This window comes from Spermophilus citellus, assembly GCF_964194105.1.
Source record: "Spermophilus citellus genome assembly, chromosome: 1".
NCBI classification, from domain to species: Eukaryota; Metazoa; Chordata; class Mammalia; order Rodentia; family Sciuridae; genus Spermophilus; species Spermophilus citellus.
In genome coordinates, this window is record NC_138182.1 from 121,638,617 (window position 1) to 121,709,366 (window position 70,750).

At 53.0% G+C, this 70,750-nt stretch overlaps 1 protein-coding gene across 1 annotated transcript; it reads left to right on the plus strand.

Annotated features, from left to right (window-relative positions):
* The first annotated feature begins 14,687 nt into the window (after positions 1-14,687).
* On the plus strand, positions 14,688-24,457 carry BOD1 (biorientation of chromosomes in cell division 1). Its single transcript, XM_081307765.1, has 4 exons — positions 14,688-15,105; positions 18,504-18,628; positions 22,691-22,887; positions 23,696-24,457. Exons 1-3 carry the CDS (start codon positions 14,881-14,883, stop codon positions 22,884-22,886), a joined length of 546 nt encoding a protein of 181 aa, XP_081163891.1. The 5' UTR covers positions 14,688-14,880; the 3' UTR covers position 22,887; positions 23,696-24,457.
* The last annotated feature ends 46,293 nt before the right edge of the window (positions 24,458-70,750 follow it).

Genomic DNA, 70,750 nt, shown 5'->3' on the forward strand with positions numbered 1-70,750 from the left:
GTTTGTGCCATGAACAAGAAGGCTTTGCTGACCAACAAGCCTCAAAGGCGGAGGAACGTCCCCCAAAGGGCACTGAGATGCCAGGCAACCAAGTTGCTGGCAAACACGCATGCACCATCAGGCCAGGCTGGGCAACCCTGAGCCAACCAAACGCCCTGGGTCTCAGTGGTTGAAAACCAATTAAAGGTTATTTCCTGTCCAGGCTTCCTGTCCAGCAGGGGTCAGCTGAGAACCTGCTCAGGGTCATCCTTAACCCAGAAACTCAGGCTATGGGCACCTCCATGTTAGACGTCACCCACTATCACCACAGGAGGCTGGTGCAGCAATTGAAGTCTCTTGCCCAGATGTCACATGTCACTTGTCCAGAACTAGTTCCATGGCCCTGAGTGGGACTGAGGCGTGCACTCCTGCCTGGGGTGCAGCAGGCAGGTTGCTGGGACTCTCTGCCTGGCGAGGAATATCCGTGAAGCCTGTGGTCCCGACATGGACCTTGCCAACCCAAGCCCCCCAGCAACGGCACTGATCCACTGGGACATGCACACACCTCTAGCAGCACCCAGGGGCTGGAGGAAACCCCTGCTTTGGGGTGTGGCACAGAAGACCCTCCTCTTAAATTGGAGGTGGCCATAGCACATGTCCAAAGCCCAGCCTGACGGGCTCTGGTGGGCCAGGAGTGATGGCAGCCGGGAGCCCACCCAGCCTCCGGGAGCTTGCCAGGCAGCCTGCTCATGCCCACGGGCTCCTTCACCGTGCACTGTCTCCTCAGAGAGATGGGCACTTTTCAGCAGCCCAGGCTTCCTCTGGAAAGAAACCCTCAGCATGCCATGGCCTGAAGGATGGGCAGCAGTGGTTGGGATATCTGGAGAGTCCATGGGCCTCTTGGCCCCTCTCTGTCTCAGCTCCAGAGGGACGGCCAGCCAGAGCGAGTCCGGCTGCTGTGATTTGATCGTTTCTCCTCTAGTGCCTGTGTTGGAAATTCACATTCATAGTTTGGAGGGGGGCCTCCGGGAAGTCATTAGGGTTAGATGAGGTCATGAGGGTGGGGCCCCATCCGGGCATCAGTGACTTTGCCAGAAGAGGAAGCTCCAGCACGTGCTCTGTCTCCCCGTGCTGTCCTCCACCATGTCATGAGTCAGCACCAGGCCCTCAGCAGATACAGGCCCTTGCTGTTGGACTTCCCAGCCTGTGGAGCTGTGAGCTATGTCAACTTCTAATCTCTATAAATTTCATGGCCTCAGGTATTTTTTTTAATATCAACAGGCGGTGGACTCAGACACTGGGGAAGCTGCAGGGCACCAGGCACATGAGCTTGGGTCTGCCCCGCCTCTGGGGACCTCACACTCCCAGGGTTTGTCTGCCCCATAGCCCTTCTGAAAGCTTTAGTGCTGGCACGTTTAAATGGAGCATGTGCAACAGTTGATCCCATCTCACCCAGTGACCACAGACCAAATGCCAGAATTTCCATAAACACCCAATCCAGAGAAGGGTTCCATGGTAACTTCTGAGATAAGTGGATTCCAAAGCTACACTGCAGAACGCTCATTTCCTCCAGTGCACATTTGCCTCTTCATCACAGGAACGTGAACCTCACGCTTTAACAGGAGACTGTATCAATAACTCAAAGACTACATTTCCCAGCCTGCCTTGCAGCCCTCTGTGGCCAGGAGACTCGGGCAGCCATCTTGGATCAGGAGGCAGCAAGTTAAGGAGGCAGAGCAGAGAGAGGGCTGGAGGGTCCCTGCACTGCCCCATCAGCCAGGAACCACCTTCCTCCAGACTTGCACACAGACAGACAAACGTCTGTCTTGCATCAGCCACTACTAGTTTGCAGTTATTAACTGCAAAATGCAACCAACAATTCTAATAGAGGCAGGAAAATAATTGTTACCCATCCTGGGAGGAGAACTTCCTGCCTTCATTGTGAAAGGGTGGCTTTTGTGTCTGGATGCCCGTTGATGGGTCTGGAGATGCAAAAAAAAATGGGCCTGGAGCTGAGTTGGAGGAAGGAGCTCAGGGAGATGACTGGCTGGGCCTCCACCCCACTGTGACAGCCTGGCATTCCACCCTGGCAAAGCACCAGGGTGGGTGTGGAGAGCAGAGAGTTGGACAGGGCGGGCACACTCCAGAGGGGAAGCAGCTGACAGGGAGGTCCTCTGGAAGAGATTCCAGGAACAAGGAAGTTGAAAGTGCGATTGGCAGCTTGCTTGTTTCTAAGCGTCAGTTCCTGAACTGACACCTGCCGAACTTCAGTCAGTACCCAGACATCAGGGTGCCGAGTTTTTTCACCTGAAAATCCACCCATCACAAGGAACAGCAGGGCAGGCTTTCCAAAGCCACATGACCACAGAGAATTTGCAGAAAATGAGGAGAGTCAGGCTGGGCCCTCTGCAGGGTCTAAGATGGCCACAGGGAGGAGGTGAGCCATCTTAGCTAGATCTCAAGGGGCAGAGCATCCGAGCCAACACCTGCCGCATGAATGGTTTTGTCTGTTTGTTTGTTTGGTGATCCTGGGAATTGAACCTGTAAGGGTCCGGCGAAGCGTCGGAGAAGGAGAGACCACACGAGACTAGCTCCATGCAATGGCAAGGGGGATTTATTGGGGATCCGTTCCAGCACGCTGGGGTTCTGTGCTCACTCAAGAAGGGAGAGCAGCCCAGAGCCCAGAGCAGAGGTCAAGCAGAGCTTAAGTACACTTTCTGGAGAGGGTGGGGGGCTTTGCATACATCAGAACAAATCATCATGAGGCACGGGAAAATTGAACAACAACTCTGATACATGATTAGTCCATTCATTGGCGGGAACAGGCTGGGCAGGGGTGATTGGTCACTTCTAAACTGGGTACACATTCAAACTGATTGGTTCGGGCCCTGTGACAAACTGCACAGGGCCCTAGGCTGAATGGCCAGTAGGGCGTTGTCTTAACTATCTCAGGAATCTGGGTGTAACAGAGGAACTTAATAATACCTAATCTTTTACATTTTAATTCAAGCTTTCCAGCGTAGAAACTTTACCCTTTCAAACCCAGGGCTTTGTGCATACAAGGCAAGCACTCTACCAGCTGAGCTACATTCCCAGCCCAGCCCCATGAGATGATTCCTGCCATCCCCTCACTGATTTTCCTGCCTCCATGTCACCCAATCCAATCACACTTCCGAGTTGTCCCAGAGAAATCCTTGTGAGTTTCTCATCAGCTATTTAAAATCCTTTGTCTCCACTCCCAGGTCAAACTTGACCTCTGAAATGGTGGCATTAATAGTCCCCGCCCCATCCAACTCTCTCCTCTCCGCCCTGCGCCTACCTGCTCTCCACACCCACCCTGGTGGTTTGCCAGGGTGGAATGCTTTAACTTAATATTAAGTTCACTACCTGGGGTACCCACCATCCCAAACGCAGGCCCTGTGACCCCACACAGCTCACGTGACTTGCCATGACCTTCAGAATGCATCCAAGTTCTGCAAGCCTCAGAGCTTCTGCTCAAACTATACCCTCTGCCTGGGCCACTTCCTCCTCTGCTTCCTACACACACACAGTCTTAGGCTCCTCGAAAATTAATTCTCGCAACTTTAAGAGTAAAAATCTATGGATAGGGTGGACTGTGGCTCTCAGAATCTCTGGGAGGACCAGAAGTCCAGGTTTGGAGACTACAAAGACAGGTGCCATATCCAAAGTCATGCCACTGGACACCCAGGGGAAATGTCACTGCCCCGGTGCTGAGGCAGACATGGCATTAGTGCCTCCACAGCGGCCCACCAGGTCTCACTTGTCCCTGCAGGCTGTCCTGAAGGCTGACAGCTGTCCCGGCACAAGCTTGCTTCCTCACATGCCCCCTGCCCCATCAGAGTGTGAGTGGCCCAGATGGCCAGAGTCAGGAGCACAGGTTCAGGAAGCTGGGAAATCTGACTTCTGGGCTCTGCAGCAGAAGTGTCCACCTCCTACTGATTGTGGTGTCCACCTCCTACTATGATGCTAAGCGCAGAAAGCGTATCCAAAGGCACTTCTAAAAAGGCACCTGCTGCATGCATTAGAACTCCACTCAAGAGCCACCTTCTTTGTGATGGTCCAAGGCCACCTGAGGCTGCGCCCTCTTGGCCTCTGTGCTACCTCCATCCTGGGCGGCCATTCAAGGGCACCTCTGTCTAGCTCTGCTCTCCTCCAGGTTGAAGTGCAAGGTGGAGGCCATATCCAGGTCTCCTGTGCACTCGACATCCCTCTGAACCCAGGACAGAGACACAGGGGGGTCAGATCCGCTCCAAGGACGTGGACTGCAAGAAGGAGACATGTGCACATATTGGGGGGTCGAGGTTGTCACCAGTGGGCAACAGAAGTGACTTACGAGCATCTACCAGGCGCTGACTTCCCGCCAGGTGCCATACGTACAATGTTTTGTCTATGCAGAGAAATTCCAGGAAGTTCTGTTTCTATCTTCTCTGGTTTTTAAGTGGGGAAACTGAGACCTGTTAGAGCTGATAAATAACTTGCCCAAGGCTTCATCCAGCACTGCTGGGGATCAAGCCCAGGCAGCCCGCCTCTGGGGCCAGGATCCAAACCAAAAGTCTGTATCACAGGTTTGGTCAGAGGGGGCAGCGGAAGGAGCCAGGCAGGCCCCAAACCTACCTCCTGTGTGAGCCCAGGACACCGTCCTGAGTCTTCCCTCACCATGCACAAGGACACAGAGGCCCGAGGAGAGAGCCAGCCCACTGATTCACCGCTGCGTGGAGCGGGGCCCAGAGTCCACACAGGCCCCAGAGGCCGACTACCCCCACCATAGTCCAGAAAAGGATTCCAGGCTTTGGGCATCGGGCAGGCTGGTGACCTCCCCTCTCTGAACGTCACTCTTCTCTTCCGTGTGATGGTCCTAAAGGGTGGTGTGGCAGGTAAGGAGCTGCCACAGGTCGGGCACTCAATAGGCAAGGACCCCTGCTACTCTGCTCTCCTCCTCTGAACCCAGGGAGTCCATCTCTGTTCTCATAGAGCTGCAGGCCATGCTGGGCCCAATCCGTCCTGGAAGGGACACAGCCCCGATGCCTCTTCCTGTGGCGCACAGGGCTTGGCTAGAGAGATGGCACCTGAGTCCCCCTGGACACTCAGTGCCTCTCCTGGCCCCATGAGGAAGTGGGAGGTGGGTGGAGAGGGGCAAGGTGGGACGGAAGGAGGGTCATTCACCTGGACCTCGTCAGCCACAGCCCCGAAATCACAACACTCTCTCCAAACAGAGAGTTGCAGAGAAACACTGGCAGGAACCAAGAAGCCGTCTGCCACTGCGCCATCACCCGAAGGCGGCAGCACCTGAATCCCTGCACGAGGTACACGTGCCCTGGGGTTGGCCCAGGAACCGCAGCTGTGCTCTGAGCGGGGAGTGGGGCTGCGGAACATCTCTGGCCACTTCACCACTCTTCCTTTGTCACAGACAAGAGGTCCAAGGGCAGCGAGCAGACCCCCCCCCCAGGTGACGCCCTTGGCGGTCAAGGGCGTCTCCACCAGACCACGTGTAGGAAGGACTGGCCAGCTGGAAAGAGCCCAGGAGGGAGGAGGAGTGGGGTGAGGAGACTGAGAGGAGCCGAGGAACCTGCAGCTTCGCATGATCCGCCTTCCAGGCCTGGCGATGGCGTCTGGGGCCCCACCCGGAGGAGCAATGTCAGCCCCCCTGGGACACTTGTTTAAAATGGAGATGGCCGTGACCCGGCTCTGACGATTGGCCCTGGGAGTGGGGAGAGGACAGTGTGTCGGTCGGCTTTATGTTGTTTTGATAAAATAACGTGGGATAATCAGGTAGAAGGAGGAAAGGTTCACCTGGGCTCAGCTCCGGGGGCTCCAGGTCGCTTGGCCCTGTTGCTCTGGGCCTGTGACGAGCAGGAGGCTGGGAAGGAAAGAACCAGCCTCCTTCCAGGGCAGGCCCCAGGGACCCAGCTTCCTCCTGGAAGGGCCACTTCCAAAGGCTCCTCCACCTCCTAGCAGCACCGAGCTTCCTCTCCTGGGTCTTGGGGACACTCCAGATCCACCCTGGAGCAACTGGGCATCTGCATTGTCAGTGAGGCCCTGGGGGAGTCTGGACACCAGCAAGGCTGAACAAGGATGGAGCCCAACCATCTGAGACCCACGAGAAACCAGGTGGATTTATGTCATTCCTACAAATGATGCCAGAAGAGGGCTCTCAGGAGAAGGGATTTTTAAATTTAAAATTTTCATGTGAAAATTATACATATCATGGGGGCAGTATGTTCTGTTTTGATCCATGTATACATTGAGGAATGTTTAAACTAGGGTGAACACATCCATCTCCTCAAGCATTTGCCATTTTTTTAATCGCAAAAACATTCAAAATCCTGGGGCTGGGGATGTGACTCAAGCGGTAGCGCGCTCGCCTGGCCTGCGTGCGGCCTGGGTTCGATCCTCAGCACCACATACAAACAAAGATGTTGTGTCCACCAATAACTAAAAATTAAATATTAAAATTCTCTCTCTCTCTCTCTCTCTCTCTCTCTCTTTAAAAAACAACAACAACAGCATTCAAAATCCTTTCTTCTAGCTTTCTGAAATATATAATGTATTATTGTTATCTATAGGGGCCCTCTTATCTAAATAAAACCCAAGAGAAAGATCTGATAATTCATGCTTTCAATCATTCACTCTGGCTTTTAGGTTTGCTCATCCCATAAATGACAGATTTAGTGGAGATAAACAGTCAGGGCTTATCAGTCAGGATAGGCTAGCTTATGCTGCAGTAACAAAGAACTCCAAAATCTCAGTAACTTCCAATGTTACATCATGAGAATGACCAATGGCATATTTATAATTCCCAATACATGCCCCTGCTGGGACTTCTGCTGCATGTCTCTTCATGTTGAGGCCCCAGACAATATATCAACCATTATCTCAAATTTTCCTAGTTGCCATGGTAGATGGAAAAGAGAGCTCTGGAGAGAGGGGTATCTCACGTTGGTATGAAAATACCCCAGCCTACATGTGACACAAGTCACTCCGCTCTCGATTAATTAGCCAGACACGGTCTGTGGCCCCAGCTAACCTAGGGCGCTGGCTCAGGGCTGTGGACCTCCAGGCAGGAGGCTGCTGCAGCAGAACTAGGGGTGCGTGTATCAGCAAGGCAGAGCTTCCTAGACACCCCCAGCGGTACCCCTCCCCAGAACTGGGGCCGACAGTCGTTCCCTGCAGCCACGGAGGAAGGTACTTTAACAGGACAGCCTGCGGCCCCAGCCAAACTGAGGGCTGGATGCTGGGTAGGCAACTACAAGTAAATGGGGCCTGGGGAAATGTGGGGCAGTGTGAAGGCAAGACAGGGGACGGGGCACAACTTCCCAGCAAGCTGAGCTTGATATGCACATGCCACCACAGGTCCACACATTAGGGACTGTATGACTGCTCCTTGCACCAGCAGGAGATTAAAACATCCAAGTAATACTATTAGTCTTAACTCTAGATTCATGGGGCTGGGGATGTGGCTCAAGTGGTAGCGTGCTGGCCTGGCATGCGTGCGGCCCGGGTTCGATCCTCAGCACCACATACAAACAAAGATGTTGTGTCTGCCGAGAACTAAAAAATAAATATTAAAAAAAAAATTCTCTCTCTCTCTCTCTCTCTCTCCCCCTCTCCTCTTTCTTTAAAAACAAACAAACAAACAAACAAACAAAACCTCTAGATTCATGTTAAAAGACTCCTGTCCAATAACAGACTACAACTGAATACGTTAGGAGGGTGTATCAAGGACATCTTTTTAGTTATTAGTTACTGAAGGGCTACAGTGTGCCAGGTTTTGCATATACCTTATCTCCAATTTTCTTTCTTTCTTTCTTTCTTTCTTTCTTTCTTTATTTATTTATTTATTTATTTATTTTACCAAGAGAATAGATTTTATTTTTTTTTCTCTCTTCCTACCTACCAACCCTGCAAAGAGGCATTATTAGCCCCACCTTAGAGATAAGTAAGCCAAGGCCCAGAACACTGTGGGCTGCACAGTCACCCAGCTGATAAGCTGAGCACTAGACCCCATTCAAACAGATTCCCAACTTCTCCCTCCATGCTCTGGGTTACGTCAGGTTGCCTCTTCCCCTAGACATCCTTTAGTAATAATCTGAAATGACAATGTGTTTAACATGCGGCAGCCTGAAGTCTTATCTGACACAGAGATTTGGTGGCAGAGGTGATGGCAGTGTTGATGGGTGCGAAGGACTTCGGCTTGGTAAGGCTCTCTCTCCTTACTATGTATGTGGACCCAACCTGTCATTAGAGATGCAGGAAAACGTCAGAAAGGAACAAACACAAGAAAGAAGCCAAGATGAGAAGGTGCAGAGGGGCCAATTCGCTACAGACAGGCGTCTCAAGCTCTCCTGGATGCTGTGGGGTCAAGAGATGAACAGCTGTCCAGTCTAAGAACTGGCCCGGTGATTGGCATGATCCTTGGATAAATACATGGAGGCAAGAACAAAAAGAGCCACACCAGGAACAGAAAGGTCCAATAACTAGTCTGCACCAGGTGGGTGTGGTATCTAGACTTAGGTATCTAGACTTGGGATCAGACCTGGGGCTCTGGGATGCGCTTGATAAGGACCAGGATCCTACAGGAAAAGGTGGGAAGGTTACCAAGGCAACTCACAGACTGACTTCTCACCTTTGGGCTTGCTCCCAGCCTCAGCCTCCTCGTCCAGTTTAACCACATATCACAAACAGATCACTCCATCTTACCTGACCCCTCTGAACATTGACTGTATTCTGACATTAGGTCCTAGGCAATGTCAAAGTCTTAAAAGGCCTCACCTTAGAGATGCGCGCAGTGGGCCATCCCTCCCTCGGTGAGCTTCGAGGCTGGTGGGGGGAGATGGAAGCTAATCCATTATTTCTCATCCAATGTGATTCCCAACAGCAACATGCAAAGATCCAGGAATTATACCAACAGGGTTGCCCAGACTCACCTCCTCTTACCACCATCCCGGGACTCCAGGATTCTGAGGGGTGATGCAACTTGTCCAGACACACAGCACCACACAGAGACAGAGCCCCGCAAATCCAGCACCGCTGAGGCGGAAATCCTGTGCGTTGCTCTGCTCGGCAAACCTCAGAGCACCTTTCCTGTCTGGTTTCTGCCAGGTCTGGGTTTATGAAGGTCCCACCTTTTCACAAATTATTTTACAGAAAACACTCTAACACCTAAAATGTGTAATTTGCTGGGCTCCCGCAGCTTGTTACAGGCAAGTTTTAACTTTAAGAATCAACACCTTGGCACCTTACCGGTGTCAGAAGGTGAGATGACTCCCTAGGCTAAAGTTAGAAGGACATTCCGCACCAGGCCACGTTCTGGGCTATTAACAAAGCAATGGCTCCCCCTGCTGACCACTGCTGTGTGTTACATGTCTCCTGACTGGAGAGCAAAATTTGAACAGAGCTGAGCCTCCTCCTGCGAGGTTTGCTTTAGTAATAAATTTCCCTTAGTCTTGATCACCTTCCTCCTCATTCCCACCCCACCCCATTTATTTCAGTTCTAGAGGCAAGGTCATGGGTGTCATATCTTCTCCTGGTTCAGAGTTCCAGCGGACTCAAGGGCCCCAGGACAGTGAGATTGTCACTATGCGAACTATATGCTGCCGTCTCCAGAATCACTTACCCATTAAGTTGCGACAGATTAATCCATCATCTCCTGTTGTACGTAACACTCCTTTCTTTCTGAAGATGGACTATAAGTGACCCCACCCACACACTCTGACACTGCTCCATGGTGACAGGAATTTGTGTGTTCCCTTGGGGCTAGGGATTATGCTGAGGGCTGGAGACACAGCCGGGAACAAGCTGTGGTTCCTGTTCTAAAGCATACACTCCAACTCTCCTAAAAATTATTCACTTTTAATTACAATAATTGCTACAATAATGAGAGTGTAAAAGTCTATATCAGAGACAAGACCAGATTGGGTCTGGGAGTAAGAAAAGTTTTCCTGATGATAGAGAATAAATGTGGAGTGCCAAAATGCAGATGAGGCTGAAGCCAGATTTAAAGTTAGGTAGTCAGTGTAGTTAGATAAATCGGGTCTAACACCGAGTGAAATCTAAAATGGAGGCCATGCTGAGAATGATTCCGGGGAAACCCAGGACAACTCATGAAATGTTAATGAAGTCCCCGGAAAGGCCCTAGGCCAAAGTCCACCCTATAACAGCCCCCAACAGATTTGGAGATAGCCCATCCCAAAGAAGTGATAATGAAGTCCTTCCTGCCCAGATTACTTGTTTGGCCCACCTGTGTCCCAACCCTTCCCCCTTCATCAGCAAAACTATAAAAAGGGGAGACAACCGCACTTCCACGGATTCCACCTCTTGGGTCCCCTTCTTCCTCCGGGAGAAGTCTTTTCTGCTGTCCTTTAATAAACTTCTAATTTCTACTCTGACCTTGCCTCGGCGTGCTTCTTTGGTGTTATTCTTCAACATCGGGGAAGCAAGGACTCGTCACCGGTCAACAGCGGTATCAAGGCTGGTCAGACGGATCAGGGCCTCGGAGCATGAACACAGAGTCAAGGCGCCCAAACGGGGCTTCTCCTGGGCTACAGGAGAGTAATCCCAGTGCTGTTAGGTAATCCCAAGTATGGTGGACTATTAAGAGATAATGTTTGTCATTAATTTAACCATCAAGGATGATTGAGCTGGTGTTAAAGGAGAAGAATAATCTAACACCAGGGTATTTGTTGTGAGGGTAATTTGAACAATTGAGTGGTAAATGTTGGTATGGGGAGCACCCAGGAACTCTGCCTGTTCTACATCTTCCCAGTGTTACCGCTGTCGACCGGTGACGAGTCCTTGCTTCCCCAATGTTGAAGAATAACACCAGAGAAGCACGCCCAGGCAAGGTCAGAGTGGAAAATTAGAAGTTTATTAAAGGACAGTAGAAAAGACTTCTCCCGGAGGAAGAAGGGGACCCAAGAGGTGGAATCCCTTGAAGGGCGAATGTGTTCCCCTTTTTATAGTTTTTGGTGATGGAATGTAGGTGGGAAGGGTTGGGACACAGGTGGGTCAACGAAGTAATCTGGGCACTTCCAAGACAAGTTTGCTGTTCATTAACATTTCTTTGGGATGGGCTATCTCCAAATCTGTTGGGGGGCTGTTTCCTGGGCTTTATTAACATTTGGAGAGTTGCTCAACTTTTCCGGAAATTCATTCTCAACATGGCCTCCATTTTAGATTTCACTCGATATTAGACCCGATTTACCTAACTACACTGATTACCTAACTTTAAATCTGGCTTCACCAGGAGCCAAGGAGATTGCAGAATTTATCATTTACATCCCCTCTGTTGCTCTTGTAACAACAGTAGATTTAATTTACTGATTGGGAGAAAGAATTGAGCCAATAATATACGAAAGAAAGAAAGGCAGAGAGGGATAGTGGAATTGTGGCTATCAAAACCAGGACATGGTGTTTTGCCTATTGTAGTACTGATACACCGCTGATGAGACTCAATCAGGGCCAAGTTCCATTTCCCCAGATGTCAGGATTGAACACTCAGAAATGCCGAGGCAAGCATAGAAAGCAAGTTTTATTTAAAGGATGGAAACAGACTTGTTCCAGGAGGAAGAAGGGGACCCAGAGTTGGTAACCGATGAAGTAGGGGTGTCCTGCTCATTTTATATATTTTAGAATTTCTTTGTTCTCGTGGCCTCTCCTCCTCCATCCTGCCCAAGACCAAAATTTACTCCTGAACAAAAGGTGGGCCAAGGGCAGGAATGAAGCTGCCCAGGGGTTCAGGCCCCCAGGGAGCAGCCCAGGAAGCTCTTTAGCCACCCTAGTTGGGAGAAACAATTCCCTGGAAGCAGGCCACCTGACAACAGGTTGCAGCTGGGGGAAGGGCTCCAGAGGTATCAGCATTTCAATACCCCAGAGGTAGGTGACTTTGTCCACTGGGGGATGTGTCCTGAAGATATTAAGGTTCCATTTCCTTTAAATCAGCTTCCATCTTCCCCACCCCCATCTATCTCCACTGCCTACACTTTGTTCTGGCTTCACTACCTAGCTCTGGGGATGTAGTATGTTTTTGGTTAAACATGCAGAATCTGAACTCAGGAAACCTGGGTTCAAATCCTGTTCTTTCAATTCTAGGTATATGATGAGGGTAAGGAACTCTCCTGAGCCTCTATTTCTGCATCTGTGAAAAAACCCAGAAACCTAGTACCTCCTTTCGGATACCTGTGAAGTAGTGTGCTGATGTAATGCCAGATTCGTGGGACCCCAATAGACCTCCAGGAACCGAATGCGATGCAATCACACAAGGGTCTTTATTGCAAGCTTGAGCCTGGACTCACAACCGTTTCTGAAGCAGCGGTCCTGAGGAGTGAGTCCTGACCCTGTAAGAGTAAAAGAAATTGAAGTTAAAGTGTAAAAGACCGGGCATTGTAAAGTTTCTAAGCTGCAAGGCCTGAGTTAAAAGGTGAAGGACCAGGTATTGTTAAGTCCCTCCGCTACACCCCAAACCTGAAATTCCTGTAGCTGTAAGGACAATGCCCGGAACTGCCCAGTACATATTCCCTCTGGTTGTTTAATAACCTAGGACCCTGTGTAACCTGGCACGTAGGCATTCAAGGCCCAAACCAATCAGTTTGAATGTGTACCCCGCTTAGGAGTGACCAATCACCCCCGCCTGCCCTGTTCCCACCAATGAATGTACTAATCAAGTCTAAGAATTGTTGTTTGATTTTCCCGAGGTGTATGGTGATTTGTTGAAGGAGACTGTGATGTGTGTAAAGTCCCCGCCCTCCCCAAAAAGTGTACTTAAGCACTGCTCAACCCCTGCCCGGGGCTCTGGGCTGCTCTCCCTTCTTGAGTGGTCACGGAGCCCCAGCATGCTGGATCAATAAATCCCCTTCTGCCAATTGCATGAGTGGTCTCTTGGTGGTCTCTTCCTCCGACGCTTCGCCGGTCCCTTACAACCCTTAGTTCGGTGAGGATTTATAGGTTTTGGGGGGATACTCTATGTGTCACAACATCACACAGCAAATCATTTCATACCGAGGGAAAAATCAAACAACAACTCTTAACATGGATTAGCAAATTCACTGGCGGGAACAAGTTGGGTAAGGGTGATTGGTTAGTTCAAGTGGTGGATACATTAGAATTGATTGGTTTAGGCCTAGAGGAGTTGCAAGAATGTATACACTAAACTGCAGGGTTGCCTAATCATGTTATTGTTACCAGTGACGAGTCCTTGCTTCCCCAATGTTGAAAAATAACACCAGAGAAGCACGCTGAGGCAAGGTCAGAGTGGAAAATTAGAAGTTTATTAAAGGACAGCAGAAAAGACTTCTCCCGGAGGAAGAAGGGGACCCAAGAGGTGGAATCCGTGGCAGTGCAGTTGTTTCTCCTTCTTATAGTTTTGGGGATGGAATGTAGGTTGGAAGGCCCCGAGGGGTGGGACACTTCTTTGTGATGGGCTATCTTTAAGTTTGCTGGGGGCTGTTCATTAACACTTCTTTGAGGTGGACTTTGGCCTAGGGTCTTTTTGGGACTTCATTAACATTCCATGAGTTGTCCTGTGTTTTCCCTGAGTCATTCCCAGCATGGCCTCCATTTTAGATTTCACTCGGTATTAGACCCGATTTACCTAACTACACTGACTACCTAACTTTAAATCTGGCTTCAGAATGTAGGTGGGAAGGGTTGGGACACAGGTGGGTCAAAGAAGTAATCTGGGCACTTCCAAGCCGAGTTTGCTGTTCATTAACATTTCTTTGGGATGGGCTATCTCCAAATCTGTTGGGGACTGTCTCCTGGGCTTCATCAACATTCCTCAGCTTTTCCGGAAATTCATTCTCAACATGGCCTCCATTTTAGATTTCACTCGATATTAGACTCGATTTACCTAACTACACTGACTATCTAATTTTAAATCTAGCTTCATTATCAATGCCAGGGTCACCTGGCATTTCGATATTTTCCCTGTCTCATGCTGATTGATGGTTGCTATGGGTCCTCACCTAGCCCAACTGAGTCAGGGACACTTGGCACCCCAGATCCCTCCAGTTAAACAACTGAGCAGGGTGGGTATGTGCCTAGGAGGGGTTCTGTGGGGTTTTCCAAGGACAAGAAGTCATGCCCTCTCCCTCTGGACAGGCCTTGAGGTAGAAGCTGGTTTCTCAAAAATAGAGTCACATCAGTTTCTCACTAAAAGTATACAGCTTCATGCCTGCACATTCCAGATACTCAATATTAGTGTCTTACCAGCAATATTTAAAGTATTTAATATTTTGAAGAATTAAGAGAGACTTAAGGGCGACTTTTATTCTACTTTTCACATTTTTCTGTTATTCTCCGATTTTATAAAATGGGTATGCATTACTATTAAAATCAGAAGGGAGACACAATTTTTTGAATCGTAACATATCACTAATCCACTATTTTCCACATTATATTGTTCAAGGATGACGCTGGAGTGAAGGTCAAAAGCACAGATTCCTAGGCACCTAAGCCCAGCAGAGGATTCTTATGACCAGCAGGTGTGGCGCAGCGGGCGGGCGGAGCCTACAACTCCCATGCTGCCCCGTGAGCGCGAGCGGGCCCGAAGCCTGCTGGGAGTTGTAGTTTACACCGGCCAGGCCTCTGCCTATAAAAAAAGCCGGAGAAGGCTGCGGGAAAACCAGCTGTCCCACAATGCAATGGTCACCGGTGACGCCATCAGCAGCGCGCCAGGGGCCAAGCCGGCGGTTTCTGCCCCCGCCGCCGCCTCCCGACCTGCCGCCGCCTCCGCCACCACCGCCACCACCACCGCCGCCGCCATCTCCGCCGCCGTCCCCACCTCCGTCGCCACCGCCGCTGCCTCCGTGGGGTTCTCCGCTTCCCGTGCACAACGCAGACCCTCAGACCCAGAGCAGGAGCCGCACTCGGGCGCGGGGCGCAGGCATGGCGGACGGCGGCGGCGCGGGCGCGGGGGGCGGCGGCGGCGCGGGCCCGGCCTCGGCAGGGGCGGCGGCGGCGGCCGGGGCGGGCGGGAGCGGCGGCCCCAGCAACCCCGCCTCGCTGCCGCCGGGCGACCCGCAGCTTATCGCACTCATCGTGGAGCAGCTTAAGAGCCGCGGCCTGTTTGACAGCTTCCGCCGGGACTGCCTGGCGGACGTGGACACCAAGGTGGGAGCGCGCGTGCGACCCGCCTGAGCCCACGCCGGGCCTTGCGGGGCTGTCCCGGTTCCCTTAGCCGCGCTCGGCTCGCCGGCCGCCGGAGCGCACGGCCACCCGCGTGCCGGTACTGCTGTTCCTCCGCTCAGCGACGTGCAGACTTGTGAGCCGTTAGATTAGATACATTGTAGCAGCAGCACCCGAGCTTTGTAGACCGTCACCGGTCAAAAGGGGTTTGGTGCCTCTTTTAGCTGGTAAGGTCATCTGCCACCCGCCCAGTAAAAGGAAGCGTCACTTACTTAGGTACCAGGTTGTTTGGGTTTAACGAAGTAACGTGTGTTAAAGTGTCAGACATGTAATGGTTGCTGGGATGATTATTTTCTCTTCAAAATTATTCTAGCAAGACTAAGCAGGTAGGGCTAGGAGGCTGTTACCGACTGGGCTGTTCAGAGTAGTGGTTTTTTGAGTTTGTCTTAGAAATCTCTTGCCTACCTCATAGCAAGATTGTGAGGTTAAAATCGGTCCCCACAGGTAAGGGAAGAGCTAGTCTAGACACTGAGCATTTATGCTTGTAATGTGCTGAGTTATGTGAAAACAAGAATTAGTTACTACCCCAGCACCTACCTTTCTGCCAGCATAGAAAACACTCATGAACCAGCTAGTTTACGTATGGCAAAGGTGTGTACTGTTACACTCTTGCAGGATAAAGAACCCAGAACCCCAGTGCAAGTGCTGTCTTGGAAACAAAGTATATAATTTTCTTTATTAGAAAAACATTAACAGAGCTTTCCACCTTTCCCAAGACTGTTCTCAACATCCTGGCACAAGTTCTCTGTTCATGTCTTAAAAGTAGACGCATGTAGGACCTCAGTGGTAGAGGGCTTGCCTAGCATATGTGAGGCACTGGGTTCAATCCTCAGCACCACTTTAAAAAAATACACAAAATAAAGGCATTCTGTCCGTCTGCAACTACACACACAAAAAAAGTACACATGTTGAGGTGGTATACACATGTGTAATCCCAGGCAATCAGGAGGCTGAGGCAGGAGGATTGTAAGTTCAAGGCCAGCTTCAGCAAATACAGTGAGGTCCTAAGTAACTTAATAAGACCCTGTCTCAAAAAATAAAGTCTGGGGATATAGCTCAGTGGTAAAAATGCCCCTAGGTTCACTGTCTAGTACCAAAACAACAACAACAAACAAACAAAAAAACCTGTGATTTTAAATAAACAAAGAATTGAGAAGGGTGTTGGGAGGGCCATTGGAGCCTTCTCCACTTTTATCTCCTTAGCTGCAGTTGTGGGCGTTACCAGGTTGTTTTCATTCTTGATCATAACGTGTTTTCGGGCGGATTTGATCTGAGATTTGGTGCTTTAGTCCCATGATTTGCAAAGTGTGATTCTTGGATTAGCAACAGCAACTTCACCTGGGAACTTGTTAGGAAGGCAGATTCTTAGGCCACCAGACTGCTGGCATATTTAGAGGAAAGTGAACAAATGATGTCTATAGTATGCTTTTTAGAGCTTCCAAAATATGATTAAATAGAAGGGAAGACAGGTGGTATCCTCTTTCTAGAGAGATAGGTAGTACGTAGAATGTTGGCAGGTGTTTTGAATTCTTGAACTGAAGGGATCAGTCTGTATTATCAGGGTTTATTAAGGTTAGAGCACGATGGTCCTTGGTCCTTGTACTGTCTTTTCAGTGAACAGCTTTTATCTCAAATCAGGCAAGTTATTTTGAGTGGTAGAGGGTATAACACATGGATTCATGGTTACAAGTTGACAAATCTAATTGTGACTCCTTCCAGCAGGGGCTATCTGTTGTCTCAAGGGATCCAAGGAGGGATTAAATGAACTGCCAGGAGGGGGTTCTCCCCTGGCACCATGTCTTTCTCCTTATTTTGTCTGACTCTCCCTGCAGAGTGGGATCATCCCTTTGGTTATTAGGATCCCTTGATGACACACAGCTGCTTCTCTGGGGGGAGAGGACTATGGTGCTGAGGATGGCAGAGGGTACCTGCGTTGTCTTAGTGTGGCCAGGACACTTGGCCCCTGCTCCCCTTGTGAAGAGAAGATGGCTCCTGGTAAAAGTGTGGCCAGGACACTTGGCCCCTGCTCCCCTTGTGAAGAGAAGATGGCTCCTGGTAAAAGGAGCTGCTTGGTCCTCCCCACAGTCCCCTGCCCTCTTGGCCTTTGGAAGAGTCCGCTCATGGAGTTGAAGCCCAGTGGTTCCTTGGGCAGTCTCATTTCCCTGGCTGTTAGCAAAATTGCCAGTCACGCTGCATAACAAACAGTGTCTGGATTCTACCAAGTGTTTGTTCTCAGCTGTTAGGGCTGAGGGTCAAGCAGAGTTCGGCTGATCCAGTTAGACGTCAGCTGGGTGGCATGGCTGTGGGTTATCTGGGCTTGGGTCCAGGCTAGAGGTTGGGGTTGGGCTGCTGCATGTGTGTGCCCCTGGCTGTGGGGCGGGCTATGTGCCTTCAAATGGGCCGTCAGAGCAGAGCCAGGTCAGACAGCACAATCATAGTTAAGGCCTCGTGCCAACACTCCCCTGGCCGGAGCTCTATATTGCCAAGATGAGCATCGCTGGGACGAGGAGATATTCTCTTCCTGCCAGTGAGGGCGTGAGGAGTGGGGTCCGGCAGCCGTCCACGCCACCAGCCTGCTCTGGAGACAGCAGCTGACAGCCCCACAAGCTCTCAGGCTCAGAATGCACATTCTTTGTGCTCAGTGGGCAGCTGGGTAGTTTTGTTCTGCTGACATAGCTGTGTCTGGAACATGTGACCAGTAGGTGTGCCTCCAGCTCTTTGGTGGCCGGCACGTGGCCTCCCACGGGCTTCCACAAGCTTTGACTTTGGTCAGCTGAGGTGGCCGTGGCCTTTTGCTTTTATGCAGGGGACTTTCCAGTTTGGTGCTGGAACACGCTCTTGGTGGTGGGGCAGGAGCAATTGTACAGGTGAAATGACGGGTCAAGGGGAGGGGCGATGCTTGAGTCCGACAGCTGTTGGTGGAGGGGCCTTGCCTGGACCCCAGCACCCTGGATTTGGAAGCGCCTGGTTCCAGCCTTGACTTTGCCACATTCTAGCCATTGGCATGTGTACTGTTGCTAAGCCTAAAAGCCTCATCTCAGGTCGGGCAGCAGTCTGCTCATGGGCCCTCTGTTGCTGTGTTTCTTGAAAAAGTAAATAGGATCATGTAAGCACAGCATCTGGCATTGTTCTCTGCCCACCATAAGGTGAACACTCATGATAGCCATTAATTTTCAACTGTCCTGTGACGTGGCCATCGCCATAGTCAAATAGAGGGTATTTAGACTTGAAAATACACATTTTTATGAAAAAGCAGTGTTGTAAATGGCTGAGTTCCAGAGCACGTGTGTAACATCTAACACTGTCTCTTTTTCACGGTTTAGCCAGCTTACCAAAACCTGAGGCAAAAAGTGGATAATTTTGTGTCGACACATCTGGACAAGCAGGAGTGGAATCCCACGATGAACAAGAACCAGTTACGAAATGGGCTGAGGCAGAGTGTGGTTCAGTAAGTAAGCAGGGTTGGGGCCCTTGCTCTGGCAGGAGTCACAGGTGCGAGGCCTGGGCAGGCAGCCTGGGGCCCTGCAGAGACGAGTGGTGCACTATGCAAGTGCAGCCATCTGTGCCTTCGGGAAAGCCATGGTGAAGTGGCAGAGCCTGGCTGGTGTTCCAGGGCTCACCCAGGATGGGTAGGTTGCACCAGTGCCATTGTCCTGGTTTTGTAGTCTTCCAGATTGTGAGGCCTTTCCCACTTTTGAAGTGTAAGGTGTAATCTGAATGTGATTTTTATACCCAGATACCAGTGTTTGGGTCATGGGTGAGAGGAGCTTGATCTTTGTGCTCACAAAGGCAAGTGGCATCTGTGAGTTCTGGGAGTCCACCCAGGCTACTGCGCAAGGGTGGTAACCGCCCCAGGAAGACGGTCTTGGAAAGTGTTGCCTCCCAGTAGCGAACCAGGCCTCCACTACAGCTCTTCAGAGCTCAGCCAGGCCACTCCTCAGTGTCAGTGCTGGGGGTGAGTCAGGTGACCTCAGATCAGGTTTTTCCAAATGACTCAGCCTTTAACACCAGTGCTTATTTTCAGGACTTCTGGATCCACTAAACTCTTCTGTATCTAAAAGCCTGTGGAACCCGTCTCTTTTAAAATAGAAATACAGAGAGTTGTGGTGAGAAAGGAAAAGCCGGTATTGAAGGGATGCCTGGCACAGTTTTTCCTAGAGCATCCACGAGTCAGCAGTGATTGCACAGTTCAGCACTTTATAGTGGTACTTACATGTATCAGTCTGGGATAAAGTTGTACTGCTGTGGCTTGTTCCCAAAGGTTCCTGGAAGCTGTCCTGGAAACCTGGTCCCCAACGTGGTGTCGAGAGGTGGTAGAATCTAAAAGGGGGGGTTAGCAGAAAGTGGTGAGGTCGTGGGGCTCCGCTCTCATGAATGTGTCAATGCTGCCTCATATGCCTCATGGGACTGGATCGGTTCCCTGGAAATCAGTTGTTATAAAGTGATCCAGCTTCCTTCTCACCAGGGAATCTGTCTCTGCACATGCCCACTTCATCCTTGAGCGGGGCCATTGCTATTTGGACTTTCCACTCCTCAGAGTCATTAGCCAAGTAAACCTCTTTGTAATGCATCAGCAACGTCTGCTGTTCTCTTAGAGCAACACAAAACAGGTGACAGTGGTGCGTGGAGACAATGGTGCGTGGAGGTGAGCGGCACGCACACAAATGAATGCAGGTGTAACTCTAACTGAGGTCTTAACTCTGGTTGCACCAGTGCCATTGTCCTGGTTTTGCAGTCGTGCTGTCGGTTGACAAGGTGCAAACTTCAGGGTGCCTCTGTGGGCCTCCCTGTACATCTCTTTACAACTTCCTAAGGAATCTACAGTGGTTTCAAAATTTAGATACTTAAAAGTAGGAAAGATTTTTAATAACAAGCTGGCGTTTTCAGTACAGCTTATAGCTACTAAAATGTGAATCTTTTTAACAAATAAGGCTAAGGTTGGCGCGAGCTCCTGGTGTTGGCTCATTCCAGAGCCTCCGCCCAGTCGGTACCTTGCCTTTCTCAGGGAGCAGACTGTGGCCCCGAGGCCTTCCAGCAGGACAGAGACAGAGACTGCCCCTTGTCTAGCAGCTATTATTACATATCTGGCACTGGCACTCAGATGTGTTGCCACTGTGAACACTGGTTTTAGAGTCGATGTGACAGCAGCTACCCTTGTTTACCCGACCTCCTCCAGGGTTGGCCAGCGTGAGGAGAGAGCCAGACAAGCACAGAATGATTCAGGGCTGTGGGAAGGCCGCCAGACTCACGAAGGCTGTCAGTCGCTGTTAATTTCCATGTTGAGCCCTGGGGCCGTCCCCAAGTTAGCCTGTGGCAGGCACCTGGTTTTGCAGAAGCTTAATAGGGAGTTCCCGGAAAACTTCACACACCAGGTGAGCAGGTCCACTGGCCTGATCACCCCTGTCCCCTTGCTTCACCCACTCCTGACTTCTCTGGTCATCATTTCCTTGTTTTTCTACATGGTTTTATCATTGAGTAAATTTTCATTCATCTTTTTTTCTCATTTCAAATGTATTTAATATGAAAGCAAGAATTTGACTTTAACACTGGAACATTTCTCATGATTCTTGCTGATATTTTGAGTTTGAAGCAAATTCTAGTTAATGTTTGAAAGGAAGACTTGATTTTTGTCTCTGGTGTGCCATCACCAGATGGAACTTACAGGCCCTATTGCCTGGGCTGCTCGGCCTGGAAGCTCAGGCCTGGGCGCTGTAGGCCTTCTCTACGCAGCCCCAGGGTTTCACAGGAAGTTGGGCTCCTCGGGAGCAGGGGAGGGTAACAGAGCTTTTAATTACAGGATATGTTTTCATTCCATCTTCTATTTTTGTCTCCCAACAAGGTCTCACATTTCCTCCAAACACTTTTAAAATCTCCAGGAAAATAAGCTACCCTCTCTTGGAACTGTGTTTTTCCTATCAGGTGTCTTGCTCAGCTGGGGCTCCTTTAACAAGGTAGCACAGACTCTGTGACTTATAAACAACCAAAATTTATTTCTCACAGTTCTGGAGACTGAAAGTCTGAGAGATGCCAGCATGGCTGGGCTCTGCTGAGGAATGTCCTCTGGCTTCAGGCTGCCAGCTCCTCAGTACGTCTTCTCGTGGCGCAGAGAGGGCTGGCTGGCTTTCTGGGGTCCCTTTCCTGAGAGCACAGATCCCCTTCATGATCTGATCACCGTCCAAAAGCCCCAACTCTGAATACTGTCACATTGGGGCTGAAGTCTCAACATGCCAATTTTTGGGCACAGACATTTGGTCCATAATAGGCTGTCATAAGCCAGGCGCCATCTTGACTTGTTTACAGATCTTAACAGGCTTCTGTCAGTAAGCATTGTCACCGTGGAGTCTGGGAAGCCCTTCTTCATGAGCAGCCCTCCTCGTTTGGGGCCTGGCTCCCGGCTCTTGTCACACCTTGATTTGTCTCGCTCTGTGTCCGGCCATCTGTTTGCCCAATAACTGTGGGATTGTGTCCACCCAAGGGAAAGCTCAAATGCCCAAGACCCATCTAAAGGAGATGAGTAAGCCCTGCCACCTGCCTTTACAGGGGTGAGTGCTTCATCCTCTGGGAAGGGGCCTAGGTTGAGGGCCCTGGGGGCTGCTTGCACTCCTCAGATGCAGCTTGCTTCTGTCACCGCAGTCTTCCTCACTTCCCTGCTCCAGCCTCGGCCTCTGAGGACAGTGTGGTGGGCTCTGCCTAAGTGTCACAGTACTCCCGAAGGGGGGCCCACAGGAGCGGAGGGCTGCTTGCCTCCCATTGCCTGTTGCTGCCTGGACCTAGCAGCCTGGCAGAAGGCCATGGGCAGTTGCTGGTGTGGTAGACACTCCGGTCTCAACTGGTTAGTGTGGCTTAGCTTTGAGGTTGCATGCAGCATTGCTGCAGGGGCTGCCTCTGCTTTGGCTGTTAAGAGAGCAGGTTTGGAGGAAGTGCAGTCAACTCCAAGGCCGGCTGGCTCTGACAGTTCAGTTAAGGTTTCTTTCTTTCTTCTGTTTTGTGGTGCAGAGGATTGAACCCATGGCCTCACACATGCCACGTAAGTGCCCCACCTCTGAGCCCCATCCCAGCTCTTTTTGAGATAGGGTCTGACTGGATTGCCCAGGCTGACCTTGAACTTGGGACCTCCCACCTCAGCCGCCTAGGTGGGTTAAAATTGTGTGCCACTGTGCCTGGCTACGATTCAGTATTTCAACCTGCACAAGTCCATTTTCTCCTCCCTGTTGTCACTTGCTCTTTGGGCAGTCTGGTTGGTTCTGCTTGGTTCCTCTGTGCAGGGTGAAGTAGTTGTGGGTGAAACTGTGAACCAGGAATGCTAGGGAGCTGCTGGTGGTGAATTGCCCCTCAAAAGTGGAAATAGTGGCCCAACCCCCATAGGGTGGATAGCTCGCCCTGTGAGAGAAATCTCCGGAAAGACTCAGGTAGACCTTTACTAGGCTCTCAGGTGACACTTGGGGCTTGCTGGGCCTAAAGGTGACTCAAAGGAACTAAATAACAGAGTGCTCTGTTTTGTCTCCATAAGGTCGGGGATGCTGGAAGCAGGAGTAGACAGGATTATTTCTCAGGTGGTGGATCCAAAACTCAACCACATCTTCAGGCCACAGATTGAACGAGCGATTCATGAATTCCTGGCAGCCCAGAAAAAAGAAGCTGTGCCAGCACCCCCTCCTGACCCAGAGAGCCAGGACCTGCCTGCCCCGTCCCAGGACACTTCCTAAGGTCCGTATGCCATGAAGCCCAGGAGCAGGCACCCCCGGCTTGTAGGTGTAGAAAATGGATAGAAAAGGGACAGGCTGTGATGGGATCAGACTCCAGGTGTACTCAGAAGAGGGCTCCTGCGGGTGGGCCTCACCTTCTGCAAGGGGTCATCTCTCAATGCAGACTGGTTGGTAGCACCTTCCTGTGTCGGCAGGTGTGTGATTTTCTGTGCTACCAGAGCTAAGCGTTTAAGCTACAAATAGACACTTCTTTAGAAATGGGCTGGGATGGTTAGTGTGCGCAGGGAGAGTCAGGCGAGGGTCTGCTGAGGTTGCTTAGACGAGCCTCCTGGACACGAGTTCCCCGAATCCACAGTGCCTCCACCACAGTTACGTGTATTAAGTCCTGTCCCCCTCGTATTAAGTCTGGAGTTACACTTCATTTCAAAAATCCACTGGAGATGCGCAAATGGATGTTTTTGCAGGTTTGGAGAGACATTAGTAAATATGAGCGGTGGACTTTTAGGGTATATCTTCTCATTCTGCCATCGGTGTTCTCTTGCCAAGATTCTTGAAGGTGTCTGTTGTTTTTAATAGGTCAGGTAAGTGGGCGCACTGACTGGGACCGTTAGATCACGGTGACCAAATGATGCCTGAGTGAAGGGCCAGCGGGACATCCCCCGGGTGGTACTGTCTCTGTTCCTCACCAAGTGTAAAGCATTCATTTTAAGTCTTTCAAGTTCAATTATAAATTCCTTTAGAAACACAAAATTAAGTGAATATATTCTCTTATCAAAGGGTAGAATTTTGATATTATCTTTTCCTTCTAGAATATTCCTGGCACCTTTTGAAAACTCCATTTAATTAATGGTGAAGAAATGGATCCCTGTTCCGAGAGAGCATGACTTCATCTGGCTGGGGGCTTCTGAACTCAAGATTTCTACCCTGACTGTGGGACAGTGTCCAGATAGGACAGGAGCAAGCTTGGCAGTGGGAACTCTGCCTGTGGGTGCCCCTGCCTTGGGCTGCCATTGGCCTGCTTGTCCAGGGGTGTGGCACCCAGTACACACTACAGAGTATGAACACTACAGCTGCTGGGGTGGTTCTCAGACAGCTTTATACTTGAACATGGAGACTGTACATGGACTTTAGGGTTTGTGCTCTGGGATGACTAGAGGCTACCACGGAAGACCCTAACCAGTCCCAGAGGTAATTCAGAGAATAGGGACAGTAAAGCTTAGTGGGGAGTAGGCATCTGACAGCACTCGTCCAATACCTTTCTCAAAGTTCCAGACTATGTGTACAAGCCCTTAGCATCAGATAGCCTTAAAGTTGGTTGTGACCTTCTTGTCTGTGACTCTTGAAGCCAGTTTCCTCCCCGTGTCAGAGGTGACAGAAGGTGGAAACTTAGAGTGAACAAGTAGGCCGAGACATCAGACATGTTTGCGGGTTTCCTGTGCAGGGCTGCTTCCTGTCCTCCAAGGCCTGGTGAGCCTTGGATGCGTTTGTTCTTTTCTCGTGTTTGTTTTTTAGAAAAGTAAATTATCAGTAAATGGCGTTAAGTTTTGTAATAAAATCATTTGATACTCTGGTCTGAAGCCTCAACTGAGTGATGGACGCCAGTCTGTGGAGGGCCGCCTCTGTGCATGACGGAGGCTTTAAGGCAGCAAAGGCTCAGTGGCTATAGCTTGGAGCAGCTCTGGCAGTGAGGTTGGCACGTCCAGTAGGTCAGGGCAGGTAGTGTCCTCCCTGGACCATTGTTGACCCTGGTCATTAGCTAAGGGCACTACGTTATGGCAGGGATTCTCGGGCTCAGGTGTGCAGAAGTGTCACTTGGGTATCTTGGAAACATGCATGTTATGTTTCAGAAATTCTGGGCAGGAACCCAAGTCTGTGCTTCTCGCAGCCTCCCAGGTGATGCTGATGCTTCAGGATCTGGGACACACTGTAGCAAATCTTAGCTGGAATCAAAGATTTCTTCAAAGAGTCCTTGGTTCTTGGTTGAGTCTGTCGCTACATGCTGTTAACCTTGTGCGGGTACACACTGCAATCAGACCAGCCCCTGAGCATGCCAAGGGCACGCTCTACCACGGAGCCACACCCCAGCCCTCACTGATAAGTTTTAGCCAATTCAGTTGGTTCTATGTTAAAATGAATATTCCACTTTCACCTTTGTGCTCCTAACTCAGGACTGTCCTGCCAGGCGTGCAGCCAGGTGTCTCACGGCAAGTTCCCTCCTTTTTAAGCAAGCAGCCCCACGGCAGGGCAGATGGTAACGTTTGAAGTACAGTGTTTCCCACGCAATCAGGTCACTGGCCTTTTCAGTCACAGGATTCAACAGCCAAAGTTGAACCAACAGCCCTGATGCCCAGAGAAGGGGTCCTCGGTCCCCTCTGTTGTCCTGATTGGTAAACGTGGAATAGCCAGTTTGCGGGTCTATGAGGCTTCCCCACGAGGGAGATGTCTGCACAGCAGCTCTGAGATGGGCCTCCGGCATCCTGCCTGTCCCGTGCTGAGCTCAGCAAGCCAGGGAGCGCAGAGAAGCTTCTATTCACCCGCCTCTGCTGCTCAGCTGGCATTTTGTATGTCTCGGGCATTCTTGGTCAGTCTCAGGTCTCTTGCTCTGCGTTTTCCTTTACCAAGGAAGGCTGGGCCAGGGGGTGAGAAGTGCCCTCGTTTTCACAGAACATTGAAGGATGTTGCCAGCTGCCTATTTGTTGTTGTTTAATCACTGTGTCATATGCACTAGGAGTCGCCTAGGCTGTTTATTCCCTTTGGAAAAAAAATGTGGCAGAATGTTATCAGACTAAGGAAGTAACCATAGACGACCTGCCACATCTGTTGGGATGGGATGGAAGACTGAAGTCAAGGCGTCCTGGGCTCTTAGCTGAGCCAAATCAAAAGCAGAAAAGGTGCCCATTTTTCCTGGGCATACATACTCAAGTTGGCAGTGTCAAGGCTGGTCAAGACAGCCCCAGAAAGGGAAGGGACAAGAAAGCCAGCCTCTGCCTCCTGCAAGCTGGTCACCAGCCAGGTCTGTGGGCCCTCATGCTTTGGGTGTTAGGTTAGTGGTGCAGAACCTGAGCCGTCATGTGGTCAGAGATAAGTAGAATGATGGAGGCAGGCTAGGCTATTTTGCCCCTTAAATGCCCTTGCTGTCCCCATCCCTAAACAAGAAATGAGCGGTCATCACCGATTCAAGCCAGTTAGGCTTCTCTGCCCTGTGGGTGGAAACACACTGGCTTCTGCGGAGCCCAGGGCAGCACAGAGGAAGCTTAAAAGACAACAGAGTGTAGCATCTGGGCCCTGGGCTATGTTGGGGCACCTCCGTCCTCGGGTGGGGTGGGAGCTCATCAGGGAGGGCAGAGTCAGCCACATGGGGAGCTGAGTTCTTGTCCTCATCTGCACTGCTCCTGGAGGCCACTGTCCCGGGCATGCTCCCCATACCAGCCCACCCCTGTGCCCGCCCCTCAGCCTGGAGCCTCATGTTTGGGACCATAGGGTGGATTTCTCATTCCGCTCCTTGCCCATGAGGCAGGGCAGAGGCTCCCGCGCGTCCTCGGTCAGGGCACTGGGCTGAGGAAATGCTGACAGCCGGGACAATCTGCAGCCAGCAGCAGTGTCACCACAGTACTTGTGCTCCTCCCAGACCTGCCAGGCCCAGAGACGGGCCAGCAGGTGCTCCAGGCCATCCTCATGCACGCTAGACGTCAGGGTCATTTTAGGAGTGTTTTCTGAAAGCTGGTGGTGGTGACTGGTAAGGAGGGTTAATTAGGAGACGCACTCAGCGTCCCCCCTGAAGCCGAGACTGCCTACTGGTTTTCTTGTTTGCTTTGGTTCTCCCACTGTCCCTTACCAGGACTACAGTTGGACTTTCCTTAGTCGTGCCTGTTCATCACTCAACCTTGCAAGCTCTCAAATGCCATGAGCAATCTTTGAGATAATTTGCCCGCGCAGCTCCGGGTCTCGCTGGAACTCCGCAGAAGGCCTTCTTTGCGTTGGAGCTGCCCAGGGCCTGGCCAACACCAGGCCTGACGCACTCTGAGGCTGGTGCTTGAGATGTGGTCTGAAAGACGTGTGGATGAGCCCTGGCAGGGGACCAGGCTGCCCTGAGGATGCCCCACAGGCAAGGAAGGCAGGCTGGAGAGCTGGCCCCGCCAAGCTTTCATTGGCACCGTTATGTGCACTGTGACCATCAGCTCATCCAAGCAGGAGCCAGGAGGTCAGCTTTTATGATCTTGTCACCAGGGCCAGGCAGGGCTCCAAGGCCACATGGCAGTAATCACCAGTCCTGCAGACTCCAGGCTCCAGCCATCCCTTGGCCATCCTCCCTGAAACACTGCACTCATGAGAGTCTTCCTCACTCCCGAGCCTTTTAAAGAAAGACGTAGACTCTTGTGAGCTGGCCTCTTTGACAGCAGTAGACGAGCGAGGTGCCCACGGCATGGCACACGTTTTCTTAGGTGTAAACTCATTTCCTTCTCATGACCCCATTAAGACCTCGTGTTAGGAACCAGGCACAGCAGCCCACTCGCACAGCTCTTGTGCAGGAGTCAGGATGGGTGGAGGCCAGTCAGGGTGCAGCTGATCCAGCCCACAGTCTTGGGAACCTCTCAGATTCCCAAGTGGCAGTGTCTGGGCCAGAGCCAGAGGAAGGCATGGTCTGTGTGCCACTGGATGTTTTATAAAGGAGAGCAGTGGATGGGGGTGATAGATTGTGGTCAGGGAAGCCCACTGTTGCTCTGGGAGGTGGCTTTCCTGTGTCAAGGTGGTTGTCTAGGAGAGCAGGAGGAGTCTGTGGGCCTCTCCTGGCTTGAGGACTGAGCATCGTGGCACCCTCGGCTGTCCTGCCAGCTCACAGCGTGTTGGTCCAATCCTGGGCTACTGCTTGGGCTCGGGGACTGCGTTAGCCATGACGCTTGAGGGTTAGCCTGCTGTGAAAGATCAAAGAAGCACCCAAATCTCAACACCTGGCACCCAACATCAGAGTCCCCACTTGTCACGCAGGGCAGCTCTCCAGGTCACACGGGCCAGCTCTCCAGGTCGGTTTCCTCGCGCAGCTCAGGAGCCTTCTGCTTGCTACAGTCTTAACCCAAGACCATTTCCCCAAGAGCACAGCTAGGGAAGGGGACACTTGACTGGCAGGTGATACACTTGCCCTCAGCCCGTTGTCCAGAACTGAGCATGTGGCCTCACCTGACTGAAGCAGAACAGTGAAGAACAGTCCACTCGTGCCTGGAAGAGGAGGAGAACCAGGCACGGAGGGTGCCGGAAGTCCCCCTTGCCCTTCAGCCCCCAGTACAGCGAATGTTCCCCATGAACACGCTCGTCTACTGCGTGGAGGGGAATCCAGAGACCCCATCTAGCCACCACCTCCGACTCCGCGAGGCCACCCTAGGGCTGAATGGCTTCCCCTCTGCGGCCCTGACACGGGAGGTGTCTTGTCTGCTCCCTGCGCCACAGAGGAGTGTCGGAGAAGGAAAGAGTGGGACACTGAAGCTCCTCACCTGTGACGTTCCAGAGGCTCCCTGGACAGCCAGCCGAAGGCCACTTAGCCAAGACTCTGCAGGTGGCCCTTGTTTAGAGGGTTCCACTTTTGGGGAGGAATCGACCTGTTGCATTGTTCTCTGTGGCCTCTAGCTTCAGGCTCTGCCAGGTTCCACCCTCTCCCTGTCTCCTCCATCTTCCCCTTGGGCCAGGTCCAAGTGAGACACAGGACACCTGTTGTCCCCACAGACATGCAGCTCCCAGTCCTCGGCCCGCCTGAGGAGGCCCTCGCACAGACTCTGGGAAGGCTTGTGGGTTGCTTTTCGTTTTGTTCTGATCAGACTGAGTTTCCGGAACATATCAGGGCTTTTGCCTGACGATCCAATCGTAGCATGAGCCAGAAGCCACCCAGGGACCCTGTTCAGGACTCGGTTTTCAGATCCATTGCGCATCTCTATGGCCTCAGTCTCGTTCTTCTCAAGTCACATGCTCACTTTTCCCGGAGCTGCGTATTAGCTGGACAGCTTGTCGAGCCCGTGTCCTTCGGTGCATGACGTGATAAGCAGGTGAGATTCGATTCCCACTGCGGCAGGAGTGGCTCTCCTCTGCTGTCCCTGGAGGACGTTCCCAGGGTGAGAGGGCAGCAGTTCTGCCGCAGAGCTGTGAGGGCGGAGGTCCCTGGGTTGTCACAACAGTTTCTATGGTTTCTTCTGCTCTTCGGGGCCCAAAGTCTGAAGAACCTGGATGCTGTGCCTTCAGTGTCTGCTCGGGAACTGGGGAGCTCCCTTCTTCTCACAGGTTGCTGAAGGCGACCAGCAGCAACAAGGACATGCTCTTGACCTTGCTGTCTGTTTCTGCCACACAGCTCCTTTTGCTTATGTTGGTTCATTTGTGTCCTTGCAGCATCTACCGGCAGCCACCTGGTGACACTGGACTGCTTTGCCCATTAGTGGTCCTCAGCATAGTGGTTACCTTTAGCTGATCCATCAGGTTCCCACTGACTGCTTTATTTAAATTACACTCTTTTTGAATGAGTGTAGGTTTCACATGCAGTTTCTAAAGAATAGCGCTGAGAGAGCCCATCTGAATGCTGGAGATTGCATGACGTTTTCCGTGGTAACAGTCTGTGAGAGGAGCATGCAGTCTCACACCCGCGATGGCGTCATTTGAGAATTTCTCGCGGTCTCTGTGAGCTTGCTGGTGCTATGGTTGAGCTTACTTTGGTTTTAAGGTGGTTTGGATTTCTTTTGTGTTCAATGGTGTGTCCACTCCACATATGCCTGCAGGGCACTTGCGAGGTGCCAGTGGTGCTCTGCCCTGGGCCTGCGGCAGAGGCCAAGGCAGACTGGCCCTCCCTTTGCCATGGGCACCTCTCACTGACTTCCCTGAGGCAGAGGGCAGTGGCGCTTCAGATGTCAGGGTGCCACGGGAACAGACCAGCAGGTGGGCAGGGAGAAGCTGGTTGAGCTTGCCAGCGAGGGCAGGAGCCGTCTGGACGGAGCGCAGGGGCCTAACGCTGGGGACAGAGGGGCTGGGGACAAGAGGGAAGGAGGGGGCCTCTTTGGGCCTCTCGTTAACAACTGGAGTATTCAGCTCATGATTCCATTAACTGATTTATTTACATGGCTAGTGCTTATAATTGGGAGCATATCCAGAGGGAACAAACGGGTCTCACAGGACAAGTTTTCCCCGAAGTCCCTCCATCTCTGTGCCTTGGCCCAGCTTCCCGACCCCCGACAAGCCCCCAGGGAAGATGTTGCCCAGTTGACACTGGTAAAGTTGTCCTGCGCTTTCTGCTGAGCCTTTGACCCCAAACTATAACAGCTCCAGGGAGACAGGCCGGAAAACACAGGCACTGCGCTAGCCCACGCCAGTCTAGGGTGACGTGACTAGGACCAAAGCCAGCTTTAGGAAGGCCCACTCCACCACCTCCCTGAGCGAGAGGCCACGTCTGGACTTGCCACTCCAGTGAGACCACGATCTTGCCCCAGGGCAGAGAAATTGGGGAGGTCCAGAGTGGACCCGTGCTGATCCAAGAACCTCAGGTTGAGGAAGCCCCAGCTGTGACAGCAGAGGGACCACAGGTCTTAGGTGGCCAGGACTACTCAGCAGGCCATGTTCTCTGCACATGCCTCCTGAGCAGCAGAGAAGGCGGGGGAGGCTGGGCCTCCCTGAGGAGCAGAGCAAGCTCTGGGCCCACTGGAGCCTGGAGGTGGTCAGCAAAAGGGCATGGCCGAGGACATGGGCCTGTGAAGGGGTGCTCCCTGGGGCCCAGCTGCGGCCTGGGGGAGGTCACGTCCCACCAGACTCACCCTATCTAGAGAAGGGGTGCTCCCCAGGCAGGTGGAGAGGCGGGCGCAGGACGAGGCCCTCCACAGACCAGTCGAGGGTGGTTGGAGGGACCAGGAAGGTGAGGCCCACGGGGCCGCAGGGCTGCCTGTAGAATGGCTTTTAGGAGCCCCTCACAGGCAATGAATGGACAGGGGCTTACCCACTGTGAGCAGTGATGTCACATCCGTGGCAGGGTCACCTCCCTCGCCCTGTCCCTCCCCTGCAGAAGCTTTCCTTGCTCCGTGCGCTCCAGGCCTGGCACTCCCGCCTGGCCAGGCTCTAGGAATATGAGGGGGGTAGAGCTCCTGACAAAGATGGAGATGACTGTTGGGGTCCTGAGGGGACAAGAATAGAGATGACCTGCCGCGCTCCTGAGGGGACATTTATTACTTTTAAAGGAATATTTCTGGAGATGAGTGGGTGCAGGGGACCCTAAGAACCTGTGCACCCAGAAAACAAAAGATTAACTGGAACAGACGGGGAGAGGGAGGCGAGGGAGGGCAACTGTCCCAGGAGGAGGAAGAGGTGAAACAGGAAGTGGGAGCCAGGGCCTGCCCAGAGAGAGAGCACAGCGGTGAGCAGAGGCTAGGCCTGGAACCTCCTGGAAGAGACTGCGGTCATCCCTGAGAAGCCCAGCATGACCCCACCGGCCCCTCCTTGGTCTTGATGGCCGAGCTCTCCAGAGGGCTGAGTCAAAACTCAGAGCTGCCACCTGCCGGACGCTGTCCTAGGCCCTTCACCTGGATTGACTCCTCCCTGGGTGTGGACAGTGAGGCACATGGAGAGAGGTCAGAAGCTGCCCACGCCTCATGTGTAGTGGGTGGCAGCCCAGGAGGCCCTAACTAAAGGACCCCTGCCCTGGGCCACACCCTGCAGAGGGGCCTGCCCTGTGCCCACCTGAATCCCATGCCTTCCCCCGAGATGGCTGTCAGGTAGGACCAGGGTGACCCTGATCAAAACATATTGGAAGGAGTATACGCAGGGGACCTCAGCTCAGGGACAAAGGACTCAGAGGGCCATGTCTCCCAGCCTGTGTGCTGGCATGTGGGCAGAGCCAGGCTGCAGCACAGAGGAAGGTGGCCACGGGCTCTCCACAAGCAGACCTCAAACAGTCCCCAGTAAGTGAGCTGCACTGTCAGGGACGGTCGCCGAGGTGCCTGGGAAGTTTGTTTCCTGGGGTCCAGACAGACATGGGCAGTGCAGCATTTACTAGGTGGCCCGCCCCTCCACAGGCAAACAGCCTCTGTATTCCATGGCTGGATCTTGTTTTTCCAAATTGCCTCCTACTTACAAGCCCCACCTAGAAGAGCTTTTCCTCCATCACAGAGTGGAAAAATTCTTGGTGGCTTTGCCAGGGCTGGGACCTGGTCACATGTTCTAAGAGCCCTGTCACCCAACCAGGAGCTGCTGGGCATGTGCTGAAGGGTGTCCTTGAACACCTCCCTGGGGAGTGTGGGCACACTGCTCATCGCTGGCCACTCTTTGAGGGGAGAATACAGAGGAGCGATGTTCCTGGGACAGATTAATGGCTCTGGTTTTGTAACTCTTTGGCTTTGTTTTGTTGTTTTTTTAAAAACAATCTTCTCAGAGCAAAACCATGAGAACTTTACCACCATAGAATTTATTATTTCAAGGGTTGGGGATGTGGCTCAAGTGGTAACGCACTCGCCTGGCATGCGCGGGGCACTGGGTTTGATCCTCACATAAAATAAAAAATAAAGATGTTATGTCCACCGAAAACTAAAAAATAAATATTTAAAATCTATCTCCCTCTCAAAAAAAAAAAAAAAAAAAAACTCCATTAGGGCTGAATCTTCTTAGCCCATTTCTCAGGGTCTAAATTCCTTAGTCATTGCTTCTATCTGCTCAATTTATTTAAAAAAATTTTTAAAAAAAGAATTTATTATTTCAAGATTCTGGGCTATGTCATTCAAAATTGGTGATGTCCGTTTGGGCCATTTGGAGCAGTGACCTCAGGGGGTGCTACTCTATATTCTAGATATTAGTCTCTCATAAGATACATGATTGGCCCAGCAGCTTGCGAGGCTGAGGCAGGAGGATTGCGAGTTTGAGATTAGTTTCAGCAACTTAGTGAGGCCCTAAGCAACTTAGGGAGACCATGTCTCAAAATAAAAAAATAAAAAGGGTTAGGTCTGTGGCTCAGTGGTAACAATGATAAATCACCTTGGTTCAGTCCCCAGTACTGGGGAGAAAAATGCACACAGGCACACGTGTATTTTGTGTGTATATTTACATATAAATAAAATATATGTATTCATGCTCTGTAAGATTTTTCTCCCATTCTGTGGACTGTCCTTACACTTCCTGATAGTCTTCCTTTGATGCCCAATATTTTTATCTTAATGATGTTCAGCTCATCTACTTTTTATTTGTTGATCGTACTGTTGATGGTATATCTGAAGTACCCATTGCCTGATCTGAAGTCACAGAGACTTTGCTTGTGTCATCTTCTAAGGGCTTTATGGCGTTCATTCTTTCATCCAGGTCTGCGCATTCTGAAGGTCTTAATGTAAGGTGTGAGGGAGGCTCCAGCACGCGGCTACCCAGCTGTCCTAGCATTCTCCCACTTTTAATTGTCTCAGCCTGTCAAACCCTGTAAAGCATCAGGGTTTGTTCTGGAGGCTTGGATCTGCTCCACTGTCTTTATGAGGTCATCATCACCTTGTCTTGATGGCTCTAGGTTTGCAGGTGAGTTTTTAAACCAGAAATAGGATTCCTCCAGCTCATTTTTTTTTTTTCAGGATTGTCTTGGCTATTGAGATCCCCTGAATGTCCTGTGATTGAGGATCAGCTTGTCAGCTTCTCCAATGGAGCCACCTGGCGTTTGGACAGGAATTGTGTAGGATCTGGAGAGGCCCAGGGAAACCGCCATTGGTTTTAGTTTGCAAGGATAGAAAGGACCTCAGGCAGCATGGCAGGAAGATGTCCATTCCACAAGACACAAGCTGGCTGCGTCCGCCTTCCTAAGGACACTGGGAGCTGAGGTGTGTGTTGTCCATCCTCCTGCTCCTTCAAGTCCTTCCCTGGCTCAGGACTATCTTTAGAGGAGCTGCAGAGTTTAGTATCGATATCATATCTCCTTTGCTCCTTCTTCCCTGCATCCTCCCCGCATCCTGCTCATCCCTCAGATGTGGCCCAAACCCAGGGTTTCAGGAACATCTGCTGAGACACAAGCTGCCTTCCTCCAAGACTGGGGAACCTCTGACCCCTCCAACTCTTGGGCTTCGTCCAGTGACCTTGGATCTCTGGCCAAGATATTTGCACCAAACCCCCGCAAGGCTGCCTGGCGGTCACATCCCTCTCTAAGACCCTGGAGATTCGCATCTACAGAAGGAATATTATTTAAATATTGGCCACAGCTGGCGCTGGCTTGTCTACAAGTGCAAATCACTCATCTAAAAAGAGCACAGGAGCCTCATGGAGATACCGCATGCGGAACATGCTGAATTGCTCTAATGAAGAAAGGAGCAGCAATCTGGAATTCAGCAGCAGTTAGTTGCATGCCGGCTGGGGAAGGAAGAGGGTTTGTTTCTGGGGTTTATTTATTTGTTTTCTTCATTGTTTGCCTTTTGGAGGGGGCAGGATGGTCCCTGAGGGAGAGAGAGGGACCAGAAGGAAAAAGGAAGTCGAGGGAGTTTGGGGAGGAAGTGGCACAGGGAGAGACTCCTCGTGGCAGGAGGTCCCTTCCCGCTGGGCCAGGACTTGGGGCAGAATGATTCACCTTGGGGAAGACACCCCTGGCCACTGCAGACCTTCAGGAAACATCTGCAAAGCCAGAGAGCTGTGCGCTGCTGGTCTTTGAAAGGACATTCAGTTGACATGGACAGAAGGAAAGAGATAGTCCCTGGGAGGCAGGACTGAGATGAGGCTCAGTGTGAACAGGAGGTCGGGGCTGCGGGGGCAGTAAAGTATAAGCCCCTGGGGACTCTATAGTGGCTGGGGGCTTGGGAAGGAGGACCCCAACCTGGGGAACTCGGGAGCATGCAAACTGAAGGCGTCTGGGACCACACAGGTGGGCGCAGGCAGCTGCCCTCATCCCAGGCCAGCGATAGGGGCTCTGTGGGGGCCGGCCAGCCGTCAGCATCTAAGGCTCTGAGACAAGCAGAACTTCCTAGAGCAAGGACCCTGTGGCTTCCCTGCAGGGAAGCAGGGGCCATTTGTAGTCTGCAGAAGACCATCGCTGCCCACATTCACTCCCAGTCCTGCCCTCTCCTTTCCCATCAGCCGCCCCGGCTCCTGGGCCAACAGGAACTGCTCCCAATAGGACCAGTAAAATACAGGACACTCAGCTGAAGGTGACTTTCAGAGACACTGTGATTTTTTTAAATCTAGCATAAGTGTCTTCCATATGATCTTAGCAGAGTCCATGCAGTGTTCTCAAGCCAAAGGTTACTTTTGTTTTTTTTCAAAAATTCTAATGTAACCCGATGCCCTGTGTTTTCAGCTTAGTCTGGCAATCCTAGATAGGGACAACAAACAAGAAGGCAGGTGTCTCCCCTACACAGGACAGAGCTCTGACAGCCCCAGGCTATGGGCTCCAGCCCTGTGACCATCAAGCCTACTCCTGCCCAGCTGAAGAATCCTGCATCCAGCACTGCAAATCCTCACCAGCAGAGGGCGCCTCCTGGGAGGGTCCACAGGACGCCTGGCAAACCCCATCCAGCTCAACTAATTCCAGGGCTCCAGGGAACCCTCTCCATCTTAAGCTAAATCACCTTTAGGACACGGAGGGTAAGAATGACAGAGCTGGCACTCAGGTAGATGCTCTCTCCCAGCCCTGCGCTGAGCTTGAAAGCATCTGTTCTGAAGAGACCTCAGTGGGCGCGGTTGGTCCCTCTGGGGAGAACGAGCGGTACCCCTGTCGCGTTGTCTCGTGATTACAGACGGCTAAACCTGTGAACTGCAAACCAGAAGACGTTAGAGCTTATTATTTGTCATTCTGCTTATTCGTGTAATTGTTGTGCTGGTTATTATTGGCAATGCTGATATTTTGAGCAGCTGTCCGCCTGCAGGGTGGTGACCGCCTGGCTGGCGCCCCAGGTCACTTCCCCAGCCCAGCGTCCTGGATCCCGCCCCTGGGCTTCGCCTGCGGGAGCCCGTCCCGGGAGCTCTGGACGGTGCCCGCTCTCTCCAGCAGGGGGCGCGCGCGGCCCCTCGTGCGCTCCGCGCGGCTCCCAGAGCCACCTCTGCAGGCTCTACACCCCGACCCCCACCCGCCAGGGTGCAGGACCCCGCTGCGCAGTGAGGAGCCACCGGGACCTGGAATCCAACTCAGCCAGCGTCTGCACCCTTGTTTTTTTTTTTTTTCCCCTAAATAGTCAGCTGTTGTCTCAAGGATGATGTGGAAATGCACAAAACTCAATGATTAATTCCTGACTGGATCCAGGGAAGCAGAGTTAAACCGACCAGTGCGCACCCCCACCTCAGGACCCTAAGGAGAGCTGGCCACCAGCAGACCCCAGGCTGGGCCTGATCTGGCTCCCAGATGGTCCTGTGCAGCCAGCTGGGTCCAAAAAGCTAAATTGGGAGAGTTTAAATTGAGAGCTCTTTAAGATTGGGAGGGTCACATAAAATCCAGATTTTTGGGTTTTTTTATAAAATAGATGAAATACAACCACATGCTCCCATGGAAACACCCCTTTTGAGCCCCAGGACAGTATATACACCAGTCCCCACCTGGCCCTGTGGCCTCAGGGGGCTCCTCACTGAGTTATGTCACCTACCTGGCCCTGTAGACATCTGGCTTTGCCACTCAAAACCTTCAGGAAGACCTGAATTCACCAGAGGCCCTGACAATGAGCAGTTCCCATTAATCACAATTTTCTGGTCAATTGCCATTTTAAAAAGTTTAAGGGGGAATAAAAAAAAAAAAAAACCTTGCAGTTGCAAGGTGTTTTGGGAACAGACTGTTTAAGAATTATATAACTTGTCACCATGCCTCTGTGTCATCATTACAGCCACCGTGGAAGAGGAGGTGGACGCTGGTACTCGGGCCTGCTGCAGGGCCTCTCACAGCCCCCCCATCTTCTGTGCCTCAGTCCTTTGTCTGTGAAGTGGGATGGTAGTGTCCTCGTGGAGGGCTTAGGCCAGCGGAGACGCTCACGCTCAGCCCTCAGCAGAGCCCCGGAACACGGTACACGCCCAATAAGGGCCAACTGTGGTCACTAGTGATGACACATAGGAAGGCTGCATCCGCGCACGAGGCCCATGGTGCCCAAACTCAGGGGCGCAGGAGCAGAAGGCCTGCAGGCCACAGATTCCCAGGCACCAGCCAGAGGTTCTGATTCAGAAGGTCCCAGTGCAGCCTGAGCATGTGGGTTTTCAGCAAGTGCTCCGCTACGGCCGCCCCGGGACCAGGCTTTGAAACGGCCGCTCCATGTCTAAAAGCAAAGGTCCCAACAGCACCGTGCTGCACACCTGCTCTGCCAGGCCCTTGCACCAAGAACTAACACGTAAAACAGTCCTAGCAAATAAAGCTCATGCGAGCGGTGACCACCGCTGGAAAACGGAGAATAAACAGGAGAACTAAAGCTGTGGAGAAGGACAGAGGGAGGAAGCAGTCAGGAGCCGCTGGAGGAACCGTGGCGTCCCCCACATTGGCCCTCTGCACAGCCCTGGAGAAGGTTGCCCGAGGAAACCGCTCTCAGGCCGAGGCTTCCAGGTGGCATGTGAGGGAGGGAAGGAGGCCTGGGCAGGAGCTGTCCTCCTCCCCGGGGCCCAGCATCTTCCACGCCATGTCCCTGAGAACTGCAGCTGGTCTGCTTTGGCTGGCCCTTGATCTGTTGGTGGCCCAGTCCTGAGCACTCAACACAAGGTCACACTCCCTGCATCCAAGAGCAGAGTCTGCAACATATGACCCAGGTCACCGCCCAAGTGCAGGAGCCCCAGGGTAGGGAAGGACAGGACAGCAGAGTCTGCTGGATTAACGTCCCAAAGGAGTGCCCTTGGGCAAGGGGTGCGAGGGGTCACATCTGACCCAGGCTCCCTGTCCATGACCTAACCCAGTCCGGCACCTCCAGGACCACTGAAGTTGCCCACGTCACCCACAGATGGGAGTGCACCCAGGTTTTGGTGGGCGCTCCTCCTAGATGGCCCAGGCCATCTTCAGATGTCATGGGGAGCACGTGCCTCGGGCTGATGCAGCCAGCACGTGTCAAGGATGGTCACTCCCGGGCAGTGAGGACCAGCTCAGGTATGGCATCAGGCAAGGCCTTCTGTGTGTGATAGAGAAGGGAAGGGCCGCCACTGGCCGGGGCTGACCTTCCCCTTGGGGCTGCGTTCCATTCAGAGCTTCAAGATGTCCAAGACTCCAACTTTGAACTGGGCCTTCCTGAGAGCCAGGAAGGTGCCCTGTCAGGGAAGCCCAGAGCTGGGGTGGCATTTAGCAGCTCGTGAGCTTGCATTGGACCTCAAGCCTGAGACCTGTATCCACAGTCCCTTCTGCTGCCCAGCTCCAGTGTGAGCAGGACCCTGCTGACCACTGGCCCAGAGAATACTGCAGGTGCATGCAGCAGGCACTCAAAAGAGAGTTGGAACAGGGAAGTTTCCGAGCTGGGATAGACTGCCAGCTGTGAGAAGCAGGGCTTCTCGGGGGTGGCAGAGATGTCTGCAGGTGGTAGCAGCACTACTCTGGGTACACTGAAGTCAGTGGACTGTACACTTTGAACATGTGAATTATCTGGTGTGTGAACAAGAACTCCAAAAAGCTATTAAAAGTAGCAATGAGCCCATGGGCTTCAGAGCACGTCACCTTGCCCCCGACAGCCGCCAGGTAACCCCAAGTGCTAAGCATGTCACCAGGAATCTCGTCTCCACAGTGGCTCTGAGATGTGGGGATTACCCTCCCATGTTTTCAGAGGGGACCAGAGGTCCACAGAGGTGGCCGACTTGCTCAGGCTCATCTGGCAAACAGTGGGGCTGGCTGGGTTCCAGCCCAAATGTCTGGGACACTGTGGCCACCTTATGTGGCATTAGGACAGCAAGTTGCGCCCTGGCTCAGGCACAGGAAGAAGCCAGATGTATCCATCAGCTTTCTATCACTATAACAAAATACCTGAAAAAACAGTTTATAACAAGAAAAGGTTCATTTTGCTCACAGTTTTGGGAATTTGGGTCCATGACTGTTTGGCCCCATAGCTCTGGGCCTGCGGCAGGGCCACACGTCCTGGCAGGATGAGGAGGTGCAGCAAAATTGCTCACATCGCGAACCAGGGAACAAAGAGCAAGGAAGGGACTGGGCCCACAATCCCCAGGACCTGAGGACCTGTCACAAGGCCCCACCTGCAAAGGCTCAGTACCTTCCTTGCACTCAGGCTCTGAACCCCAGAGCGCCTCAGCCCCGGGAAGGACCCCTGGGCAAGCTCCTCCTGTGAGCCCGGACTCTGAGGCGTCATTCTGAAGTGGGGGCCCTGCCCTGGTGAGCACCAGGTGTCCTGGGAGATGCTCAGTGGCCACCTGTGAGCTCTGCAGGAAGTCGGTCCCCTGTACCTGCATCACACGGCTTGGACACCTCCGATGTCACGTGCAGTGGACTGGTGGTCCTGGCAGACCCTCATCACCGAGGATCAGGGGTCCCCTGGGCGGGTGCACCGAGGACACCCTTGGCTCTGAGATGGCTGCTCCCAGAGTCTGCTGAGCCTGACCTTCCACCCCGACCCCCAGCTCGCTCTGTGGCCCCAGAGCTCTGGTTGCGGGTGTCCGAGGACTCGGGGCACCAAGGGATCTCCCGAGGCTCGTTTTAACGGTCATGCACTCGAGAGTTGATTTCCCTCCGATATTGTCTTCAAGGTGCCTCCTCTGGGCCTGACTGCTGGAAGGCGGCTTCTCTGTATCTAAGAAGCCTGCAGCTCTCTCCCTGTTGTCTCCTAGAAGTCACTTCAGGTCCTCCTCAGGCAAGGTCAAGGGTACTTCTTCAGAGGAGAGCTGGGCGATGTATCCCTAGGCCTTTCCCCTTCCTCCTTTCAGTACTCAGGAATGCATAAGAGAGAGCCGGAGCTCCAACAGCCGTCTTGGGTCACAAAGCAAACTAGAGGACAGAAGGAAGGCCGAGGGGTCGAAGCAGACACGGTGAAGAAAGCCCCAGGGACCGCAGAGCCTCTGCGCAGCCCTGGACTAGTAATGAACTGCGCCAAGGGCAGGGGGGTTAGCCAACCCTTAGAGCTGGGACCCAGGCCCCCGGGGGGCCGGGCCTTGGCCAGCGCCTCTCTCGGGGCCGCTTCTGGCTGAGGGGCCTCGGCCTGGCTGTCCCTGCCTCCCGTGCTGTTGTCCAGGACAGCCAGCTTCTCAAGCTCTTGCTGGACTCCAGGGGCTGTGTGACTCCGTGTAGGAGCAGCGCGTGCCCCTGGGCCCTGCTTGGTGGCACCGTTCCCCCCCCCCACCCCCGTGGGCTTCCCCGCGTCTCTGAATACAGGGCTCAGGTGCCCTTGACCTCCAGGTAGCGTGTCCAGGTATGGCCGTGCTGGCTGGTACATTTAAAATGTCACCCTTGTGGCCTGGGTGTGGCTTGAGCCTGTCCTGGGACTTGGCATACCGGAAGCTCAGTCCCAGCGTGGTGACACTGAGAGGTGACAGGACCTGCAAGGGGCAGGGCCTGTTGGGCCAGAGGTATTGGAGTCGCCACCCTCACAAGTGGACCTGTGTGACCTGGTGGAAGGGGCTCTGTCCCCTGGAGTCCTCAGTTCTCAGGAGATGGAGCATTCCACCAGCAAGGACACCGACCTGCGTGGTCCCCGGCACCCAGCTGCTCCCTGTCAGTCCCCACACAGCCAAGAGGCACGTGGTATTTGGACCTTCTGTCCACCAGACCTTGAGCCAAGCTCACCTCTTTACTCTTTACAGGTTCCTGGGCTCGGGCATTTCGCTACAGCAACACAAAGCAGAGGAAGACGCCACCCCGGGGGACACAGCCACCCCGACCCCAGAGGGCACCTGTGCGCCTCCCGGCTGCTCCCTGTCACCCCCAACTCACAGTCCAGACATGCACAGGTGGACCCAGGGAGCAAAGGGGCCAAGGCCCCACTCTAACCCCCCAGCCACTGCCTGTCCTGACCAGAGATGCCCGTGACACATCTGTGACAGACACTGAATGTCACTTCTGCACGCAGGTGTTTGATGTGACTGCTGGCTGGGGCTTGTGGGCACCCGAGTCACGTCCCTTCCTGCTGGGGGCTGGTGCCACCTCCGTGCTGCCCCCTATGGCCAGGGAGTCAGGGCTCAGCACCCCAGGGAGCCCCGTGGCTTCCCTCACTGTCCTGTCCCCCCCACTGGGGCTGCCCCTGAGCCCCTCACCTGGCCTTCCCTGCCGCGGGGGCCTGGTCCACCACCCCAGCCCCCGGGTCTGTCGCCCACGGCACCTGGGTGTGGAGTGGGGGCATCACGTGCCACCAGCTGGAGCCCAACAGTGCAGCGCCCAGAGCCCAGGACATGGCGCCAGGCTGCTTTTGAGAAGCCCCTTCCAAGGTCCAAACGCCTCTCGCTTCTGGGATTCCCCTGCCCTCTGTGGCTGCCCCTTCCTGTCCCCTCCTGGGTGTGGCGATGGGTACCCAGTCCTCCCACTGTGGTGTCTGGCAGCCCCCCCCCCTCCATTTCTTTGCTTTAGCACTTTCCCTTTGGCCCAGTGGTTCTCAGAGGGACCTTGGGGACAGTTTGGAAATCAGTGGAACATTTTGGGTCCTCTGAGTGATGGTGGGAACCAGGGTCCTGAGGGGTGGGTGGCCTTTTTTGGTGACTGCTGTGAGCTTATTGAACTGTGGCATAGGCACAGTCACACCCTGTCACACTCCGGGGACTTTCACAAAGTGAACACACGCCCGGCTTCAGTTTCCAGGCCCCAAACAAGGGTATCAGACCCCCCAATCCCTGGAGTGTCCCCGTGCAGCCACCGAGGCCCAGGGAAGGTGACACCCACCCTCATCCCTCACACGAGGAATTTCTTTGTCGTCTTTGGAGCTCCTGTAAGGAATCCTGCGGTGGCCCTGGGGTCTGGCTGCTCTCACTGTCGCCCTGTGAGGGCCTCACGCTGCGCACACCTTCTCGGTGGAGAAGCGGGCGACCTCGGGCTGGAGCTGTTATGGACAGTGCTGCCTGGACGTTTTCATTCCCGTTCTTGGTGCACATGTCTGCAGGGCAGAGGCCTTAGACTGGACAGCTGGATCACGGACAGGACTGTTGGCAGGAATAACAGCTCTACTGCGAAGAATTTCCCCAAGTTGCCTCGACTGACCGAAACAGCAGGAGGGTGCCTGGTGCTCTGCCTCTGCGCCACACTGGGTGGACCCGCATCCACTTACCAGGGAAAACATTCCGCCTTTGGTTTGGGGGAGTGGCTATTTCACTTTGCATGATTTTCTCTAGTTCCATCCATCTACCTGCGAACGCCATCATTTCATTCTTCTTTAAGGCTGAGTAATATTCCATTGTGTATATGTACCACAGTTTCTTTTCCATTCATCCACTGAAGGGCATCCAGGCTGGCTCCACAGTTTAGCTATTGTGAATGGAGCTGCTATAAACATTGATGTGGCTGTGTCCCTGTAGTATGCTGATTTTAAGTCCTTTGGGTGTAGACTGAGGAGAGGGATAGCTGGGTCAAACGGTGGTTCCCTTCGGTGTTTTCTGAGGAATCTCCACACTGCTTTCCATGTTGGCCACATGACCACAGCACACATTCTTTAAAGGAGTCGAGGAAAACATGCTTGGCACCTGTGACCTCAAGAGGCAGTGATGTCTGCTGGTGTTTATCCAGCACTTTCTGGGCCAGATGCCTCCTGTGAGAGCTGCCCTCAGTAGTCCTGGGGGTGAGCTGCCCTCACCCCCAGGACTACAGAGGCCCTACAGATGAGGAAAGCAGGGCACAGAGAGGGCACTTAAACTGCCCTAGGCCACACAGCTGGCAAATGGCAGTCCCATGTTCTCCCACTAAGTGATGGCTGCTTGGGAGAGAAACACAGAAGACACTACCCAGCAGGGGCACCTGAGAGTAGCCTGCGTCACTTCCCAAGAAGCAGCCACACACCCTTGGCTGGATGCCATTTCAGCGTTCACAGGGGCCTATTTTAAACAAGTTAATTCTAATATCCCAGTGTCCTACCTTGGGCAGGGCTTGCCCCATGGCCCTAGGGAAAGCAAGCTCTCTGCAAAGGGCCAGGGCCGCATGCCCTGGAATCCTTGCTGATATTTACCCCAAACGTCCAAGCCTCTGGCAACAAAGAGCACAGGATGTGGACAACACCCTGCCCCAGGCCCCTGGTGCTCGCAGATGCTTGACCCAGCACAGTGAGGACCCTCCAGCGCCCCTGCCGAGCTGTGTCAGCAAACCGAGGAGGTGAGAGCCTTTCAGCAGGGGATGGGAGGCCGCGGGTGGGGACCCTGGGCTCCTGCTTCCTGGCTGTGGCTCCCTAAAGCATCCCGGGTCTGGACTCCCTCGAGGCCGCACGACCAGGGAGTTGGCTCTTGGGAATTGAGGGGCGGTGTGGGCCACCCTGGGACACTCAGGGCTCAGGCCAGCCCTGCGCCTGTCCTCATGTTCGGCACACAGGACCAGCAGAGTCCCCCCCGGGAGCCTGCCCAGGAGCCCCCGCAGAACCACTCCTGGCCACCGGGCATCCTCCTACCTCCCCTTTCCCCGCGTGGCGGCCCAGCCCAGCATCTCCTGGCAGCACCAAGGGAAGGCTGGGTAAGCCTGCTCCGTCACTTCCAGGGATATTTACATCAAGAATTCAAGCTCCATTCAGTGCCCGGAACAGAGAAGAATTGGTTATTTAAATATCGAGGCATTTGATGGACAATTCTGGGGTGGAGTGGCTTCTCTGTGGAGGACAGCCAGCCCTCTGCGTCCACAGGGCGCATCTGCAGTCTCCACCGACCAGGGATCCCAACGTCCTGGCAAAAATAAGTGTCTGTGCTGGACGCTAGAGCTGTCTGTCTTCCCAGCTGTGTTTTACACAACCCACGTGACAACTGTTGAGGCAGACTATGTTATATCAGGGTTGCCCGAGACCTGGAGGTGACCTGGAGCCCACAGAGGATGTGTGTGCTGTGCCATTATATAGAAGGGACCGAGCACCCAGGGTGTTGGAGCCGGCGCTCAGGACTCCGTCGGGCAGCTGAACACGGTGTGTGCACGTGGCCAACCTAGTCGCTGTCTCTTCCATGTGACTTATTGGGCCCCACGATCTGCCTCCTCCTGCTCTTGTCAAAACCCACTTTATCAGGATCACCCCAGGGGCCAATCTCAGAGCAGGGCTTCTGTTTGCCTCCCTATCAGACACCCCCGGTCCTTTTGGGATGTAGACGGAGCATAAATGAAACATCAGTCAGCTGGATTCTTCCTCGGGTCCCGCGGGCAGGCCTCAGGCTCCTTGGGCTGACTTCACGGCTCCCAAACTAATTACTGGTTGCTTTTTTCAGTGTCCCTCTGAACTGAGAGTCTTCAGTTGTTCTACGTTCACTTGGGAGCCTCTGGTCCCAGGAATTAAAGGTGACTATCTTCCTGTAAGTCGGTGGTGGCTCAGCTAAGAAAACATTCCAGGCTGTCTGCGTTTGCAGCCAGGGTGGCTGGTGACAGCCATGTTGGAGCTGCAGGTGGCCTTGGGGGCAGGAAGCCTCTTCATGAGCCCATGTCCAGCCTAGATGACCTCTGTCTGGTGGCCCTGAGCCCTGACATCCTGGAGTGCTGGAAACCAAGTTGGGGCCAGAGGAGTCCTGGCAGGTTCATTGGCCAAGGTGAAACCCGACGCCTTGAACACCCCCATCCTGAAGGAGGGAAGGCCCTCTCAAGATCCCCTTCGCAGCCCCTCCTGCTCCAGGACACAGCATGGGCACTGCAGGTGTGGCGGGGTCTGCCCAGGGGACACTGCCGCCTTTGGTCACTGATGATGAGAAACATGGTAAGGAGCAGCTGTGACTGGCATGCACTGTCCCTGGGAAGGAGGGACCTGACCGTCTTCATTCTACAGAGGAAAGGACTTTGCTAAGAGGGGCAGGTGCATTCCTTAGGGTGAGTGAGGGGTGAACCCCAGATCCACGGCCCTGGAGCCTCATTTCTAACACAGGCATCACCCTCCTGCCTGCGGTGCCCTGGACATCACTACCCAGGCTCCTGGCGCCTGTACCGGAGCTGCATGTGGCTGGGAGACCGACACGGAGAGCGGAGAGCCTGGCGGGCAAAAGGCAGGCTTCGGGCCCACGGGTCAGGTTCAAGTCCAGCTTCGAAGCTCACGAACCACCGTGGGGTGGGCGAGTTACCCAGCCTTTCACGTCCTGGTTTCCCTGTCTATGGGGAAGAACAGGATCCCTTACAGGTGGCAGCGGTGATAGGGGGGATGAGTTCTGTGCACAACACCCGAGTGTTTGCGCACTGAGACTCCCGGCTCTGGATCCCCGTCTGCTCCTCCACCCCACCCTGCGCTCAGCAGCTCTGTGGGGGCATCAGATTCAGCACAGCCAAAGCTGAGCTCCTGGTCTCCTCTATGAAACCTGCTCTTGCCCGAGTCTTGCAGCTCAACACCTGGCAACTTCCCCCTTCCGGTAGCTGAAGTCCAAGAACATGAGTCGTGAAAGGACGTTATCACCACCTGACTGTGCGTCTGCATGGAGACTGGGAAAGTGCCTCAGTAAATCACGAGGTGTCCTTCTTGGATGCCTGTGTTGTAAGCGATAAATCCCTCAAGATCACGGCTCTTTCAAAACTGTGTGTGGTGGTGATCCACTGGGGTTTTTGATTGGTCCCATCAGGATCTGGAATGTCCACCATGGTGGGTCTCACGGCCGAGTCATCGGGCTGGGTGTGACCATAGTGATGAACATGGCTGCGCATTTTCCCCCGTTGGCTTTTTTTTCAGGATGCGGTTCATCTTCTCAGGACTGTTATACCCTGTGACCGTCGTCAGGATATTTGCTAAGACTTGCAAAAATCTGTAGGTCATTAATGCTCGTCCTGTTCTGAAAAGCGGCCTAGGAAGTGTTGTCGTGATCTATGTTTCTCAAATAGGTCCTCTTTAAAGTCGCAAACAGATGTCTTTTAAAGAAAGAGAAATTCTGGAGTCCCCTGGGGACCTCTCTCCCTCGACCGCCTTTTAGCTTTGCCTTGAGAATCGATCCTGAGCCCAACCCTGGCTCCCTCCAGGGCTGCCACCTGTCCCAGCCAACACCACCACCCCTGTGGGGCTATCTGTTCAGCTCCTGCCCATGACCACCCTCTGCAGTGGCCACGGTCACATGGGATGGCTCCCCATCCTGCCCGGAGGAAACGCCACAGTCCTTCAAGCACCGTCCCCCTCACACTCACGGACCTCCCAATTTTCCTTCTGGAATCTTCCACCCTGTCCTTCCTCTCTGAAAACCTTCCTGCTTGTCTGCCCCACATTCCCTACCTCCCGGGGTCTCTGCTCATGCACCACCTCCTCCAAGCAGCTTTCCCTGACCATCCTGATAAAACTGGCCCCCGGCTGGCTTTGGGCTTCCAAGAACCAGGTCTCCCCACCCCCACCCACCTCTGCTTCCTCCCAGGCCCCTTGGAGGGGCCGTCCTCAGACCACGGGGTCCGGTGGCCAAGTGCTGGAGGAAAGCCCGTGGTGGGAATATGATTCTTTCACTCACACAGGAAACACAATTGTCTTAATGAAGACATTGTACAGGTTTTGCCAAATGGAACAAGATTGGTCCAAAGTGCTGCTGATCAAGTGGGGCTGGGAAAAGCATCTGGAAGGGACTTGTGACAACTCACCCTCCCTTCTGAAGTAGCACCCAGGATTACGTTGGAGACACGATCTAGGGCCTCCGTGAGTCTCGCTGTGACCATCACCACGGGAGTCTCCAAAGACGTGAGCCCACACAGGAAAATGAAGGCGGCCAAGCAACCGCTGGGGGCTGGGCACTCATGGATGAGGAGCGGCTGCCGAGAAGCCCGCAGAGAAACCCTGACCACCGGGGCTCATACAGGAGAATGCCCAGAAAGCTGGGGAAACAGCACCTCTGGACCTGGGAGCAAAATTGTGGTGAGAGAGGATGGAATAATGGCAGTTGACCTCAATCTGCTTAGGACCCTCCCTACTCCACACTAGGTGTCTGCCCTGACCCACTGTGTTGAAGACCAACCACTGGGTCTTCCCAGGGCGGTGAAACGTAATAACTCCCAGACACCTAACCATGTTGAGACCAGGGACATCACTGGAACAGGAGGCTTGGTGACTGTGATGTTCCGAGTTGAGATACCATCCCATCCCCTTCCCCTGCTGTGCTCCTAGAATGCTGGCAGCCAGCTCACAGCCTTCCAAACAGGAGAATGGGAGGAGGTTCACTCAAGTCTAACAAGCCCATGGGCAAAGGCCTGAAGATAGGGCCTCCGCCCCAAAGCTGACACAGCACAGCATCCCAAATAAAGCTCAAGGTTGAGAAGCTTCCCCCATTCAGACAACCATGGATGAACAGACATCTGAAGAAGGTCTCTACTATTAAAGTCAGAGAAAAGGTAAAACAAATAAGAGTGACTTGGAGGAAACAGAAATTACTTAAACAGAAGAAAGATTCCCCAAATGATCTTCACTAACCTTTAGAGATGAGAAAAGACATTGCACTCATGAAACAAGAACAGGATCCAATAAAACAAGTATACATACAAAACAAAAATAGTTTATTGCTCAAACATGAATAATCGAAATTAAAACTTTTTTCCCAATGATTGGAAGATAAAACCAAGGATAAATTTTCTAAAATGTTTCTGCAACTTCTGAGAGAATTTCCATTGGCAGCGAATAGGTCCAGAGCCTTTCAGATTGGCAGGATATGGAGCCACTGAGAACCTGGCACTCAGAGTCACACCTGCCCCTGCCCCTGCCCGCTGTCAGGGCCTGTCCACCACAGAGCTGGGTAAAGCCTGGTGCCTGTGGCCACACTAGGTGGGGTTTGCCTGATCTGCTGTGTGGAAGGTGTTGTTGCTGATCTGCAGGTGGAGCCAGCAGCAGTGGGTGGTCTCTGTAGGGTGGGGTTGTAAGGCTTCTTGATTCCCTGCAGGGAACACACAGAGACACAAGTTGGAAGAACCAGGCAGGAAGGGGCTGCTGTGCAGTGCTGGGCCACTGGCCTGTTCGGGGTGGGGAGTGGACCAAGGGACAACACAGGTGGGCTGCCAGCATCTCTCGAAGTGTGGCCTGGTTTGCCACCAGCATCTGAGAGTAGCACCTGCGAGGGACACTGCTCTTTGCCTGTGATTTACATTCTGGGGGGGACGGCCTCAGGAGCATCCTGTCCACTTCTATCTTAGAGGGGGCCTCGAAACCCAAACCAGGTCACAGGCATCCTGGACTTAGATACGACCCAGGCACAACCTGCTCCAACTGCTCCACAGCAGGGGAGCTGCCTGGCCTGGCCTGGGGCTGGGTGCCTGTGTGGGTCTGGGTGGTCCCTCCTCTCCCCGGGCCTCAGTTTCTCCACTTGCTCTGTGAGGAGGCGGAGCCAGACTCCAGACGGGTGTGCCTGGCACCCAGGGCGCGGGGGGGGGGGGGGGGGGGGGCGGCCACGGGTGCAGAGCTGCCGGCCCTTCCCTCGCACCAACCCCTGGGCCGCTCGGGTGAGGAGACCTTCATAAAGGCACAGAGACGGGTGGGGAGGTGACCAGGAGACAAGTCCAAGAAGTCCAAATAAGAGGAAAGAACAGCCGAACCGGGGAAGGGAGACTCGCGAAGATAAAGAGAATAGCTCCCAAACTGAAGAACAAGACCTGCAGATTGGAAGATGACACGTTAATGATGAAACACCCCCACAAGCTCCATTATCAGGAGATTTCCAGATCATGGGGATAAAAGAACGTTTTCTGAAAGGCAGAAAGAAAATAAGGAAGCAGGTCCGGGGTGACCCATCAGGACTCAGACAGAATTCAGAATTCTCAGCAGCACAGGGAGGAAAAAAGGGAGCAAAGGGAGGACTTCAAATTCCAAAAGGAAAGTGGTTTCCATGCAGAGTTTTATAGCCCAATTATCACTAGTGTGTAAGAGCAGAACAAAAATAAAGAAGATTGCAAATGCTAAAAAAAAAAAGAAAAAAGAAAAAGAAGGAGAAAGAAAGAAAGAAAAGAAAAGAAAGAGATGTTTGCCTTCTCCCTGCTCTTCCCCGGAAGCCACTGGAGGACATGCGTACCAAACAAAGGAGTAAGTTAAAGAGCAATTTTAGAAGATGTGCTATTGCATTAGTTTCCTAGAACTGACACGACCAAGGACAGCAGTCCCAGCTTAGCCTCGGGGAGTGACCAGACCCCAGGATGCCTGGACGCAGACCCAACCTCAGCGCGGAGCGCTCCGGCAAGCTCCGCCTGGGACCGCTGCTTATAAACCATTTTATAAAGGTTTAAAAAAGTAAAACCTTTTTACTCCTCTGAAGCACTTCACAACTTCTCCCTGGATTGCCCACACCGCCAGCAGCCCTTGTCTGCACCATGGAGCATTGTGAAGTAAAACGAGGGCTGCTTCCACACATGCACTGGGACGCACTGGGATGCAGGGATGGGGACCTGATAACCAGACAGCAGGCCGCTCAGGATGGGGTGCAACTTAAAATGTACGGATTTCTTTCTTTTTTTTTTTTTAAAGAGAGAGTGAGAGAGGAGAGAGAGAGAGAATTTTTAATATTTTTTTTTTTTTTTTTTAGTTCTCGGCGGACACAACATCTTTGTTGGTATGTGGTGCTGAGGATCGAACCCGGGCCGCACGCATGCCAGGCGAGCGCGCTACCGCTTGAGCCACGTCCCCAGCCCCCGGATTTCTTATTTCTGGACTAGTTTACCACGGGTCCCTAAAACTCCAGTAGTAAAGCTGACGATCTCAGGAGGCTACTGTGCTGAAAATGGGCTGTTTCAAAACGACAGAAATGTGTTGCTTCATAGCCCTCCAGGCGAGAAATCCAAAGTCCTGGTGACTGTGGGCTGCACTCTCCCCAAGCCCCAGGGCAGGACCCTTCCTGGCTTCCTGCAGCTTCCTTCCGCTGGGCCCCAGAGTTTTCTGGCTGCCGGAGTATGCACGTCTGTCCATCCCGTGCTTCTTTCTTCTCGTCTAGTGAAGATGCCAGTCTCATTGGGCTAAGGCCCACCCTACCATTGTATGACCTCCTAATTACATCTGCCATGATCCCAGTTCCAAATAATGTCACATGCTGAGGTTCTGGGAAGGTCACAAATTCTTGGGAGAAAATATTTAACCCTGTACAACCCACAGAAACAGGCAGTGGGAGAAAGTCTCAGAATAATGTTGTCGGCTTCACCCAGGCTCCCAACTGTGCACAGGATAGAGGGCCCCCAGCACAGGTGAGCAGGTTAGATGCTCTTGGATTTCTTCAGGAAGTTGAAAGGGAGTTTACGAGAACGGATATACTAAAGGAGGTTCAGGGGTGGGGTTAGGGATAAGGTAGAGAAGGCTAAGCAAGCAAACAGACCCAGCAACAGCAAAAAGGCAAGTGTCAATCCCAGGAAAACAAGAGATCAGTTCATGGCACAGCTCCGCCAGGCGAATGTAAATATATTAATAAATGATAAATACTTTCCAAGGCAAATCATAGCACGCAAATATGGAGACAGGGCGGGGATGTGCTAACGTAGCCAAGGACACATCCCTGTCCTGTCCCATCCTCTAATACCAAACCCAGAAGGTGCCCTTCCAGGACACACAGAGACAGGGAGTGCTGGGTACAGCTCTGCAGGAGACCACTTGCCCAGCTGCGTGAGGCCCTGGTTCCTCACCCAGCATCACAGTGCAAGCACGAATATTTCCTGGTCATCAAGAGCTGTGGGTGTCTGGGAATGATACGCCCCATCTAGCTGTGTCGTGAAGCGCACCATGGCCAGGCTCCAGGGGCAGTGCCAAGCACACTGGTCCCAGCCACTGTCCCCTGCCTCGATGGACATGTCCCTCAGGGGACATGGGCATTTTTCATGGTCACAAGTGGAGTTTGCTGCTCCTGCGGTCTGGGAGACAGAGGCCAGGGATGTCACTAAATACCCTGTGATGCCCGGGACACCCCACAGTGAAGAGTTATCTAGTCCATCACGTCCGGGGGGCCAAGGGAAAGAGACCCCTGCCGACCAGACTGCTGGGGAAACCAACCTTAGCGTCCCAGAACTAAGGAAGGACGGGAGGATGGCAGCCCTGGATGCTCTGGTCTGAAAGGCCCACACACCCTCTCCCGCTCAGCTCTTCATCAAGTGCATCTTGGTCCCCATGCCCTCAGAAGTGGGCTGGAGCACAGGTGGTGGCATGTGAGTTTGCAGTGAGGTCCTGAAAGGCACTGTGCTTCTCTGCTCACCTGCTCCCTCTTCTGCCCGGGCTCTTGAGGAAGCAGGCAGCCATGTTGTAAGACACTCAAGCAGCCCGAGGAGGGGCCCATTTGGGGAGGTACAGCCTCCTGTCCACAGCCACGGGAGGGGACCTCCAGTTGCCTGAAACCTGGGCCGAGACCTTGGACATCCTGAGTTAGAATCTCTCAGCTAAGGCATCCCAACATCCCTGGCTGGCAGAAACTGTGAGATAGCAAGGTTTCTTGTTTTAAATCAAAAGTCGGTATACAATTGGCCTTCTGTATCCCCAGGTCATGCATCTTTGGATTAAACCATCCTCAGGTGGAAACTACTGGAGAAAAGACTTGAGTCGGTACTGAACGTGTGCTGATTTTTTTCTTGTCATTATTCCCTAAACATTCAATATCGTATTGGGTGTTGTAAGTCATCTAAAGATGCACAAAGTTACATGGAAATACGATGTCATTTTAGTTTAGGGGACCACCAGAGGCTGCAGCCCGCGCCCTCGTGGCCCTGCCCAGCACTGCGCTGCGTTTCCTGGGTGGCTCTAGGGGCCCAGTTAATACTTATTTATTGTGTCTGGTACTTCCCCACACACAATTAGGTATGATTATCCCCGGCCTTGAGGCTTCCAGGGTTGACGTGGCCCCCCCACAGTCCCACAGAGATAGGACATGAACCCGGAGGAGGCCGACTTCAGAATCCTCGCTAATCCCACCGCGCCACACCACGTCTCTCGGTGGAACCCTTATTTACATTCCTCGGGATTGTTGGAATTCTCTGCCCTTGGTCTTCTCACTAAGAACTCTGCCAGGGCCCCTCTCCCGTCCTCTTTAAAAAGTATCCTTTAATTATGTTCATTGCTGAAATTGTCCACATATTTTCCTGGAGGACTCAGGAAGCCCTGAGAGGGGTCGGATGCAGGATCGATGACCTTACAGCGTCTGTGAGACCCTTCCCCACCCTCCCCCCTCGGGGTCTGGACCTGGACGTCAGTTATCCTGCCTGGCAGCCTTCCTCCCTCTGCAGCCCCCCCCCCTGCGGAGCTGGCCGCAGCGCTGCATTCCCCTGCCCGGTCCCCCCCGGGAATGCTGAGTCTCCGCTGACATTGACACCCATTACGGAGCTGTGCAGCTGTTCCCATGCAGCCTGCCCGAGGCCTTCCGGAAATTGCTTGCATTCACGCGCCCTCTACGTGGGCTGGCAGCCTCCCGGGGCCTAGCGCCCCAGGACTGTGGCTGGGGGGGTACAGACTAGCTTCTACTCCTCTTCCCTACACCCACCCCTGACTCCCCGAATGTCCAATAAATTAACTAAGAAAACAGGTCCTTCCATCCGCTATTTAGGATAAGCTGGGGTGGGGGTGGGGAGAGCTTACATCTTTTTTTTTTTCTTTGTGGTCACAGATAACTATTCTCATCATATTACTTAGGCCTCATTTAGTTTAAGTGGCATAAATTCAATTCCAACTGCATTTGGCACAAAGGAGAGTGTAATAACAGGGTACTAGAATATCTCCAAGTAAGCTGAAGAAAGGGCACGGACGCTGCCAGGCAGGGTCACCATGTATAGTTGTGCAGGCTGCCCACTGCACAACCATAAGGGTCACTCCTCATCACATGGGGGTCATATGAACGGCACTTCCTAGAACTATGCCAGGGCATAACATATCTAGCTATTCTCAATGTTTCTGCTCCAAGTTTCAGGGATAACTATAAGCAGGGACTCAAATGCCATCTCTGAAGCCAACTGGTCTCTGAATACCAACTAAGTCCCTTCTCCTGAGGACTGAATGGCACAGAGCTGTCTGTGAATGATGGCTCTCCTACAATGCCAGGGAGGTCGCCTCTTGGGCCTGGTGTCAAAACTTCTAGGAAGGGCTCTGGTCAGCCTGTTTGAGCTTGGAGGAAATTCTTCCAATCACGAAGCTCCGTGTCTTGGGGGCTGACATTTGGCTTCGCCTGAGTCACTCCCACAATCCAAGATAGGAACTGGCCTCTGGACCCTCAAACTCTCTGAAGCCCCAGAGCCTCCGGAGGGCTCTCTGAAGCCCCAGAGCCTCCGGAGGGCTGTGCGTGACAGCGGGTGGGATGGCTCCCAGTGTGAATGAAGCCAGCCTCCTCCCCAACTTTTACGGGATGGAGCCTGGGGGTTTGGGCAACATGGGAGCTATGTTCATATTTTGAATATCTGCAACATTATGACCTTGACACAGTCACACACAGGTGGCTCTTAAGCTCCGTGTCTTGAAGGCAAAGATGCCGATTCTCTTCCCAAATTAACTGCCCACTGACGCTTGGAACGTGCCTCCTACAAGGGGCTTGAGAGGAGTCGTGCCCAGTTGTTGGTCACCTCCCTTGGGCCTCCCCCTCCTCCAGCAGGAATCGGGCAGTGCCCCTGCTGGCCTTCCAATCTGACCAGCTACAGTAGGACTCTCCTCAGGTCTCTGGAATCCCCAACTTTTCACCCCAGTTCTAACAGGCACGTGACGTAGTCATCTGAACATGGAAGCCAGACAAGCATTCTCTGGGTGTCATGAAACCAAGGGGTCACCCTGAACCCTCAGGGCAGGGGTCTGTGTAGAATGGGGGGAAACAAACACGTGCCCTAAATATTCTCCGACCATTTGATCCACTCCTAAGGGGAGGGTGTGCGTGACTATTAATGACCAAGTAAATAGTCATCCATTATGATGATGGCAATTATGCTTTTGAAATTAGCCTGGGAAAGGATGACCCAGGCAATTTTTTATTCCAGCTCAGGAAAAAATGGGACGCCAGCTGGGGCTAATAAGAGCTTTCATTAGAGCTGGGAGCTGCGGCCAGCACTGGGAAGAAAGCCCTCTCTGTCCTGTGGCCCTGCCCACCCCGACATGGCTTCTGCTTTTTAACAAGAACTGAAAGGTGGCGAGACAGACAGTTCTCTCCTTGGCCCTGGTGAGCTGGCCTCTGGATAGGCGGCGATTATTTTTGACGGCGCTGCCCAGGGAGTTTCCGTTGCCCCCGCTCTCCCTGCGTCTGGGTCCAGCCCGGGCCATAAGTGCGTCAACCTGGTGGAGCCAGTTGGCGGTGGTGGATGACCGGGGACAGAGGGTCTGGGCAGGGCAGGACGTGCCAGGGCAGCTTGCAGCGCCCTGCTGGGAAGCGAGGAGGGAGGGAAATGCGCTTTCTGTACAAGGGCTGTGTGTGCTTCGCTGTGCTTCGGTCCCCTGGCAGCCCCTGCGGAGATGGCCACTATGTTTACCTGCCTGCACTCCCATCCCAAGTACTCACCAGGCCCAGCGGCTCCCTGCCCGCGCCCTTTCCTGCGCCTGCACACCCTGGCCCTGGGCAGCCTGCTGCACACCCTCTGCCCTAGGCAGCCTGCTACATACCCTGACCCTGGGCAGCCTGCTGCACACCCTGGCCCTGGGCAGCCGTGCAAGCCGCGGGCTGAACCTCCTGCTACAGAGAAACTACAGAAGGCCTCTCGCTTAACCACCGGGTACCCCAGTCAGAGGGTTTAAGGGCTGATGGCAGTAGGGTCCCCTTCTCCCTCCTTTGAGATCAGGGACTAGGAGGCACATTACCTAAACATGGCTCCAGTCGCGGCTAAACTCAGTGGCTTTTGGCCCGAGACGTTTGACACTATCAGGGGACAGGATTGTCCCATCTGGGTGGGGCACGCCGAGGGCATCTAGAGGATGAAGGATGCTGAGGATCACCCCGCTATGAGCTCAGCAAAGAATTGGCCCACGCAGAATGTCACCAGTGCACTGTTGGAGAAATCGTGTCGTGGTTAATGGCCCGGACGCAAAGGCCTGCCGGGGAGACTACAGAGCCCCGGACCTCCAAGGCGCCTACCCACCCAGAGCCCTGCGCCTGCGCCCTGAGTCCAGAAGGTGCTGCGCCCCGCCCCTGCTGCCACTGCCAGCCAATCAGGCGGCTCCCGGAATTTATGCAAGAATTTTAGGCAAGGAGAGACCACCTTTCTGGCTCTTCCGCCAGAGAAAGGCAATTCCTCCTGAGCGAGTACAGAAGAGAGGAAGAGAAGGTGCTGCAAACCCAGCTCGGGTGTATAGTCACCTCCCTGTCTGGTAGGCTCCGATGTGGGTGCTCGTCCACTTATGATGGGGTCCAGTAAACCCACTGGAAATCGAAAATATCCCAAGTTGAAAATGCATTGACCCCACCTCGCCTATGGAACACCCCTCCTCAGCGACGGCTCACGGCAGTCAGATCCTCCTGGCAACCCTAAATTCAAACCTGGGTTTCTACTGAAGGCATATTGCACCCCTGTAAAGTCAAAAACATTGAAAGCGGGGCCACTGTAACACGGGGGCCAGCGGTCTACCCACATGGCTCAGCCATGGCCTAGAGCTGGGAACCGTTCCTCAAACCCTGCTGTCCCCAACATTCATTTGGCAAAGACATAAAAGGCCTCATGTCAGGTGCTTCCTATAGTCTAATTCCATTCACATCACAGGACGGCAAGAGCCTCACTCCCATTTCACTGATGAGAAAACTGAGGCTTGAGAAGGTAAGTGATTTGTGGACCAAGTCCACAGAGGAACTAGAGTTGGAAGTCAGGCTGACCTAAATCGATTTGGAGCCTTTTTGGAATCTGTGGACACTGGAGACTCAGAAGGAACAAGACAGGACCAGAGGACATTGGCCAGGTGAACTGACAAGGGGCAGCAAGGCTAAGCTCTTAAAAAAAACCTGGCCACTGTGGTCTGGAAAGATCAGGCTGATGGCAGATAGTCCAGCATCCTCACTGTGTGAGAGAAGCAGAGACAGCAGGGACTCCACAAATGCCCCCGTGCTACAAGTGTAGGTTGCACCCCTTCAGTCTTTGACGAGGTCCAACAGAGTGATCTTGTAGAATTCATCAACTCAAAGCCAAGTGGTTGTACTATCGAAAGTGGAATTTATTTAAGTTCCACATAAATTCTAGAGACTTGGGTAGTGAAGACAAGGGACTATCATTTACTGAGTGCCACCTAGGTGCCGGCCACTCTGCTACCCCTGTGCATAGCTGATTTCATTACCTCCTCAGCAGAATCCCATCAGGTCTTCTTAGCAGAGTTTGATGAACCAAGAAACAGCCTCAGAGAAGTTACCTAAATTGCCCAGCCAGAGACACAGCCAGTGACGGGGATCCCTTGTACTTACCTATGCACAATGCCCGGCTGCCTGGTAAAACTGATTGTTATCAAGGAGTATGCAGCCATTACAGAGGCATGGCCCCATCAGAGGTACTGCCAGAGATGATTCCCAGGGGGCCCCATAACACTCCTCTGTAGCCCTGAGTGCAAAACCCTGGGGCACCCACCCAGTGAGCCGGATCAGAGAGGCAGACACTGGCTTTTCCAAAGCCCACACACTGAGACACTCTGGTCTCCATTTGGTGTCCTCAGGAGAAAGGCGCACTCTTTTGTTTTGTTTCTTCTGCACTGACCCATTCCAAGGTCAGGAAATTCTTCCATATAGACACCCTCAGGCCACTGCTTAAGCCAATTTCCTCCTCACTCATCCAGAGGCGAGATGAGGACCAGCTGGTGGCCACCATCTCAACAAATCTTTTGTAACCTGGAGACCTGTTACATAACCAGCCTCTGCAAGGGAAATCCTCCCAGTTCAACTTTTCCCAGAGATGTTTTATTCTCCACATTTCCTTTGCAAATCAGTCGACTGCTTTGTAAGTTCTCAGTGTTTCTCTGAGGATGCAGGACCACAGCCAGTGCAGGACAGGTATCTTCCACGAGTGCTGTCAGAGGGTGGCTTCCTAGTAAAGCCAACAGGAAGGACATGGTGAAGGAGTGAAAACCTGGAAGAGATCTGTGTTCAGATCCTCCTCCTCCTCCTTCTCTTTTTCCTTTTCCACCAGTTGAACTAAGGCACATCAGCTGGGTTTGCAAGATAGTCACTTCTGTATCTCCAAAGTAGGAAGAATGAGCACCCCACAGGTACAAATGGGATAATATAAATGAAGTGCTTGATGCTCAGTGGATGCTGTGCTGTTGGGCCCCTCCCCTCCCACTGCACAGTGTGGCTGCTTCACTACTCATATTTCTTTTGAATCAGATGAACACACCAAATCCCTGAACTTCTTGCTGTTCCTGTCTTCATCCTGGAGAAATGAGCCCTCTGTCCTGGGTACATTGGAATAAGACAGTTCATACCTCCCAGAAGTGTCTGGGAATGGGCCCCTACTTTGGATGGGTATGGGGTGGATGGCTTCTTGAAATCTCTTGTCAATTCCAAGATTCTATTTGTAAACTAGGTCAATTCATACTATCACCTCTAATCCGTTTGCCACAAAGAAATCCAACCAGATTTTCCGTGGGGAGAGTGCAGGAGAGACGTTACCCTGGAGTACTGTTCCTCCATTCCTTAACAGACATGTCTGCCTCTGAAGTTCTCTCTCCTCCCCACCTTCCTTGGTAGCCTTTCTCTGCCCCACAGCTACTCCATCTACTTTCTACTGGATTCTCCTTCTCAATGCAGTTTTGCTCCCAAACATTTGAACCCCATTCAGATCACCTAAGGCCATCCAACAGGACCTGTATTCCTACACAGGTAATATAGAAATCACCTACTCATCCGGCAGCATAGGTTCCAGGGTCTGACTCCACAAATGAAGGGACATGTGAGTGTGAATTTACTTCCTCTGTACACAGAATTATTTTCTGAGAAATTTCTATAAGACAATTTTCTCCAACTTCTCACTATCAATTTAATGATTTACGTTACAAACTACAAGAGCTTATATTTACCCCTTGTTAAAACTATGTTAAGAAATACTTATATTTTCACATAATAATTTTTTAAAAATCCTTTCCTTATTATCTATTAACTTTATGATGTTCCCTGCCTGGACCTTTACAGCATCTAATAGAGCTGGGCTGCAGCATCACAACTGGCCTATAGGTGGCGCCAGCCCACATGTTTCTGATAAAGTCAGCTTGAACTATATTTTAAGATCGAGGTTTCATGGTAGGTGAAATGAATTAGCTGCATACTTTTCTGCTTTGAGGAACTGAAACATCATTCAATAAACTCCCAGTAGAAGGGAGTAGCTGAACTAGATTCCCTCTTTCCAAGGTTCCGATTGACAAAGATCTTCACAGTGCATTTACAATGTGGATTTCTCAGAGAGATCCTTCCCCACAGCCCAGGGAGCCTCTTCTCAGTTATTCCTGCCAGGTTTTAGTCCGCGAGTCTTCTCAACTCTTCTTGGGTCATATGTCAGAGAAACCTCCAAGGGCAGCAGGACCCCAGGAGGCAGTGCTTGTGTTACTGGGACTCGGGCGTGGCCCTCTGTTGAAAGGAGCTGGCCCCCTCCCTCTGGAGTGCAATGTGATTCCTTCTCCACCAGCAGAAAACTGCCTGAGCTGGACGTTGCCCACCAGTGCTGTCCAGGCAGGCCAACTCCTGGCTCCTTAAAAATCCTTCTTCACAGCTAGAGTTTTTAACACCAGTTGCAAAGCACCCTGGGGCAAATCAAAGGGAACCGGCATTGAGCAGCGCTCAGAAAACCATCTTAGCTACTGCACTGCCCCCACCCAGGACTAGGACTGAAAGGAGGGTGGGCTTCCCCACCCTGGGCATCCAGGTGCAGCAGTGGGGCCCTGGTGAGTGGCAGGGCACAGTTAGCCGATGGCCATTTTTAGTATGTTTCAAAGAATGACCTCTTACTATTACTGCATGGGACTTGGTTTTGGAACAAAATGACATGCTACAAAAATCCCTCTCCCACAAATTTCCTTTCTGCCCCATCTTCCCTTTTCCCACTTAGATTGGTATTTGATCTTCTTATGGCTACCAAATCTGTCAATCAAACCAGGGTAGCTTGTCAGAGAAGTCACATCAGAGTTTCTGAAGAGAGGTCTGGTTTCCTAGTCCTGGAGCTCCCTGGCCCACCAGAGCTTTGGTGCTCTGTCCCTTCCTGTGGGCACAGAGGAAGCCCAGGGGAGAGCAGAGCTTTGGAGATGCACCCTAATCTGTCCCATCATCCCTCACTCATTTACTCAGCTGCTCTTACCTAGCCTGCTTGGTATCAGCCCTGTGGCTGTGAGCTGGGGACTCTAGTTATTGTGTCTCAGTCGACCCCGGCTGTGAAGCAAGCCACCTCAGCTTACCAGCCTTTTTTTTTTTTTTTTTTTTTTATGCTCCTGTGTTTCTGGGATCAGATATTCAGACATGCAGCTGCAGGGTTTGCTCCTCGAGTCTGGGACCTCGCTTGGGAAGACTCAAGCCCAGAGGTCACTTGCTGGCTGGAGAATGGAATCTTTTAAAGGTCTATGTTGGGAGACTTTTAAGACTAAGCCTGTTGGCTGGCCACCTGCACGTGGTCACTCCACATGGCTGACTTTCGCCCAGCACTGCAGCTTCAGAGTGGCTGCATCCTTCACATGCGTCTTTTTCTCTGTTGCTATAATAAAATACCTGAGACTGGGTAGTTTATAAGGAAAGAGTGGTTTGCTGGCTCACAGTTCTAGAGGCTGAATCCAAGAACACTGTGCTGAGCCCTCGTGCTGCTTCCATTCATGGGAATGACAAGTGGGCATGTGGAAGAGATAAAGCACAGAAGCTGCCTTGCTCTCACAGCAACCAATCCCAGAGGAACAGACCTTATTCCTACAAGAAAGGCCCTGACCCCTCTTAACGACCTAATTGGTCCTTACAAGATCCACCCCCAACACCACCTGATGGCAATCAAATTTCAACATGAGTTTGGGAAGGAACAGACCAAATCAAAACCCCTGGGGCTGGGGATGTGGCTCAAGCGGTAACACGCTCGCTCGCCTGGCACGTGCGGGGCACTGGGTTCGATCCTCAGCAGCACATAAAAATAAAATAAAGATGTTGTGTCCACCGAAAACTAAAAAATAAATATTAAAAAATTTCTCTCTCTCTCTCTCTCTCTCTCTCTCTCTCAAACAACAACAACAACAACAACAAAATAAACAGCAACACAGCGGCCCAGGACATGAAGAGGGAGTGTCCTGGAACACAAGGGGGAGCCCCAGTGCCCTCTAGGACACAGCCTTGGATTTTACATAGAATTACAAGCCAGTGGCCCAAGGCCATGGGGAGCCCACACATACACAAGGATGGGGATGCAGATACCACCTCTCCACAGAGGAAGAGTCCAGGTCACGTTGTAGAAGGGCCTGTGTCCACTGGTCAGCATCTCAGCCTCCGCAGCTTCTCTTCCCATTCCCCAGTCCCTACACCTTGGGCGCCCCACTTTTCCCAGTCTGTTTGCATCCCTGGCGAACTCTGCCCAGTCCCCAAGATGTGGTCACCAAAGCTTGTCAACAAGCTGTGCGGGCTGTCTCCAAGGCCTCACTGTACCCCGTCCTACCATCTGACTGCTCCTTGGGCCAACACTGACCGGGGACTGACTGGGCACCAGGCACTGCGGTGTCTTCCTGTTAGGGCATCTGAAAACAGCATTAATGTTGTGTGGCTGGGCCCTCTCGCTTCGCGGAAGATTTCACCACATGCTCTGAGATCCAGTCCCAACTTCAGTCATTTGGAAAACGTCTTAATGACTTTTGCTGTGAGCATGTACCACTTATGTTTTATTGGCATTCTATCTCCTTAAAATTACTCATTTTCTTTACTCTCAATTTGTAGAATTTTATATCACTACCATCAAAAGAAAACCCTGATCCTTTGCCATAAATATAAGGCAACCTTAAAATTAAATTCTATTTCTAAACTTCCCTATGAAATTTTAGCTAACTACAGAAACCTGTGTCCACTCAACATAGGACCTCTTGGGCAGGAGGTAAACACATCCCAGCTCCACACCAAGATGTGTTTATCGGTGAAATCCACGTCATTAAAAAGAGAACAGTGTTCTTCCTGGGGGATGTCATAAAATTCAATGCCATCCTGTATACTGTCTATAATCACCTCTGGTACCACTAGTGAGTCCCACCAAAATCAATCAGAATAGCTAGGTTCTGCTGCAGTAACAAAGAATCCTCAGATCTCGACAGCTTAAAACACAAAGGTTATTTCTCACCTGCATCTACTGTAAATTGGCAAGGTCCCAACTCATTCCTGTGGCTCAGAGTCCCAGGTTGATAAAGTGGCCACCATCTTCTGTGTCAGAAGGAAGGCACAGAATGCAGCAAATAGGCTCTAACTTTTAACATTTCCACCCAGCAGCATCTGCTCACCACCGGTATTCCATGGCTAAGGGGAGTCTGGGGGCCGGCGCTGACTTCGCCTGGGCAGGAAGCAAACCCACCACGTCCGGGAAGGAGACAGAGCCGTGTTCACTTCCACCCCTCCCTGAGCACCAAGAACACTGTGCCACGCTGCTGGGCTTCAGCCACTCCAGGCTGGCACTGCTACACGCCCCCATTCCCAGGAACACCAGCCCCTCACCACCAGGCCCAGGGCTCCTGGCTTGGCCCCAGCTCTGCACCGGAGGCCAGCAGTCCCTCTCCCTGCTTCCCCCGCTCTTCCTGCTCCCTTGCTATAGGCTTAGCCGACCCCCAACTGTCACATGCCAGGTGCCGATGACACTCCTCCCTCCAGCCCTCCAACTGTGACGATGAACAAGGCCCCCCAGACACTGAACGTCCCTTGTAAGGGGAGGAAAGCTCTCCCTCAGCTGAAAACCTTCATTTACAGAAAGGACAAGAGAAATCAACCACAGAGCCCCACGTGGCCCATGGAGCTAACGGCAGAAGGTGCTGGAGGAATCCAGGCTCTCATGTCACCCCAGTGGTGACGTCCTGGGTGGTGCAGGGGGCCAGGAAGGGTGCTCGGGGGGCATGACAGAGACTGGGCCTACGGGATGCTTCCCTGAAGAATGTGCTCTTAGAACAAACACTGCAACTACGTAGCTTCTCGGTCCACCTCATGTTTGTTAACCTCTGATCCGCGCTGAGGACAGGAGGGCTTCCCTCCTGCCGGGGCTCTCCTGGGAGAAGGAGAACGCGCTCACCACTGATGGCGGGCAGTTGACCATGTTAAGACAGAGGCGAGGCCAGGCTGGAGACTATAAAACAGCCGTCTGTTTCCGAGGCGGAATAGTCTAGAACCCCAGCTCCTGCTCCAGGCTGCAGGCTGGAGGCTGCAGGGTAGGCCCAGTCCTGGGCTTCTGAAAACCTCACAGGGTATCCTGGAGCTGAGAGTCCCTTGTCAGTCTGGAAACCACCAAGTCGAGGCCCAGCCTCCCCAGTCCAGGGCGGGTGGAGGGACAGCTGTGGGGGCCAGGGAGTATCTCGCCAATTTGGTTTTGCCAGCGCCAGCGTGAACCTGGCACAGAGTAAGTGCTCCCTAAACACTCACCCTGCAAACCGAGTCCGCAGGAAGGTTGGAGTAATAATGGCTTCCAGGCTTTTCTCTTGGGTCACATTAAAAAAAAAATCTCCCTGGAATTTGGGTACAACTTTCTTATGTCAGCCCCAGGATTTCTTGGAAGAAAGATGGTCATGGTGGGTAAGGGAGGTGGTGGAGGCGAGTCCTGCTGTTGCCACCCGGGGAACCTGGCAGGCAGGTCCGCCGAGTCCCAGTACCCGGACAAGACTTCCTCAGCTTCTTAGGGGCAAACAGACGGCGCTCTGCAGCAGCACTTTTCAAATCCACCTCTCTTCCTTAGCAGCTCCACATCTGGAACCTTCTCTGGAGGGACCCAGGGAGAGGGTCTCCCGCAGCACAGCTTGAGGTGGTGAAGCTGTGGACTAGACCCACGGGTCTGTCAGTGGGACACAAGTGGACGTGACCAGAGTCACCCCTGTGACTGGACAGCCAGAGCAGGGAGCCTCTGCCACACCTTGTCCTCAGGGGCCAGGGGAGGGTCGGTGGCTGGGGTAAGCCACAGCTGGAGCTAGAGGAGGAGGGCTGCCCCGGCCACGTTGGGAAGTACAGGGCAGCAGGGCAGGGGCGGGAGGAGGGGAATGCCACCTCCCGACAGTGCCAGCTGGAAGCCACAGCAACCGGGCATTGTGGAGTTGGCCTCCTGGGCACAGCAGGGCAAGAAAAAACCAGAACAGGGCCAGGGCCAGGGGAGGCAGAGCCAGGGAGGGAGGCAGACCAGGACCACCAGAAGTGTGGGGTCGGCCCTTGTGCAAAGCTGCATGTCTGCAGGTGCCCATGGAAACTTCTGGAGACACAGCCACTGCCGCCCACCACGTCTTCAGGTGTGGAAGGTGCTAGTGGGTGTCAGGGACGGGGGGGGGGGGCCTCCTGCAGGTCGCACCCCGGGAACGCTGAGTGGGCAGAATACAAAGCGCCTCCAGGGGAGCTTTCGTGAGGTCACCACTCACTCCAACGCTTTCCTAGTGGTTGGATGAGAAGCTGACTGACATGGAGAGACACGGAGGGACACAGAGGGACACGGAGGGACACGGAGGGACATGGACACGGAGAGACACGGAGGGACACGGAGAGATACAGAGGGACACGGAGAGACACGGAGAGACACGGAGGGACACGGAGGGACACGGAGGGACACGGAGAGAGAGACACAGAGAGACATGGAGAGACATGGAGGGACACGGAGGGACACGGAGAGACATGGAGAGACACGGAGAGACACAGAGGGACATGGAGGGACAGGGAGGGACATGGAGAGAGAGACACGGAGAGACATGGAGAGACATGGAGGGACACGGAGGGACACGGAGGGACACGGAGGGACACGGAGGGACATGGACACGGAGAGACACGGAGGGACACGGAGAGATACAGAGGGACACGGAGAGACACGGAGAGACACGGAGGGACACGGAGGGACACGGAGGGACACGGAGAGAGAGACACAGAGAGACATGGAGAGACATGGAGGGACACGGAGGGACACGGAGAGACATGGAGAGACACGGAGAGACACAGAGGGACATGGAGGGACAGGGAGGGACATGGAGAGAGAGACACGGAGAGACATGGAGAGACATGGAGGGACACGGAGGGACACGGAGAGACATGGAGGGACACGGAGGGACACGGAGAGACATGGAGGGACTCGGAGGGACACGGAGAGACATGGAGAGACACGGAGAGACACAGAGGGACATGGAGGGACACGGAGGGACACGGAGAGAGAGACACAGAGAGACATGGAGAGACATGGAGGGACACGGAGGGACACGGAGAGACATGGAGGGACACGGAGGGACACGGAGAGACACAGAGGGACACAGAGGGACGTGGAGAGACATGGATAGAGAGACATGGAGAGACATGGAGAGATATGAAGAGACACGGAGAGACACAGAGAGACACGGAGAGACATGGTCAGGCAGGAGAATGATCCATGGGAATAAACAGGAAAACTTAAACACAGTCACTGAATGTTTGGGGACATCTTCTCTGCAGCCCAGCCACCGTCCCTGTGCCAGGCTCCCAGAGCTGGGTGGGGAACACGCAGGGGCAATGGCCTGGAGAGGGAGGGGCCCCTGGGAAAGACCATAGACCCCCACGCTGTGCTGCAGTACCAGGTGGGGCAGGGCCTGGGGCAGGGCAGCTGGACTCTGAGGGGCCTTGGATCTGGGAGGAGGGGAGGAAAGATCCTGTGCTTTCAGAGTCAGACAGACGGGGGCTCCATCCCCAGGCCTGTCCCTCAGCTGTGGCTCTGGGCCAGTTACAACCCTCTTCACCCCATTATTTCTTACATCAGTAAGAGCAGAGGGACATCCCTGCCCCCCAGGGTGCTCCAGGGTTGGATGAGTGTTGCATCACCCTGGTACCTAATAGAGCCTCGGGGAGGCTCGCCATTACTGTCATGGCTGTTGGTGGTGGTGTTGGCCAAGCCTCTGGTGGATGCTACACCAGGTCCGGCTGCTCAACAGGGTCCCAGGGCAAGTGAGGTAAAGGCCCCAGGGCCCCTCTTGCTGGAGGCAGTTGAAACTGTACGTTCTGTGGTCACACAGTGTCCCCCTCACCCAGCCAGCTGTCTGACAGCCTGTAAACAGATGGCGGGTGGGGTGGCCGGTGAGATTGTGCAGATGGCACTGAGCAAATCCAGCCGCACTTTTGGGAAAACAAGTCAAAGGCAGGCTGTGCCAATGGGGGCCACGTACGCCTTGGTCTGTGACAGACAGCACACCCAGGGAAGGCCTCCCAGGGAGTTGTGAGACGTACCAGACCTTGGCGTGCCCGGCCAAGAACTATCTCCACCCTGCATCTCCGTGGCTCAGGGCCACGACACTGCTGACCGAGGGAGGTCACCCTGGCCGGGCTCGCAGCACAGACCAGGAAGCCCTCCCAGCCTGGCCTCCTGGACTCCCTCCTGAGCCCTGGTCCGGCTTCTTCACCTGTGTGCTGCCCACTTGCAGGGGCCCGGGAGCCACACGAGCCTGGAACACAGACGTGGGAGCCCAGAATTGCTTCCACCTGCTGTGGCTGGAGGGAAGGAGGATGAGGGACCCTGCAGGGTCTGGGGGCCCCAGAATGGCTTGGGCCACCCTTGTGGCTGCCACCTGTCTTACCTCTTCCTCCAAATGCCAGCCTCAGCTGCTCCAGCCTGTGCCTTGAGCAAGCCGAGCTCTGCAGCGACTGATGCCCTCTCTCCTTTGCCTGCATGAACCCTTCCCCCTGCGAGGAGCTCAAGTGAATGCCGCATCCTCCGAAAGGGGTTTTTAAGTTAATAATTCCCTCCCTTGAGCTGCACAGCACTAGGCACAGACCTGCGCTCTAGCATGACCCGCGTTCTCCAATCATGTTCAAAGCTGCCCGTGACTCCAGAGCCTCACACACAGACACCAATTCTCTGCACCCTCCATTCTAAAACAGTGAAAGACGGTCGTGATTGCTGGGGGTTGGAAGGCAGGAGGACGGGGCAGGCAGGCTGGACTGGATCAGTGTGTGCTGTGTGCACGTATTGCTGTCTCTCTGCTCTCAATTAATAGGGCAATGAACACGTTAAGAAGAGTCGAGTCTAAAGCTTTGACTAGGAGGGTGGCCCCATCCTGACTTTCACCATGATGTGGCTCGGCCACTCAGAGAAAGCCTAGGTTTGTACGGATACGAATGCTAAGATGGACACTCCTGTTAATGCCACGTGCCACTTTGTATTTTTTATTTGTTTTATTTATTTATTTATTTATTTATTTATTTATTTATTTATTTATTTATTTATTTATGGTACCGGGGATTGACCCCAGGGATGCTTAGCCACTGAGCCACATCCCTGCTCTTTTTAATATTTTATTTAGAGACAGAATCTCATTGAGTTGCCTAGGACCTTACTAAATTGATGAGACTGGCTTTGAACTCTGGATTCTCAGCCTCCCAAGCCGCTGGGATTACAGGCATGCACCACCATGCCCAGTTCATGCACCACTTTTTAAAAATATATTCTTTTTTAAAATTTGTTTTAATTAGTTATACATAACAATAGAATGCATTTATGCACCTTGATATATCATACATAGATATATCTCATTTTTCTGAGTGTACATGTTTCAGAATCATGTTGGTCATGCAGTCACATATATTAGTAATAATGTCTATGTTATTCTACTGTCTTTCCTATCCCCACATCCCCTCCCCTTCCCTCCCATCACTTCCATCTACCTAATCTATGGTAACACTATTCTTCTCCACTGCCCCCCACCACCTTATTGTGAATTAGCATCTGCGTATTAGAAAAAACATTCAGCCTTTGGTTTTGTGGGACTGTCTTATTTTGCATCTCATGATATTCTCCAACTCCAACCATTTACTGGCAAATGCCATAATTTTACTCTTCTTTAAAGCTAAGTAAGATTCTATTGAGTATATACACCACATTTTCTTTACCCATTCATGTATTGAGGGACACCTGGGTTGGTTCCATAGTATAGCTACTGTGAATTGAGCTGCTATAAACATTGACGTGGCTGTGTCACTGTAGTATGCTGATTTTAAGTCCTTTGGGTATAAACCAAGGAGTGGGATAGCTGGGTCAAATGGAGGTTCACACCACTTCTGATACCAATGAGAGAAACCTTTACATCCTCAGGAAGCTCGATGGCATTCATTGTACCCAAGACTGGCACTATTCCCCATGGGGAGCAACTATTATTCCCCTGATTTGTAGATAAGTCTGCAGGCCAGAGGAAAGTGGGCCTTCTCAGTTGCCCAACTAGTCATGGCAAACCTGCCCCTCAAGGCCAGGTGTGGCCCTGGGGTGGCATCGCCTCATGAGCACCCTGCTCTTGTGCTTTCTTTCTAGGCACCTGTGTTGGCCCAGCTGTGCCCATGGCTGACCTGCTGCGCCCACCCAGCCAGGGCTCCCCACTGTGTGCTGAGCATGGCTTCTCTGTGGGTCCAGTGTGCTGCCCACACCACGGTGCTCAAGGCTGGTGGCTGTCTGTCTGGAAAGCTTTGGTCTCCAGTGTCTCCCGAGTTACCCGGTCTTCCGTGTAGACATGCCCAGTGATACCTAGGTCTTTCGGAGACTTCCCCAGCAGCCACTCGGGGCCCCCCTAAGACCAGTCCCTCCCACTGAGCCCAGTGTGGAAGCACATCGCCAGCTTGGGGTGGGATTCCTTTCTTCCCCCCAACACATCCGTGTCTCCCCTTCGCAGCCCTGGTGACCCCTCCACTCTGTGTCCGTGAGTTCGACTTGTTCTTAGGTCCCATGTGTAAGGGGGTCATGCAGTGTCTGTCCTGGTTGATGTCCCTCAGCAGAATGTCCCCGGGGTTCACCCATGTTGCCACAGACGACAGGGTTTCCTTATTTCCGAGGCGGAAGAGCCTCCTGGTGTGTCCACTCCATTCCTTTATGCTCACCGTCATCCATGGACGCCCAGCTTGACCTTGGTCAGCAGTGGAGCAATGAACCCAGGGTGCAGATGTCTCCTCCGCATGCTGAGTTCATTTCCTCTGGACATGGGACCAGGCGCAGGGTCGCTGTGTCCTATGTGAGGTCTGTTTTGGTTTCTGGCTGTTTCCAGGCCTGTTCTGATTTTCTGATTCACGTTCCCGTCAACAGCACCGGGTTCTTCTTCTCTCCTCATCCTCTCCAACATGGTTTTCTTTTCTTCTTCTTCTTCTTTTTTTTAAAAAAATAAAAGCCATTTGCAGGTGTGAAATGATATCTCCTTATGGTTTTCATTTTCCTTTCCCTGATGACCAATTACGTTGAGCATTTTTTCACCTACATGCCAGTATTTGTAGGTTGTCCTTTGAGAAGTGTCTGTTTGGGTCCTCGGCCCATTTCTAAGGGATTGTGTTCGTGTCCTGGAGTTGCCTGAGTTCCTTGTGCATTTTGAACATAGCCCCTTATCACAGGGATGGTTTGCAGAGAGTCTGAGACTCTGAGGGTGACTCTGGGTCTGTCTGCCTGGGTCAAAGCCTTGCTGGTCTATCCTTGAAACCCGGGGCAAGCACATGTCTTCTGAGTTCATGTCTGTCCTCTGCACTCAGGGATGTTAACAGGACGGACTTCCCAGGGTGTGATGAAGACAAGACACAACGCGGAGAGCTTAGCACAGGCCCTCTAAGATCATAAGTGCCATTAGAAGCCAACTGAGAGTAGTTTTTAAAAATGTCACCAAGCGGGTGTCTTCCCAGTAGGCTGGGTAGGAGGCCTAGACTCACACACAGATCCCACCAATGTGACATGTCAGAGCCAAAGTGGAGAACACACATGGGGCGGCACCCACCCACGTGGGCATCAGCAAGGCCACCGAGGAGGTGGCACCCGCTGACACCCAAGAGTGGCACATGTCCCTTCCGAGTTGCCGTGCCCTGCTATCCTGGGTTATTCTGAAACTGTTTCTCACTGGGATCCACTTCTCTTCTCCCGGGAACCTGGAAATCCAGGCTGTAAGGCACCCACGTGTCCCTCCCTCTGTTTCCCTCTGCGAGCCACCCTGGGCCAGCGATGTGTCATGGAGCATTATGGGACTCACACAAAGGCCCCGTTGCTCCCTCATGTTTAGAAGGAGGAGGCAGAGAGCGCGCGTTCCCTGAGCACCTGTCCATGTCAGGCGTCCCCTGCGTTTCAGCCGTGCCCTGGCTCCTTGAGTTAACTGTGCCATCACTGCCAGGGACAGAGGGGAAACTAGGAGTCAGAGGGGAGTCCCCATGTCCACCTCGCCAGAGATGACAGGCGGGCCCATCCGGGTCCACCCAGCCCCAGCCTCCCAGACACCAAACCCATAGTCACGTTGTGACGGGGTTTCAAAAGCAGAGGAGCAGCTTGCAGAGCCACCGAAGGGAAGCAGTCTGGCAAGGTCCCCGTGGGCGCTGTCCTCCAACTCGGTCCCCTCGTCCCTCCGATCACCTCTGATGTCCACCCTGGACAGCACAGTGGCAGAGAGCTTCCCCCCAGCCCAGCGGCCACTGTTTCCAGGTTCCACCCAAGGAGCGCAAGTCCTCGAGCGTCCCCTGGCTCCTCCTGCTCAGTCTGTCCCCGGCCTGGACAGTGCTGAGCGCTGGCCATCCTGCCACACCTCTTGGCAGAGCCCCGGCCTTGGCCTTCCGGAGGCCCTGCTCACCCACCACCTGCCAAACCAGGGACGTGCCCCCGAAGGGCCCCCTGACCAGTCAGCCCCACCAGACCCAAGTCAACAGGCCTCCAGACCAAGGCTTAATTTAGAGCCACCGCCACCCCCCGCGTGCCACCATGTACCCTGGGGCTGTGTTTGTGGCTATCTTTCGGGCACGGGCATCTCGGCCAGGGTTATTTTAATGCTGACTGACGGCTCTGTCTATTCCGGGAGCCTGTGCCCAGGTCCCAAGACCTCTGGAATGTGTTCCTGGGCCGTCCCCAGCACACAGGTCTTCTGGGTGGGAGGGAGCCTCTCTGTGTGACCTGCAGAGACCGGGATAGACTCTCCTCCTCTCCCATGTCGAGGGAACTTGGGGTTCCCAGCCTCTGCGGACCCACATTTTGAATCAGTCAATCTGTCAAAACAGACCATACAAGGGGACCAAGGACAGACACATGCCACAACACCAAGGACCCGAGACCTTCTGCAGATGAAGAAGCCGACACACGGGTCACGCATGGTATGACTCCATCTGGATGAAATATCCAGAGACAGTCATGCAGACAGGAAGCAGATTGGTGGGCACCAGGGGCTGGGCATGGGGAGTGACTGCTCATCTAGTCCATTTTCTGTTGCTGTGACAGACTACCTGAGACTGCATAACTTATAGAGGAAAAGGTTATTTAGTTTATGATTCTGGAAGCTAGAAACCCAGGATCAGGTGGCCACATCTGGTGACGGTTTCACGCTGCATCAGTAGAAGAGTGGAAAGGCAAGTGGGTGTGTGCTGTGTGAGGAAGGAGCAGAACCCGGGCGACTTGCTCTACGAGAAGCCACTCTTGCGAGAACAAACCCCCTCTCGCCAGAAATGCCTCGATCCCTGTCAGCTCTGAAAGCCCCCCATCCCTCCCACCTCCCAACACCATGGCCACCACAATCAAGCCCCATGGTGAGTTTCAGAAGGGACGGACTGTATTCAAACCAAAACTCTGCTTAAAGGGTTCCAAGGTTTTCTTTAGGATCATGTTTTGCAACTAGGTACTGGTGGTGGTCTCATGGCGGCTGAACTGTACTCTCTGCATGGTTCCTTTTCTGTTTTGTGAGTTTTACTTCAATTTTAAAAAGTCCTCAAACCTCTGCAGAAAGGATTTGATGTGAATGTCGGTGATGCATCTGGGTATCGAGAGCTGTGGTCAGTACAGTAAGAGGTCCCAGTGGAAGGACAACAGGGCTTGGAAAGGCTACTGGATCCTGGGCACAGTCTGGGCCCAAGTTGAAAGCCTTCAGCTCTCATTTGGTTGAGTGGCTGTGAGTCCCTCAGACCCCCCAGAGCTG

What these genes read in the sequence shown, in the direction of transcription:
- BOD1 (XM_081307765.1), top strand. Translation starts at nt 14,881, where the DNA reads ATGGCGGACGGCGGCGGCGCGGGCGCGGGGGGCGGCGGCGGCGCGGGC. An exon ending in TGGCGGACGTGGACACCAAG is followed by an intron (nt 15,106 to 18,503) that starts GTGGGAGCGCGC and finishes TTCACGGTTTAG; the next exon opens with CCAGCTTACCAAAACCTGAG. An exon ending in CTGAGGCAGAGTGTGGTTCA is followed by an intron (nt 18,629 to 22,690) that starts GTAAGTAAGCAG and finishes TGTCTCCATAAG; the next exon opens with GTCGGGGATGCTGGAAGCAG.